The 72,089-nt window shown below is 40.7% G+C and overlaps 1 pseudogene; it reads right to left on the bottom strand.

The window, feature by feature from the left end:
• Window positions 1–29,440: 29,440 nt before the first annotated feature.
• LOC125918805 (farnesyl pyrophosphate synthase-like) lies at window positions 29,441–30,450 on the bottom strand (annotated as a pseudogene).
• Window positions 30,451–72,089: the final 41,639 nt, after the last annotated feature.

The following is a 72,089-nucleotide window of genomic DNA, read 5'->3' as shown; positions in this document are numbered from 1 at the left end:
TTGCAGCATAATTTTATTTAACCTTTGTTTTGTGATCTGCTAAGTATCTAGGTTGACTAGGAAGGGACAAGGAAGGACAAAGCTTTTGAATTTAATAATGAACATTTATAAGAGCTAAGGTACTTATCTGAAGTCTTTATTCTCTTATATCTCATTTTAATTTCTGTACGTTAGCTTCATTTTTATTAATCCGCCTCCTCCATATAGAAGTATGGTATGAAAAATCCTGACAAGTACCCTGATGGACTTGTTGACTTTTCCTTGGACCTATCACTATAATCAGGAAGATGTGGGTTTATCAGAAGATGTGAACAATAACTATTAACAGATAAAACATGAGGAAGAAAAGGACATTTTCCCAAAGAAGCAGAATAGGATGTATAAGCCCATTAAAATATACAACAATCAGGGGCGCCTGGGTGGCTCAGTTGGTTAAGCAGCCGACTTTGGCTCAGGTCATGATCTCGAGGTCCGTGAGTTCGAGCCCCGCGTCGGGCTCTGTGCTGACAGCTCAGAGCCTGGAGCCTGTTTCAGATTCTGTGTCTCCCTCTCTCTGACCCTCCCCTGTTCATGCTCTGTCTCTCTGTCTCAAAAATAAATAAACGTTAAAATAAATAAATAAATAAATAAATAAATAAAATAAAATATACAACAATCACTGTGAGCTAAGAAACTACTTCTACTGGTTTCCACCAACAGCATTGGTAACAAATATTGTCAGTTGTCTTCTTTGAAGTGGCAGGCCTATTTTGTTTACTTTTGAGAAAATTTTTGCCAAATACCCAGGTTTGAATAAACAAAGTTTGCCAGTTGTTCTTTCTAATAAAATCGTATTCCATGAAAATAGTTGCTGGTTCAGTTCACAATAATCACACAAGTGCATTTTGTCAAGACAACTGTCATTCATTAATTCAACTGTGATATATAGAATAATAAAAAGAAGTATACAAGCAGCAAAATTGAAAAAACAAATAAGTTGATGTTTTCCCAACTCATTGGGTGACTAAACTTTATTTTATTTCACATAACCATTAACATTAAAAATCTAATTTTCCAGGGTGCCTGAGTGGCTCAGTGAGTTTAGCCTCTGACTCTTGACTTCGGCTCAGGGCATGAGCTCATGGTTCACGAGTTCAAGCCCCGCATTGGGCTGCTACTTGGGATCCTCCCTCTTTCTCTGCCCCTCCCGCACTCGTACTGTCTCTGTCTCTCCCAAAATAAATAAATAAAAACTTTTAAAAAATATCTAATCTTCAAGGACTCAATTTTAAACATTCTCGCAGATTATAGAATATTTTCAAATGTGTTTATCCATGCTTATGTTGACATCAGCAAAAGTTTCATAGAAAATCCGACTGCGAGGGGCGCCTGGGAAGTTCGGTGGGTTAAGCGTTCCGACTAGGTCTCGGCTAGGTCATGACGTAGAGGTTCGTGAGTTCAAGCCCTGCATTGGGCTCTTCGGTGACAGTGTGGGGCCTGCTTCAGATTCTCTCTCCTCCCACCCCTCACGGTCCCTCCCCTGCCCGTGCTGTCTCCCTCTCTCAACATAAAATAAATAAACTTCTAAAAAGAAAGACAGAAAATCCAGCTGTGAGTTATGTCATTTCCATCTGAGTCCTTTAGCACACACAGTAATATGTGTGCCAAAGTAAACAAATCTGGCCACATGTTTTACCTTTTAAGTAAAAACCACATAAATCTTTTAGTGCAAAATATGGACCTTTTTGAAAGTTTAGGGTCGCAGTTTATAGTTCCCCTTACTCTGTGGGACCTACCAGGCAGATTTTTGCTGCCCCACATCCTGATGTGACAAGGAAGGAACAGGGGAAACATGACCTCAGCTTTTACAATGACTTCTTCTTTCAAGTACCAGTAACTTAATCTTAGGGTCTCCTTTCCAAACAGACCTGTTTTCACATCATTAGCCCACCTCCGAGGCATGTATGAGAGGATCCGGGAATTCTTTCTTAAGACTTGGAAAGAGATAGTCTCACAATGAGGCAAAACTCTTGACATGTTGATAAGGGTTTGCTTTTATTTTGCTCTGCCATTGGGAAGAGAGTGGGTATGGTAGGAGGATGTCTGTCAACAGATAGATATCAATATTATACAGTAAGGATGAAAATAGAGAGGAAATGAGAAACATAAAAAATCTTGGAATTTTGGTGGCACTTTGTGCATCAGCAATAATGGAGGCAGAATACGAATCCAAAAAAAAGGGAAAATCATGAACGAAGTCAACAAAAACAAACGATAAAAGCCATGGATTAGAAGTCAGACAAGAATATAGGGGTGCCTGGGTGGCTCAGTCAGTTAAGCATCTGACATCAGCTCAGGTCATCATCTCACGGTTCTTGAGTTCAAGCCCCACATAGGGCGCTGTGCTGACAGCTCAGAGCCTGGAGCCTGCTTTGGATTCTATGTCTCCTTCTCTCTCTCTACCCCTCCCTCACTCACACTTTCTCTCTCTCTCTCTCTGTCTCTCTCTCAAAAATGAATAACCATTAAAAAAATGTAGAAGTCAGACAAAGATATGAAGTTGTAAAAATGGCAATAAGGTGTACATGAGAAACACACATTTATTGTTACCAAATGCTAGGTACTGTAGTAAATGCTTTACGTCATTCAATCTAATTCTCACAAGCCACCTAAGAGGTAGGTATTATTGTCTCCATTGCTAAAGCGAAAATAAGCATTTAAAGGCTAATTGATTTATGTCAGTTCATATAGTAAATTCTAAAATGTAATTTAAACCCAGGGCCAGCTGTGTCCAAACTCTTGATCTTTCTGCTATAACTTTTAGTAAAGAAGAGAAATGAAAAGAAATTGCAACGAGGGAAACAAAGAACAAGACTTTAATGGACTCGAAAGAGCAAGAATGGACAAAGGAAAATACGGCTAGGAGATATTTCAGAGCACATATGAAATAGTGATAACCTTTAAACTTACACTTCATGGACATTTGGTGGAAATGAGGATGGCAAAGTGTCATGGGCTGGAAAAGGCTGTTTGCCCTGAGACAGGAGGCCTAGACAAGTGTTAGGACTTTTGAAGATGCCCTGATACTTCCTTGTGACTATTTTGCTTATGACTGAAGACCAGCAAATTTCTAGAAAATCAGCTGAATGTCTGACTTTAAAAAAAAAAAAAGACTCCTTTGGGGTGCCTGGATGGCTCAGTCGGTTAAGCGACCAACTCTTGATTTCGGCTCAGGTCATGATCTCGCTGTTCATGAGTTCCAGCCCTGCATCAGGCTCGCACACTGACAGTGCAGAGCCTGCTTGGGATTCTCTCTCTCTCCCTTTCTCTCTAATCTCCCCCACTTTGTTCTCTCTCTCTCTCTCTCTCTCTCTCAAAATAAATAAATAAACTTAAAAGAGAATACATAAACAATTTTAAAAAAGACTTTTTTTTTTTACTACGACTTGCTATAGTTCAAGAACCACAGCTAGCTCACATCTAGCAAAGTCAACTTAATGAATTACAGCTCTTCATTATTCGTGTGAGTTCCTTAAAGGATTACGGTTATTTAACCTTTAACCTGCCGCATGCCATGTACTTAATTAGAAAATGAACAAGAAAGTTGAAAATGTTGAATTTGGCAGGATGGCATTAGGTAGGTAGAGGGTCACAAGTTTTGGTAACAATACTTTAATAGTCGTCTCTCTTCTGTCGTGTTCATTACTGTTCTATTTGTTCAGCTTCTCGTCCGTTCTCGCGTGTGTTGGTGTCAACTTACTAAGTCTCCTTATCTAATGTTGTGTATTACCCTTATGAATCTACATCTATTTCCGTAAATCCCTATGATTAATTTTCTCATACTCTCTTAAAATAATCTTTCTAAAATGCTAATTTTATGTAGCATACCCTGATTAAATGTTACCAACAATAGCCGAATTATGGAAAGAGCCCAAAGGTCCATCAACTGACGAATGGATAAAGAAGATGTGGTTTATATGCAATAGAATACTACTTGGCGACCAAACGAATGAAATACTGCCATTTGCAGCAATGTGGATGGAACTAGAGGGTATTGTGCTAAGCAAAATAAATCAGTCAGAGAGAGACAGATAGTCATGTTTTCACTCATCTGTGGAATTTGAGAAAGGGAGGCAAACCATAAGAGACTCTTAAACACAGAGAACAAACTGAAGGCTACTGGAGGGCAGGTAGGTGGGGGGGGGGGGCTGGGCTAAATGAGCGATGGGCATTAAGGAGGGCACTTGTTGGGATGAGGACTGGGTGTCCTATATAAGAGATGAATCACTGGATTCTACTCCTAAAGCCAAGACTGCAATGTAGGTTAACTCAGTTGACTTTAAATTAAAAAATAAAATAAAATAATAAAATAAAATAAAATAAAATAAAATAAAATAAAATAAAATAAAATAAAATAAAATATTTGAAGTCTCCAAATGACTCTCGGAATAAGTTCTTGCTCTTCCCTATTTCAATTCATTCTTTTCCCACACATGGATGTAAACGTTACAAGTTGCAGAACTGAGAATAAGCTGCAAAGGGAGAGAGGAGTGAGGAAGGTGACAGAGTCTGTAGATGAAATAGTGAGATGCTTCTTTGAGATACAATTGACGTATCATGTAAGTTTAAGGTGTACAACGGCAGAGTTGATACAATTATTTATGGCTAAATTATTCACAGCTAAAGATCTACTCTCTTCCCAGCTTTCAAATACTTAGCACAGTATTAACTGTAATTACCATGCTGTAAGTTAGACCCCCTAAATTTATTCATCTGAAAAAAATCAGAAAGAAAGAGAAGAAAGAAGGACAGAAGGAGGGAAAGGAGGGAGGGAGGAAGGGAGAGAAAGAGAGAAAGAAAAAGAAAGAAAGGAGGGAGGGAAAAAAAGGGAAAATGGAAGAAAAAACAGCAGCTATTATGGGGCACCTGGGGGGTGCAGTAGTTTGAGTGTCAGACTCTTTTATCTTGTCTCAGGTCATGATCTCACGATCTGTGGGGTGGAAGCCTGCATCAGGCTCTGTGCTGACAGCTCTCTGTCTCCCTCGAAAATAAAAAAAAAAAAAAAAAAAAAGAGAGAGAGAGAGACAACAGTAATTAAATTAAAAATAAATAGTGAGATGATGGGTATTGAGGAGGGCACCTTTTGGGATGAGCACTGGGTGTTGTATGGAAACAAATTTGACAATAAATTTCATATATTGAAAAAATAAATAAAAAAAAATAAATAGTGAGATACTGGCAAAGTGGGTGGCTTTGGTAAATAATCATGACCTCAACCAGCAGTTATCAGTACAGTGGACCACAAAGGTCGGGTGGCTTGTACATTTCAGTCAGAAGCCACCCAGTACGATGCAGGGAAGAACCTTTTTTTCATCGCTCTTTTCCCATAACAAAGCACCAAATCTGGTGCATACCTCATTCTCAACAAATGAGCAATGAATTAACAAAGTGGGGTGATAAAATCAGATAGAAAAGCATGGTAAAAGAAAGAAAGAAAAAACCTGGGGAGCAGGTAGACCAAAGAGTCGAGAGGTAAAAATAAGTAGCCCTGAAATACTGATTAAAACACCTCCAGAAGCCTCAATATAGATTCGGACACATATGCAAACTTTTAATGTCACATGCTAAAATATCCTGATGCAAACCATGTGGTGGCTTTCCATCACAAACAAGATCTAAGCCTGTGACATTTTCGTAGGATAAAAGAAGTTTTGTGCCCTTTCCTTTGGAAGAATAGTTCTTTACTGTTTTGGGTTTAAATCACTGAAGTCATCTAACGTATACCAGAGAGGCATGGATTTCCATCTTGCTATATTTTGTTTCTTCAGATTTTGGCAGATGCTGCGCTCAACAGAATCTCTTGTCCGTGTGGTAATTTACATCCTGCTATTGAATTCCTGTTTTCGCTTCTGAGTTCTATGGGATAACTACTTCCTGGGCCTACACTTCCTCACCCCGCCTTCCCCCTAATCACCACCCAAAACAATTATTTTGAGGTCAATAGAACATGTGAAAATAATTTCGGAAGTCTCATTGAAAAAATATGCATATTTAAGCATAATGTATTTTTAAAATTAGAAAAAGTTAATAAAGCAAATATAGAAATCAAAGAGAATAAACATGGTAAAGAAAACATACCTAATTTTAACACCAAGAGAAAAACACACCTACAACTTTGAAAACCAATTTTTAATATATCTTTATATTAATATATAATATTATAAAGAAAATTAGTATTATACTATGCTACGGGTTATTACCTGTATATTTCTTTAACATATCTATTACAACATATATTCACTTATGATACAAAATTGTATTGGCTGTGTATGTTTCCATCACTTGGAAATAATTCAAATAGATTTAGATAAGACCCTATGAGTGATTATTGAAGTGGTGTAATTAAGTTTTATATTGTAATTACTTTAAGAATTTTGTAAGTTGTGTTTTATAAATCTGATATATTTCTTTTCTGTATTTTTCATATTTTTGATAATTTTAATTAATGCCAAAGTTGTAGACTGGTATTTTGTTTTATCTTTTTATTTTTTTAAGTTTATTTATTTATTGCGACAGAGAGAGCAGGGGAGTGGCAGAGAGAGAAGGAGAGAGAATCCCAAGCAGGCTCTGCCCTGACACGGGGCTCAAACCCATGAGCCGTGAGATCATGACCTGAGCCGAAATCAAGAGTTGGACACTTAACCGACTGAGCCACCCAGGCACCCCTGAGTGTTATTTTATCATTTTAAATTAACCTCTTAAATCTTATTGAAACTGAATTATAGTATTCAAATGCTTATTTATTTTTATTAATTGCTTAGTTTCTTCATGCATTTTTAATATTTAGGTCTTACATTAGAATAGTATGAGATCTTTATATTTATTTCAAAATAGTATTGCTTCTTGTCATATGTGTTGCAAGTGTTTTCACTAATTTATTTGCTTTTAAAAATGCTTTAAATTTCTTTCTGCTTAATATAAGATTTTATTAGACAAAAATGTTCATCACATATACACAATTTATTAATCCAAACGTACACAAACCCATCATTCAATCAGGAAACTGACTCTTTAGCAATCTCTTTTTTTCTGTTTTCTTCCTCTTTTCCATATATCTGCCACCACCTCCAAAGGTGACTTCTATTCTGAGTTGTGTGTTTCTTATTACCTTGCTTTTAATACAATATATATAGATACAGTGTAATATATATAACAAATTGTTTAGTTTTGCCTGTTTTTAAGCTTTATAAAATATCAAACTGCATTTAGTGTTCTGAGATTACTTTTCTTGTTCAGTGTTATGTTTTTAAACTCCATCTCTGCCAATGCAAAAGCTGTAGTTTAGCCTTCATTCATATAAAATATACATATTTTTAAGCAGTTTTTTTAAAGTTCATTTCTTTATTTTGGGGGGGGGCAGAGAGAAGGGGAGAATCTTAAGCAGTCTCTTTTTTTTTAATTTTTTAATGCTTATTCATTTTTGAGAGACAGACAGAGACAGAGTGTGAGTGGGGAAAGGGCAGAGGGAGACACAGCATCTGAAGCAGGCTCCAGGCTCTGAGCTGTCAGCACAGGGCCTAACGTGGGGCTCAAATTCACAAACTGTGAGCTCAAGACCCGAGCTGAAGTCCGACGCTTAGCTGACTGAGCCATCCAGGCACCCCTTAAGCAGTCTTTTAAGCAGAATCCACTCTGAGCACGGAGCCCATCGTGGGGCTGGATCCCACAACCCTGGAATCATGACCTGAGCCCAAATCAAGAGTCAGATGCTCAACCGAGTCACTCAGATGCCCCCCAAGTTAGATTTTTTAATGCGTGAAAAATGATACTGTTTTAATTTCATTTTTTTCAAGTAAGTATCAATTTTCTTCACCCAATTTATTGTACAGATTTCTTTTCATGTTTTTTTAATTTTCAAATATCCATTTTCTTTTTTTTTTTTAATTTATTGTCAAATTGGTTTCCATACAACACCCAGTGCTCATCCCAAAAGGTGCCCTCCTCAATACCCATCACCCACCCTACCCTACCTCCCACCCCCCATCAACCCCCAGTTTGTTCTCAGTTTTTAAGAGTCTCTTATGTTTTGGCTCTCTCCCACTCTAACCTCTTTTTTTTTTTTCCTTCCCCTCCCCCATGGGTTTCTGTTAAGTTTCTCAGGATCCACTTAAGAGTGAACACATATGGTATCTGTCTTTCTCTGTATGGCTTATTTCATTTAGCGCCACACTCTCCAGTTCCATCCACATTGCTACAAAAGGCCATATTTCATTTTTTCTCATTGCCACGTAGTACTCCATTGTGTATATAAACCACAATTTCTTTATCCATTCATCAGTTGATGGACATTTAGGCTTTTTCCACAATTTGGCTATTGTTGAGGGTGCTGCTATAAACATTGGGGTACAAGAGCCCCTATGCATCAGTACTCCTGTATCCCTTGGGTAAATTCCTAGCAGTGCTACTGCTGGGTCATAGGGTAGGTCTATTTTTAATTTTTTGAGGAACCTCCACACTGTTTTCCAGAGTGGCTACACCAGTTTGCATTCCCACCAACAGTGCAAGAGGGTTCCCGTTTCTCCACATCCTCTCCAGCGTCTATAATCTCCTGATTTGTTCATTTTGGCCACTCCGACTGGCGTGAGGTGATATCTGAGTGTGGTTTTGATTTGTATTTCCCTGATGAGGAGCAACGTTGAGCATCTTTTCATGTGCCTGTTGGCCATCCGGATGTCTTCTTTAGAGAAGTGTCTATTCATGTTTTCTGCCCATTTCTTCACTGGATTATTTGCTTTTCGGGCGTGGAGTTTGGTGAGCTCTTTATAGATTTTGGATACTAGCCCTTTGTCCGATATGTCATTTGAAAATATATTTTCCCATTCTGTTGGTTGCCTTTTAGTTTTGTTGGTTGTTTCCTTTGCTGTGCAGAAGCTTTTTATCTTCATGAGGTCCCAGTAGTTCATTTTTGCTTTTAATTCCCTTGCCTTTGGGGATGTGTCAAGTAAGAAATTGCTACAGCTGAGGTCAGAGAGGTCTTTTCCTGCTTTCTCCTCTAGGGTTTTGATGGTTTCCTGTCTCACATTCAGGTCCTTTATCCATTTTGAGTTTATTTCTGTGAATGGTGTGAGAAAGTGGTCTAGTTTCAACCTTCTGCATGTTGCTGTCCAGTTCTCCCAGCACCATTTGTTAAAGAGACTGTCTTTTTTCCATTGGATGTTCTTTCCTGCTTTGTCAAAGATGAGTTGGCCATACGTTTGTGGGTCTAGTTCTGGGGTTTCTATTCTATTCCATTGGTCTATGTGCCTGTTTTTGTGCCAATACCATGCTGTCTTGATGATTACAGCTTTGTAGTAGAGGCTAAAGTCTGGGATTGTGATGCCTCCTGCTTTGGTCTTCTTCTTCAAAATTACTTTGGCTATTCGGGGCCTTTTGTGGTTCCATATGAATTTTAGGATTGCTTGTTCTAGCTTTGAGAAGAATGCTGGTGCAATTTTGATTGGGATTGCATTGAATGTGTAGATAGCTTTGGGTAGTATTGACATTTTGACAATATTTATTCTTCCAATCCATGAGCATGGAATGTTTTTCCATTTCTTTATATCTTCTTCAATTTCCTTCATAAGCTTTCTATAGTTTTCAGCATACAGATCTTTTACATCTTTGGTTAGATTTATCCCTGGGTATTTTATGCTTCTTGGTGCAATTGTGAATGGGATCAGTTTCTTTATTTGTCTTTCTGTTGCTTCATTATTAGTGTATAAGAATGCAACTGATTTCTGTACATTGATTTTGTATCCTGCAACTTTGCTAAATTCATGTATCAGTTCTAGCAGACTTTTGGTGGAGTCTGTCGTATTTTCCATGTATAATATCATGTCATCTGCAAAAAGTGAAAGCTTAGCTTCATCTTTGCCAATTTTGATGCCTTTGATTTCCTTTTGTTGTCTGATTGCTGATGCTAGAACTTTCAACACTATGTTAAACAACAGCGGTGAGAGTGGACATCCCTGTCATGTTCCTGATCTCAGGGAGAAAGCTCTCAGTTTTTCCCCATTGAGGATGATATTAGCTGTGGGCTTTTCATAAATGGCTTTTATGATGTTTAAGTATGTTCCTTCTATCCCAACTTTCTGAAGGTTTTTATTAAGAAAGGATGCTGAATTTTATCAAATGCTTTTTATGTATCGATTGACAGGATCATATGGTTCTTATCTTTTCTTTTATTAATGTGATGTATCACGTTGATTGATTTGTGAATGTTGAACCAGCCCTGCATCCCAGGAATGAATCCCACTTGATCATGGTGAATAATTCTTTTTATAAGCTGTTAAATTCGATTTGCTAGTATCTTATTAAGAATTTTTGCATCCATATTCATCAGGGATATTGGCCTGTAGTTCTCTTTTTTTACTGGGTCTCTGTCTGGTTTAGGAATCAAAGTAATACAGGCTTCATAGAATGAGTCTGGAAGTTTTCCTTCCCTTTCTATTGTTTGGAATAGCTTGAGAAGGATAGGTATTATCTCTGCTTTAAACGTCTGGTAGAACTCTCCTGGGAAGCCATCTGGTCCTGGACTCTTATTTGTTTGGAGATTTTTGATAACTGATTCAATTTCTTCGCTGGTTATGGGTCTGTTCAAGCTTTCCATTTCCTCCTGATTGAGTTTTGGAAGAGTGTGGGTTTTTAGGAATTTGTCCATTTCTTCCAGGTTGTCCAGTTTGTTGGCATATAATTTTTCATAGTATTCCCTGTTAATTGCTTGTATTTCTGAGGGATTGGTTGTAATAATTCCATTTTCATTCATGATTTTATCTATTTGGGTCATCTCCCTTTTCTTTTTGAGAAGCCTGGCTAGAGGTTTGTCAATTTTGTTTATTTTTTCAAAAAACCAACTCTTGGTTTCGTTGATCTGCTCTACAGTTTTTTTAGATTCTATATTGTTTATTTCTGCTCTGATCTTTATTATTTCTCTTCTTCTGCTGGGTTTAGGCTGCCTTTGCTGTTCTGCTTCTATTTCCTTTAGGTGTGCTGTTAGATTTTGTATTTGGGATTTTTCTTGTTTCTTGAGATAGGCCTGCATTGTAATGTATTTTCCTCTCAGGACTGCCTTCACTGCATCCCAAAGGGTTTGGATTGTTGTATTTTCATTTTTGTTTGTTTCCGTATATTTTTTAATTTCTTCTCTAATTGCCTGGTTGACCCATTCATTCTTTAGTAGGCTGTTCTTTAACCTCCATGCTTTTGGAGGTTTTCCAGACTTTTTCCTGTGGTTGATTTCAAGCTTCATAGCATTGTGGTCCGAAAGTATGCATGGTATGATCTCAGTTCTTGTACACTTATGAAGGGCTGTTTTGTGACCCAGTATGTGATCTATCTTGGAGAATGTTCCATGTGCACTCGAGAAGAAAGTATATTCTGTTGCTTTGGGATGCAGAGTTCTAAATATATCTGTCAAGTCCATCTGATCCAATGTATCATTCAGAGGGCCCTTATTTCTTTATTGACCGTGTGTCTAGATGATCTATCCATTTCTGTAAGTGGAGTGTTAAAGTCCCCTGCAATTACCACGTTCTTATCAATAAGGTTGCTTATGTTTGTAATTGTTTTATATATTTGGGGGCTCCTGTATTCGGCGCATAGACATTTATAATTGTTAGTTCTTCTTGATGGATAGACTGTGTAATTATTATATAATGCCCTTCTTCATCTCTTGTTACAGCCTTTAAAGTCTAGTTTGTCTGATATAAGTATGGCTACTCCAGCTTTCTTTTGACTTCCAGTAGCATGATAGATAGTTCTCCATCCCCTCACTCTCAATCTAAAGGTGTCCTCAGATCTAAAATGAGTCTCTTGTAGACAGCAAATGGATGGGTCTTGTTTTTTTATCCATTCTGATACCCTATGCCTTTTGGTTGGAGCATTTAGTCCATTTACATTCAGTGTTATTATAGAAAGATATGGGTTTAGAGTCATTGTGATGTCTGTAGGTTTCATCCTTGTAGCAATGTCTCTGGTACTTTGTCTCACAGGATCCCCCTTAGGATCTCTTGTAGGGCTGGTTTAGTGGTGACAAATTCCTTCAGTTTTTGTTTGTTTGGGAAGACCTTTATCTCTCCTTCTATTCTAAATGACAGACTTGCTGGATAAAGGATTCTCGGCTGCATATTTTTTTCTGTTCATCACATTAAAGATCTCCTGCCATTCCTTTCTGGCCTGCCAAGTTTCAGTAGAGAGATCGGTCACGAGTCTTATAGGTCTCCATTTATATGTTAGAGCATGTTTATCCCTAGCTGCTTTCAGAATTTTCTCTTTATCCTTGTATTTTGCCAGTTTCACTATGATATGTTGTGCAGAAGATTGATTCAAGTTACATCTGAAGGGAGTTCTCTGTGCCTCTTGGATTTCAATGCCTTTTTCCTTCCCCAGATCAGGGAAGTTCTCAGCTATGATTTCTTCAAGTACACCTTCAGCACCTTTCCCTCTCTCTTCCTCCTTTGGAATATTAATTATGCGTAGATTATTTCTCTTTAGTGCATCACTTAGTTCTCTAATTTTCCCCTCATACTCCTGGATTTTTTTATCTCTCTTTTTCTCAGCTTCTTCTTTTTCCATAATTTTATCTTCTAGTTCACCTATTCTCTCCTCTGCCTCTTCATTCCAAGCCTTAGTCGTCTCCATTTTATTTTGCAGTTCATTTATAGCATTTTTTAGCTCCTCCTGACTGTTCCTTAGTCCCTTGATCTCTGTAGCAATAGATTCTCTGCTGTCCTCTATACTGTTTTCAAGCCCAGTGATTAATTTTATGACTATTATTCTAAATTCACTTTCTGTTATATTGTTTAAATCCTTTTTGATCAGTTCGTTAGCTGTTGTTATTTCCTGGATGTTTTTCTGAGGGGAATTCTTCCATTTGGTCATTTTGGATAGTCCCTGGAGTGGTGCAGGACTGCGGGGCACTTCCCCTGTGCTGTCTTGAATAACTCCTGTTGGTGGGCGGAGCCGCAGTCAGACCTGATGTCTGCCCCCAGCCCACCGCTGGGGCCACAGACTGGTGTGTGCCTTCTCTTCCCCTGTCCTAGGGGCAGGATTCACTGTGGGGTGGCATGGCCCGTCTGGGCTACTTGCACACTGTCAGGCTTGTGGTGCTGGGGATCTGGCGTATTAGCTGGGGTGGGTAGGCAAGGTGCACGGGGGTGGGAGGGGCAGGCTCAGCTCGCTTATCCTCCGGTGATCCGCTTCAGGAGGGGCCCTGCGGAGGGAGTCAGACCCGTCGCCAGAGGGATGGATCCGCAGAAGCACAAGGTCGGGTGTTTGTGAGGAGCAAGCAAGTTCCCTGGCAGGAACCGGTTCCCTTTGGGATTTTGGCTGGGGGATGGGCGAGGGCGAGGGAGATGGCGCTGGCGAGCACGTTTGTTCCCCGCCAAGCTGCGCTCTACTGTCAGGGGCTCAACAACTCTCCCTCCCATTGTCCTCCAGCCCTCCTGCTCTTGGGGCAGAGCTGTTAGCTTATAACCTTCCAGATGTCAAGTCCCGCTTGCTGTTGGAACACACTCCATCCGGCCCCTCCGCTTTTGCCAGCCAGACTCGGGGGCTCTGCTTGGCCGGCAGGCTGCCCCTCCACCCCTCCACCCCGGCTCCCTCCCGCCAGTCCGTGGAGCGCGCACCGCCTCGCCGCCCTTCCTACCCTCTTCCGTGGACCTCTTGTCTATGCTTGGCTCCAGAGAATCCGTTCTGCTAGTCTTCTGGCGGTTTTCTGGGTTATTTAGGCCAGTGTAGGTGGAATCTAAGTGATCGGCAGGACGAGGTGAGCCCAGCGTCCTCCTACGCCGCCATCTTCCCCTCCTCCTCTTTTCATGTTAATCTGAAATGCTATCTATATTATATAGTGTGAGACTCTTCGGAGGCAGTCTATTTTCTCCCAATTAGCCAATAGTCCATCCCTACACCAAAATCCTGCTGTCTTAATTACTCTAGCTTTCTAGTAAGTTTTCATATATACTAGTCTAGGTATATCAAATTAATTCTTTTCATTCAGAAATGTCTTGCCTATTCTTACTCTTTTACTTTTCCATATAAATGTTGGAATCTGCCTAACAAGCCCCTAAGATCACATGTTGGTATTTTCATTATTACTGAATTTATAGCCTATTTGGGGAAGAATTATGGTTTTTACAGTATGGATATTGTTTTGTTACTGAATATGCCACATATGACCCACTGAAATGTTTTTGTCTCTCAATAATGTTATGTAATTCTTCAGATACAGATCTTTCTTACTTTTGTTAGATTAATTCTTTGGTATCAAAATTTTTATTTGCTATTATAAATAGTATCTATTTTAAATTATATTCACTGACTGATACTAAAACAGAGAAATGTAATTGTTGTTGTTATTATTAATATTTTGGTATATTGATTCTAGCTAACCTCACCATAGTCTTTCTTATTTTATCTAAAAATGTGTTGGATATATATTTTTAATTAAAAAATTATATCCAAAATAAAGATAATTCAATTTCTTTCTCTACAATTCTTATGCCTTTACTTTATTTTTCTTGGTTTATTGCACTGGCCAGAATTTCTAGTATAATGTTAAATAGAAACAAAATGGACATTTTTTTCCTGTTTGTGACTTACAAGGAATGCATCCAATATTCCCTTTTTAGGGCTATTATTGTTGTATATTTTTGTCAGATATCACTTAGAAGGAGGTAGTTCATTTATATTCCTAGTTTATAAAAAGTTTTTATCAACTTATTTTACTCTGTCATTGAAACAATTATATGGATTTCTTTGCCCTGAATCTATTATGTCGTTCATGATAATTATAGATTTTTCTATATCAAACCAAACTTACCTGTGGTTAAACCTAAGGTTTATTGACTTTTTAAATATTTTTGCTAAATTTGGTATGCTAATTTTATTTAAAGTTTATTTATTTATTTTGAGCGAGAGAAAGAGAGAGAGCTGAGGAGGGGGAGTGGGAGAGGGAGGGAGAGATAGAATGCCAAGCAGGCTCCACACTGTCAGCTCTGAGCCTGATGCTCGGGGCTCAGTCTCACAAACTGTGAGACAGTGACTTGAGCCAAGATCAAGACTCAACCGACTGAGCCACCCAGGCACCCGTCCCAGAATGGTTTTGATGGCTGGTTGGAATACACACCATAGGAAAACTGATATAGAAATCTAACATAAATATAAGTACATAATATGTTTGGTCTAAGAGTAAGAGAAGCAAGGGAAGTAAGTTGTAATTAATGATTGACTATTATCACTGAATACAGACAATCTGAAACATCTATAACTTGGAAATATGCCTGCCTGGGAGGAATGGACTATCATGTTTGCTGAGCAAACTCACGCTTGCCAAGTCTGACACTGTCCAATTCTTCCTACCTGGGCTGCCTTTATCTTGACACCATATTGATAATATACTTTTTTTCTGTCATTTCCATATTTTTAGTAAAAAAAACAAACAAGCATTCTCTTTAAATTCTCCACATAATGTGCCATATTATTTTTACTTTACACCGTAATTTAGCCTTTCCTTTTTGAGATTACAACCATATCACTGTGATTAGGGTTTGTATACTTCTAAAATAATTTAACTATGCATATGTAAATGATCAATCTTTCCTTCCACACAAATTTTATTATTTTCCATTTCAAATGGCTCTTTATGGAAAGCTTACTTCAACCGTTGGCTGAGGATCATATCATGGAAGTTTTTTAAATTACTTATGTAATTTTGTTAGTTAGCAAAATATAGCGTATGAGAGCATCTTACAGATATGCCCTCAAATCCATTTTCCTCTTATATACAATAAACCTTGAAAGTTTCAACGAAAAGATTTATGTGGCCTTGAATGAATACTTATATCATTTCTGTGAATTCTCTTTGCCGTAGAGCTGAAAAAAAAAAAAATCCATTTCTAGCAAACTGAATTGAGAGGACATTTTAGCATTACAGCCATGAGTCGTTTGAGCCAAAAAGAAATATCCTATGCCAAAAAAAGAAAAGAAAAGAAAAGAAAAGAAAGAAAAGAAAAGAGAAAAGAAAAGAAAAGAAAAGAAAAGAAAAGAAAAAAGAAAAGAAAAGAAATACCCTATGGAAATAAACAAAACATGTTTTGAGACTCAGGAAGCCTGGTTCTTCTCAATATCACTTATGACCTAGACCTAGGTCTCTTTTACAGGTGAAAAGGATCTGTACTTAAAGATGATGAGTAGAAGTAATCGATGTAAAGGGGTGGCAAATGTCAAAACCCAGAAATGCTGTGTCAGCAGAGCTGGGCTGTTAAGAATGCTACTGTCATTGGGGCACCTGGGTGGCTTGGTAGGTTAAGAGTCCGATTTCAGCTCAGGTCATGATCTCAGGGTTCTTGAGTTCAAGCCCCATGTTGGGCTCTGTGCTGCAGCTAGCTCAGAGCCTGGAGCCTGCTTCAGATTCTGTGTCTCCCTCTCTCTCTGCCCCTCCCCCACTTACGCTCTGTCTCTCTAAAAAATAAATAAACATTAAAAATTAAAAAAAAAATGCAACTGTCATGGGGTGCCTGGGTGGCTCAGTCGGTTAAGCGTCCGACTTCAGCTCAGGTCATGATCTCCCAGCTTGTGGGTTTGAGCCCTGCGTCGGGCTCTGTGCTGACAGCTGAGTCTGGAGCCTGTTTCAGATTCTGTGCCTCCCTCTCTCTGACCCTCCCCTGCTTTCTCTCTGTCTCAAAAATAAATTAAAAAAAATTTTTTTAATAAAAACGAATGCTACTGTCCTGTGTCTCTATAATCAACACAAGTTTTCATTTTAGTATTAGTGTTTCACACAAGAAAAATCTGGATTTATCATATACTGTGCTTTGGAAATGAGTCCGCTCTCTGGGGAATGCAAAAAAAAAGCAGTATCTGCAGCGTTTTAAACGGTCTGGAGTCGGGTAGCAGGAGAGCATTGTGGTCCTAAATGACAACTTCCAAATGTGTTTCTTACGTGAGGGTATGTATGGATAGTCTTTTATTCAAATCTGATCGCTTAGCACCTGCCAAAGGAGGCTGATAGGTGACAAATAGTAGAATATATAAAGAACCACATTTTTGTAAATGAAATACACACATTTTTTACTATTATAAATTATAATTGACATCGTTGAGTATAAAATATATACAAATTTCAGAAACCAAAGAGTGAAGTTTGTTTTATCAATCTCAACCTATCTCTCTTTAATCTCTTATGAGAGATTAAACATCTCTCATAAGAGAGATGTTTAATATTATGTTTAATATTTAATAATATGTTTAATATTATGTTTAATATTATCAACTTGGTAGGCAAAGTTAACTGTCAGTCTTTTTGTACACAGTAATTTTATTTTATAGATTGATATAAAATAGTATAAAATGCCTTTTTTTCTTTTTCTAATTGAAATATAACTGACATATTACATCAGTTTTACAGTACAACATAATGATTTGATATTTGTATATATTGCAAAATGATCATCATAAGTCTGGTTAATGCCTATCACCACACATAGTAACAAGTTTTTTCTTGAGATTGGAATTTTTAAGATCTCCTCTCTTAGCACTTTCCTTTTTGTTTTTTGAAAACTATTTTTATCAAGTTATATACCCAGTAAAAGTCAAATGCAAAAAAAATTAAAAGATTCTTAAAATCCACTTATAATACTACCATTCATTCAAATTGTTCTTTTTCTTTTTTACAATTGTGTCTATGTTACAGAATCATGGACATATGATATGTGTGTGTGCCTGTATTCATGTGTGTGTGTGTGTGTGTGTGTGTGTGTGCCCCTTTTTTTGCTGAATAATATATCATAGACATATTCCTCATGGCCATTATTAACCATCCCATTACAGGCTACTTAGTATATTGCCTAAATGTACTATAATTTATTGACTCTCATAACTGTGAACTGTTAAAATCAGGTTTTCAAGTTTTCACTATTCAAAATAACTAAAAGTACATTTTTCACACTTTGATTATTTTCTTTGTTAAATACTTAAAAATTGAATTGTTGGGGCGCCTGGGTGGCTCAGTTGGCTAGGCAACCGACTTTGGCTCAGGTCATGATCTAGCAGTTTATGAGTTGGAGTCCCGCGTCGGGCTCTGTGCTGACAGCTCAGGGCCTGGAGCCTGCTTCGGATTCTGTGTCTCCCCCTCTCTCTACCCCTCCCCTGCTCACGCTCTGTGTCTCTCTGTCTCTCAATAATAAATAAACGTTAAAAAAAATTTTTTTAATGGAACTGTTATATAAAAGAACATGCATCTCGGGTCACCTGGGCGGCTCAGTTGGTTAACCGTCTAACTCTGGATTTCAGCTCAGGTCATGCTCCCCTGAGCTGAGTTTGTGGGATTGAGCCCGGCATCCAGCTCCATGCTGACAGCAGGTAGCCTGCTTGGGATTCTCTCTCTCCCTCTCTCTGTCGCTTCCCCGCGCCATCAAAAAGAACTAAATAAACTGTTTAAAAAATGTATTTAAAAACACATGCATCTTTTTAAACTGGAATATATATTGTCCAATTATCTTCCAAGAATTTTGTAGTCTTTTGTTCTTCTACTAAACCTTATTTTTCTACTACCCCCCTGCCTACCACTAACACCGAATATCTTAATATTTTTAAAAGCACTGTCAGTCTGGTAAAATAATAATAATAATACAAATCAACTAACACCCATTGGACATATACTGTGTGCCGGGCACTAGGTGTTTTACTTTATGTAGATGATTTCATGTTATCCTTGTGTAATCCCAGGAAGTAGACACTATTCTAACCTCTGTTTTACAGTGAAGAAATAGATATACTGGAGTAACTTACCGATGGTTACTTGGCTATGAGGGCAGTGGTGAAGCTGGTATTCAAATATAGGTTGCTTAGGGGTGCCTGGATGGCTCAGTCGGTTAAGCATCTGACTTTGGCTCTCCCTTTTATTGCTTATATCCCCCTTTATATTCTCAGTCTTGATTGTAAAACATCTGATATCTGCAGCCTTTGTTTTCTTTTTCAAGTTTTTATTAAATGCCAGTTAATACACAGTGTAATACCAGTTTGTGGTGTAGAATTCAGTGATTCAACACTTACATACAACACCCAGTGCTCATCACAAATGCCCTCTTTACTACCTATCTCTACTGGAAGAGTCTGTTTTATGCTTTGCCTCTCTCTTATCTTCCCCTATGTTCATCTGTTTTGTTCCTTAAATTACACATATGAGTGAAATCATACGGTAATTGTCTTTCTTTGACTGACATATTTTGCTTAACATAAAACTCTCTAGCTCCATCCATATCACTGCAAATGGCAAGATTTCATTCTTTTTCATGGCTGAATAATATCCCGTTGTATATATAAACCACATCTTCTTTATCCATTCATCAGCTGATGGACACTTGGGTTCTTTCTATAATTTGGCTATTGTTGATAATGCTGCTATAAACATCAGAGTACATGTGTCTTTTCGATTCAGTATACTTTTGTATCCTTTGGATAAATACCTAGTACTGCGATTTCTGGATTGTAGGGTAGTTCTATGTTTAACTTTGTGAGGAACTTCCATACTGTTTTCCAGAGTGGCCGCATCAGTTTGCATTCCCACCAACAGTGTAAGAGCGTTCCCCTTTCTCTGCATCCTTGCCAACACCTATTGTTCCCCATGTTGTTCATTTTAGCCATTCTGACAAGTGTAAGGTGATATCTCATTGTAGTTTTGATTTGTATTTCCCTGACGATGAGTGATGTTGAGCATTTTCTCATGTGTCTGTTAGCCACTTGGATGTCTTCTTTGGAAGATGTCTATCCATGTCTTCTGCCCATTTTTGTGTGTTCAGTTTTATAAGTTCTTTATATATTTTTCAGCCTTGTAGTTTTTGAAGATTATCTAACTAGAAATTTCCCAGTTTCACTAAAAAAAAAAAAAAAAGAAAGAGAAATTTAAAGTACATTTGAATCAAAAAGTGCATAACTTTTATAGTGATCATACAGGACTAAGAGAGATTACTTGGTGATCGAGGCACCTAAATGAGTTCCAAGAATTCTCTTCTCACTGTCCAGTAAGTGCAGGGAGTTGTCCATTCTGTTCAAAGGCCCTGGCTAAGTCTGAGAGGAATATGGCAACCAGTGTTTACAAAGGTTGAAAGAAAATCACTACATGTTTGATACTATTGAAAGTGTACATAAATGTGTTTCTATGAAAATACCTTAATTATTTAATCATTTATCCACTTAGAAAACAATTTTCTTATTTGATTAAGCCTCTTAATTTATATATCTGTCACTAACATAAGCAGTAACTCATAAATACTCATGGTTTGATAACATTTTCTAAAACAAAATCTAAATATTTACCTTTTTAAACACTGTATTTACTTTCGTGGGGATATTTCCTTATACAAGTTAAATCAGACTCGTTACTTAAGCACTATTACCGACTCAAAGATGCTTTTTTAAATACTGAATTTTTGTAAGACTAAAACATTTTAAATGATACATTTAATATGAATTAACAAAACAGAACTTTTTTTCTTATTAGGTAACATTTTTAGCGATTGCATATAATTTATAAATCAGACCTACTCTCTAGATTCTCTTGCAAGTGTGTGAAAAATCAGATTTGAAAACTGTCATGCCTCACCCTTATGTTCTGGTGAAATTGCTCAAGAAAGGAATACACACCAGACTAGCACATTTCTAGCCATCTGTTAGTTTCAACATGATGGTTCTAAATTCAGCATCGATTCAGAAACGTCAGACACTGCTCATGTTTAAATTGTAAATACAAGAAATTTCAGATTGTAGTCTAGTGCTTCTCTGCTGGCATTAGAACTCTGGAAATTTCTGGATATTTTAGCAGTCTAAATAACTCACGCCCACTAATTACTCCCTTACAGTCCCACATGCCATAGGATGGCTGATACTGTACTCTGTTCCTCATGTTATGAATGGAAGTAACATTCAGGTGAATCATGATAGCAATGAAAAGAGAATTTTATGATTTTTTTCTATAATTTTCCTTTACAACATCATTATTATTAAAGAAGATACATTTTTCTGATAAACACTTAATTCTCTTAGCTCACAGAAAAATTGCCATGGGTTTATAGACTAATCAAGATGATTATTCATCCAAAAACGTGTAGTGAGGACCTATTATATTCCAGAATTTAATAACCAGGGCCAGGTTAAAAGCAAGATGGTTAACATTTATGGGTAACATCCTTTTGGAGTTTAGAGTCTATTAGGAGAAGAAGATACACACACATGCAAGCAGTTTGATATGAAACACAATAGGAGAAAATAAAGGAATCTAATATAATATTTGGAAAATATTATATGGTTAGAGACATAGATTGGGAATTTAAAGATGCTACCATTGCATGGGGAAATGCCAGGGAATGAGGAGTTGGGGCACTGGGCAAGTCTTCCTAAGAAAAGTCACATCTAGAATGACATTTGAAGAAAAGCAGAGGTTGTCCAGGCAAAGTGTAAAGTGTGTGTGTGTGTTTCTGGGGCAGGGGAGTGTTTCAAGCATTAAAAAGATAACGTGTGATAGCATGGAGGTGCTCAAATACTGGAAGAAGGTTAGTATAGGCGTTGATGAGTTTTATGTGTCAATTTGACTCAGCTAGGTGATGTAATCAAATCTAATCCAGGCGGTTCTATGAAGGTATTTTGTAGATGTAGCTAATATCTACAATCAGTTCGCTTTAATAAAGGAGACTGCTCTTGGTAATGTGAGTAGACCTCATCCAATCAGTTGGAAGACCTTAAGGACAAAACTAGGGTTTCCCAGAGAAGAAATTCTTATTTAAGACTGCAAAGTCAAAATCAACTTCTGCTGACTTTCCAGTCTGCCAGCCTGTCTGCCCTACTGATTTTGGACTTGTCAGCCTCCATAATTGCATAAGCCAATTCCTTAAAATAGTCCTATGTATATAAAAATATAATACACATATATACATATATGTCAAATATCATATATATATATATTTTTTTTCTATTGGCTCTGTTTCTCTGGAAAACACTGGTACAGATTGGATACCAGGAAGTGAAATTTTGCTATCATAAATACTTAAAACTGTGAAAGTGGCTTTGGGATTGAGTAAGGGCTAGAAGCTGGAAGAATTTTGAGAAGCATGATCAAAAAAGATCTAGACTGTCTTGAAGAGGTTTTGCTAGAAATGTGAACATTGATGGTGCTTCTGGTGAAGGAAGGCCTAAAAGGAAATGATGAGCTTTTTATTGGCCACTGGAGAAAAAGCCATCCTTGTTATAAAGTGGCAGAAACTATGCTGAACTCTATTCTATCACTGGTGGAAAGTAGGGCGTAAAAACGATGAACAGAGACTCCCGAAGCAAAATATGGAAGGTGCTGTCTGCTTTCTCCTTGCTGTTTTTAATAAAATGTGAAAAGAAGAGATCAATTGAGGAAAAAAATTGTTAAGCAAATTGATAATTTGGAAATTTGGAAATTTTCCGGCCTATTCAAAGAGCATAAGATGGAAACCTTGCCAAAGGTGTGGCTGGAGAAACTTTCCACTGAAGACACTAGGTGTATGATTCGTGGATCCAATCAACCATCTCAGCAGAAAGAAATACTGCCAGCTTGGACCGAAGGGGACAGAGACAGAAATAATTGAAGGAAGGCTGTCACATTTCTGAGATTCTACAAGCAGGAAGCAAGCTGCCCAGAAGGTGGCTCTGTTGAGGGATTAGGGTAGCAAACAAAGCCCAGGGGGTTTGGGCCACTTGGGCTGAGGCTGCCTTAGAGGCCAATGGGCCTCCATGGACCCAGAGGCTGAACTGGCCCATGGAGAATTATTTGTAGGCTTTGGAGCCTAATGGTATTTGCCCTTCTGTGTTTCATTCTTGCTGGGGACCTGTGACCCCTTTTCCCTTCCATTTTCTTCCTCTTGTAATGGGAATATCTAGTCTATGCCTGTTTCCACTATTGTATTTTGAAAGCAGATAACTTGCTTTCCAGTTTTACATCTCCACAGATAGTAAAGAATTTTGGCCCTGGATGGATCATATCCAGCGTCTCATCCATACCTGATTTAGATTATTCAGAAGATGAGATTTTGGATTTAGGATGATGTTGCAATGGAACTAGACTTTCAGGGGGATGTTGGGACAAGGGATATATACTTTGCAGGTGAGAAATATATGAATTTGGGGGGACCGGAGGACAAACTGTTGTTTCAATTGTGTCCCCCTCAAAATATTTTGAAGTCTTATCCCCCAGTACCTCGTAATATAAACATATTTGGGAATATGGTTGTTGCAGACATAATTAGTTAAGGTTATACAGGAGTAGAGTGGGTCCTTAAGCCAGTATGACCAGTGTTCTTATAAGAACAGGAGAAGAGACACAGAGACATAGACACAGGGGGAGACGATAGCCACGTGCCAACAAGTCAGAGAGATTGGATATGGTGCTGCATCTATAAACCAAGGAACGCCAAGGATGGCCGGCAAGCACCAGAAGCTAAGAAGAGGCTAAGGAGGATTCTACACGACAGGTTTCCAAGAGAGTATGGTCCTGCTGACAATTTGATTTTGAACTTCTAGCCTTCAGAGCTGTGAGACAATAAGCCTCTGTCGTAGTAAGCCACATAGGTTTTGGTACTTGCTTATGGCAGGCTTAGGAAACTAATACCTACTAGATTAGGGTAGGTTCTAATCCAAAATAATTGTCTTTTAACAAGAGAAGACACCACAGAGACAGGGACCCAGTGAAAATACCATGTGATGACAGAGGCAGAAGTTGAAATGATGTGTCTACAAGCCAAGGAATGCCAGGATTGCCAGAAATGACAGGAAGCAACGAGAAAGCAATGCGGCAGATTCTCTGCCAGAACCTTCAGGAAGAGCATGGCTGGCAAGTTTCTTTCAGACTTCCAGGCTCTAGAACCGCAACAGTAAATTTCTGTTGTCTTAGGACACCCAGTTTGTAGTAATTTGTTATGGCAATCCTAGGAAACTGATAAAATGTTGATAGTAAGAGTGGCTCGAAAGGAACAGATTCTTGGGGCACCTGGGTGGCTCAGTCAGTTAAGCGTTCAACTTCGGCTCAGGTCATGATCTCACAGCTCGTGAGCCCGAGCCCCACATCGGGCTCTGTGTTGACAGCTCGGAGCCTGGAGCCTGCTTCGGATTCTGTGTCTCCCTTTTTCTCTCTGCCCCCCCAACTCGCTCTGTCTCTCTCTCTCTCTCTCTCTCAAAAATAAATAAAAACATTTAACAAGAAAATAAACATTTAATAAATAAACATTTAAAAAGAAAAACAGAATCTTAAGGATGAGTTTTCTGAATTCAGGCTCAGAGTTCTGGAGTTGGTTCCCTAATCTCTCTAGATTCAAAGACACTAATGATTCTATTTACAGTGGTAAAGGGGGAACTGAAAGTCCTCAGTGTAATGTGACAATAGAGATATACAAAGTATACACAAAGAGTAACCCCTGGATACTCTTTTGAATACTTATAAACGACAAGATTCTGGGTGACCGTGTATTTGATACATTGGCACATTTTTGTCAAACTAAAGAGCACAATGAAATTGGCTGGTTGCTCCTGATGATGCTGAACAATGAGGACAGAAAAAAGATGAACTCAGGGTTCAAATTCTCAGGTCAAGCTCTATGTAAATAACCTGAGAGTTTCTAGGTCTTCCCTGAAAGAAACTCCCATATACTGTAACTACAAAGCTGAGATTTCTGAAAAATCAAACCCGGAGTCTCCTCCCGTGAGTGGTACCCACAAGTAATACCCACAATAAATTGAATTACTTGCATCGATCTTCCAATCATGTTCCTTCCCAGTCCCTGACCATTCAGCCAAAAGTTGGCCACAGCCCATGAGTTGTATATAATCCCGCCTCTGGTCATTTCTCTTTCCAAGTAAAATGAACAACGAAATACACTGCTCAGAAGTCTGCCCCTGGGGACGATCTTCCTTCACCATTGTCCAGGGATGTCCCAACGAGAGGCTGCGGGACAGTGACTGTTTGCTTTCAGATGCTGTGCGCATATCACACAGAACCATCTGTAGGTCAGACTCAGTTCTCTCCTCCTCCGTCGGTTAATCATAAGTAATGGCCTTGAGGTCATAGGTGCAGGCTGAAAGAGAGAAAGTAACATAGAAGAAATGAAACCGGGAAGGTGGGCCATTTGCTCATGTAACTGACTTGTGCCTTCAGGGCCTGCTCAAGCCTGATCTCCTGCATATCACTTCTGTTTGATGATGGAATGCTGCTGGGTGCATTCAGCTTCCTGGCCCCATGAGTCAGACGACATCCAATTCGTGATAAGAAGCGCAGGTCACATGGTCACCTGATAATTTGGTGGCCCATGGTTAAGTGTTCAGTCTCTACTAAAGCCCAGCAGCAAGTCAAAAGCTGTTTTTCAAAAGGAGAGTAGTTCTCTGCAAAGGACAGCAGACCTTTGCTCCAAAGTCCTGAGTCTACACTGCGATTCACCACTAGAAGCCTACCAAAAGCTCTGAGCAGCTTGCCTACTGAACTTTGCACACCAATGGGTCTTTGGATCATATGGCTCAAGTGGAAGAGGAGCAGCCTAGACCTATTGCAAAGGTTTCTCTCATTCTAGGCCCTACTTAACACTAGCGGCTTTTCCATCCATTTGGGGGATGGGCCAAAGTAGTACATCCAAATGAGAAATGCATTGCCTTCAAAATCCAAAGAGAACCACTAGGTATTGTCGTTCTTTTTTGTTGTAGGAAGGGCGAGATACATGAATTTATCCTTCAGCTTCAAAGGGATATCTTAACAGGGCACCTGGATGGCTCAGTCGGTTGAGCGTTCCACTTGGGCTCAGGTCATGATCTCGTGGTTCATGAGTTCGAGCCCCGCATCGGGCTCGCTGCTGTCAGTGCTGAGCGCACTTCAGATCCTCTGTCTCCGCCCCACCCTCAAAAATAAAAAAAAATAATAATAATAAATACATTTTAAAAGTAGGGCTATCTTGACATGACCCACACCACTTGACTCCTAAAGTTTTCACTGAGGTAGAAGGATCCTAAATGCACTTCTCCTTCTCTGTCACACAAATGTCTTGCCAATAAGTATATCACAGTTGCTGCTTCTTGCTACCTAGGTCCGATGGGCATCAATATAATGGGTTGGTGTGAATTCTTGTTGGAAAGAAAGATGATCAAGGTCCTTGTGAACTAAATTATGACTAAGGCAGGAGACTTCATATTCCTGATGTGAGACAGTAGAGGTGTATTTTTTGCCTAGCCAGCTGAAAGCAAACTGCTTCTGGTGGTTTTCATTAAAAGCGTGAAGGAAACGTATTTGCCAGATCTCTAGCTGTACCCTAGTTACCGGGAGCTATATTAAGTTGTTGGAATAGAAGCTACAACGGGAGCCACCATCTGGCTAAGCTTCTGAAATCCGCTGTCTTTCTCCAAGATCCACCTGTTGGCTGCACAGACCAAATGGGCAAGTCGAAGGGGGATATGTTAGGAATCACCCTTCAAGTCCTTGATGGTGGCACTAAACTCTGCCGTCATTACCAGAAAGTGCGATTGGTTTTGGTTCTCTAATTTTCTAGCTATAAGCAATTCTGGTAGCTTCCAGTTGGCCTTTCCCACCATAATTATCTTCATTGCACAGATCAGGGAACTGATGTGGGGTTTCTGCCAGTTACCGAGTACGTATAGTCCAAAGCTGGGAGTCAGTTGTGGCACCATGACCCTCCACTTTTATGACTCAAGTTTACTTATGCTCATTTGACTTAGAATTCTTTGCATTCATACAGATCAAGTAAAAATTCAGTTGATTGCTTTCCTGTTTCACCTCTAGGAACATCACGATCAACTAGGCGATGTCATAAATCTCTCCAAGTCAGGCTATTCTAACTACTGCTTTGGATGTGCAGTCCATTATGGTAATCACACCCACCTTGCCTTTGACAATTAAGTGTCCATCACTGTCCTTACCACCCGGTGGCCCAGTTACCCCCATTGTACTTAAGAATCCTAACCGAATGGCAAAAGTTACCCTTGTAGTTTCTTTTTTTTTCTTTTTAATGTTTATTTATTTTTGAGAGAGAAACAGAGACAGAGAATGGGCAGGAAAGGGTCAGAGAGAGAGAGAGAGACCCAGAATCGGAAGCAGGCTCCAGGCTCTGAGCTGTCAGCACAGACTCCGATGCGGGGGTCAAACTCATGAACCACGAGATCATGTCCTGAGCCAAAGTCAGACACTTAACTGACTGAGCCACCCAGGTGCCCCCACCTTGTAGCTTCTGACTATATGAAGAGCGGCCACAGAGTTCTTCAAGAGTGGTGGGGCTCCCCTCACAGATTTATTTCTCACAACCGTGGTGAAGGGTGTGCTCTCCGAATGCTCCTGGGGTGGGTGAGCAGACATTACGTGACACATTCACTCTAACGCTCCAACTTCCTTCCCTAAGCCTCTGGGTCCTTCCTCTACCACATACGGAGGCAGTTCTGGCATTTCAGCTGTATTTAATGAAGGCCATCTTTCCCTCGGTGGAACCTGGGGCTGCTCAGGAAGAGGAGATACATTTCCAAGGGCAGTGGGACACATGTGATGTGGGTGATGACACATGGAACAGTGATGCTGCTGCTGTAGTGTGTGGCCAGCTGGGTTGTCCACCTTGTATCACTGACATGGGTCTTGGAAATGATTCTGCGGGATCTGGAAAAATTTGCCTGGATGATGTTTCCTGTGGTGGGGATGAGTCATCTCTGGGAACGCAGGCACAAAGAGTGGGGAGATCATGACTGCAGACACAGTGAAGATGTTGGAGCAACCTGTTCGGATAAGACATCCAAACCAGGATTTTCAATAAAAGCACATGGACTCTCCAATGTACTTTTTTCCCCTAATGGGTACCTATATGACAGAATACTCACTTCTCACTTTTTGAAATGAATCATACCTCATATCTTCATTCTGATTTTTTTAACGTCTATTTATTTTTGAGAGAAAGAGAGCATGACGGGGAAAGGGACAGAGAGAAAGGGAGACACAGAATTGGAAGCAGGCTCCAGGCTCTGGGCTGTCAGCACAGAGCCCGATGCAGGGCTCGAACTCATGAACCATGAGATCATGACCTGAGCTGAAGTCGGACGCTCAACTGACTGAGCCACCCAGGCGCCCCACCTCATTCTGATTTTTAAGGCCTCTTTCTATCGTACCAAACTTCTTTTCTCTCGGGAAGTCAAATCTCATTTTCTAATATCTACCCATATTTTCCCAAAGTTAAGTTCACCGGACCCTAGTGGTAACAAAGTATTCCACAAAAAGAAGTTATCCATAGTCAAATTAATTTAGGAAAAATTAATAAGGGTTTAGTCATTGAAACACTCAAACACTTGCCTTGAAATATCCACATACTTAGGGCACCTGGGTGGCTCAGTTGGTTAAGCAACTGACTCTTGATTTCAGCTCAAGTCATGATCTCACTGCTCATGGCATCAAGCCTTGCACTGACAGCATGGAGCCTGCTCAAGATTCTCTCTCTCCCTCTCTCTGCCCTTCCCCCACTCACTCGTGTGAGTGTGTGTGTATGTGTGTGTGTGTGTGTATCTCTCTCTCAAATCAGTAAACATTTAAAAAAAAAAAAAAAAAAAAGAAAAGACGGGCGCCTGGGTGGCTCAGTCGGTTAAGCGGCCGACTTTGGCTCAGGTCATGATCTCATGGTCCGTGAGTTCGAGCACCGCGTCGGGCTCTGTGCTGACTGCTCAGAGCCTGGAGCCTGTTTCAGATTCTGTGTCTCCCTCTCTCTGACCCTCCCCCGTTCATGCTCTGTCTCTCTCTGTCTCAAAAATAAATAAACGTTAAAAAAAATTTTTTTTAAAAAGGAAAAGAAATATCTGCATATTTAAAAATTCTTTTTTCAGAGTTACCCAAATACTCATTCTTACTTGAAGGACTTACTTGTGTATGATTCATACCAACAGCACTGGAATAAATGTTCTTCAGCTAAAGTCTGGGCTTATGGTTTATATAATTTCAAAAATGTTAAGAATTGTTTTGCGGATTCTTCCTCTGAGCCAAAGTTTTTATTACGCAACTTTCAGGTCGTACAAAGAAAATTCTCATGTACACCTGCCCAGGTATAATTGTGGGAGAGTTGAATTCCCTGATTCTGATATACTCTTTTATTAGTCTTGGAGTTTCCTTATTTTCAATCAGTCCCAACACCTTTATCTCTTACTTTAGACATTCCTTTCTGAGATGAGCAGGTAAGACATTGAATTCGGTCTTAAGGAATTTATTTAAACTCCAATATAAATCTGAAACCTGTCTCTTAAACCTTGACTATCCTATCCAGCTTTTCAATTTAGATAGATTTACAGTTATGATTTACAAACAATCACAATCCTTCAGTGACGATTTTCTATCAAATTGAATTTTCCCCAAGTCTTCTGGATGCTCGTTCTGCACTGAACTATTCTCTTTCAAGGAGAACTTTTCCTCCTCATGGTCATGAATATCCACATGTTTTTTTTAATGTTTATTTATTTTTGAGAGAGAAAGACAGATCATAAGCAGGGGAGGGGCAGAGAGAGAGGGAGACACAGAATCCGAAGCAGCTGACACATGTGTAGCACGTCCACCTGGGCCACCTTCTTGGCCTCCTTTTGCCCATAATTCTCCTGAAGGATCTGGTGCTGTTCTGGAGAGGCCCTCTGCAGATACTGAACCACCAGTCAGCTGCATTTGTTGTCCTGGATATCAGTGCCAATCTGGCCTGTCACCTTGGGGTCTCCAAAGAGACAAGATAATCATCCTGAATCTGAGAGAACTCCCCCTTCTCCAGTAGCATCTCCCCATCAATGCCCACCATATACACGGCAGCAGCTACAGGAAGATAGAAGGAGTAGAAAGCTATCTTGCACCTGACAATAGATTTGTACTTCTTTCCGGTGAATCTGCCAAGACCCACATTCCCCAGGGGCTGGGGCGGGGGGGGGGGGGGGGGGGGGGGGGGTGTTGCTGTGATGAGGTCCAGGATCTGTCCGATATCAGTCTGATAGGAACTCTGCAGGAAAAGCTCAATTAAGTTCGGGTAATAGGGCTGCTCCCGGCAGTACAGCTTCAGCAGGCAGTAGATACATGCTTCCGGAAGCAAAGCATCGTTGACGGCATCCAAACCTATGCCTGGCTTCTGTTAGCAGCCGATCTGCCCCTGTTCGGTGAGGGATGAATCCATGATATCATTTGACACCAGGAAGAAAGCTTGGAGCAGTTCTGCCCAGCAGCTCATAGTCAGGGCCAGCAGAGACTATCAGCATCTTAATTAAATATATTCATTCTCACATCAGTAGGCAATAGGACTTAAATATCTCACTGACTATGCTACAGCATGCCAAAAACTACCCAAGTGCCCTAACATAGATAAATTAGCCTTGATAGAACTGTAACTCATTCCCTTTCATACGAACACTTGCAAGAATTCTGCAAAACAAACAAACAAATACTTGCAAGAATTGCCTTCAAAAGCTGACTGTGTCAATTTGGCTCAGAATCAACTTCCAATTTCTTAATTCTCCAAAAAAATCACGTACTCTTTACATATAGTGAATTTCATATTCCTCCCACCCCAGGGTCCAAACTCTTGTTAGAATTATTTTCATCTAGCAACTCTAAGATGTAAGTTTATTCTAACTTCCTGGACATTGTCATATTACAGATATGTGCCTTTCTTTCCTGACCCCACATACATGATATCACCTCTCCCTAATATCCTTCACAATATCTAGTAAGTAGTATGTAATTATTTGAAATGCAGACAAGAATCAGGACCATTAAAGTAATATTATTTTTAGCTGGAGTCTCTGATCAGATTTTGAGGCAAAATGATACCTCGAAAATCATTCTGGTGTTCTGGTTACAGAATGAAACAAAAAAAGAACTGAGGCTCATGGGCAGAGGCAGCAGATGCGCGGGGAGGGTCAAGCAGGAAATCTACATCATTGCCACCCTTCTGCTAACTGCTGAAAAACGAACATTGGTGCAGTTATTTGCAGGCAACTTGGATGTGCCTAACTCAGCATCTGCAAAAGGCCTCATTTCACGGGAAAAACATCACACGTCTTACTCTCTAGATCTGGCTGCACTGTAAATGAAGCTTCTCCCTGGGATTGTGTCCAAGGGACACAAACTCATGTCACTTTAATAAGGAAGCTAGTTTGATCTGCTCAGGTAATTTCTGGACAAAGATAAATATACTTACTAAATTATTGACAATTTCATGTATTTAATACGTATTTATGGAGTAGCTCCTTGACAATGCTAGGCCAAAGGCAGATGAGCTAAATAAAAGTAGCTCTAGTCCCTTATCCAGAAAAGAATCCAAGTGTGTAATGAATGTGCACAATGAAATAATTATTTATTTAAAGTTATGAAGTAGAAGTACAAGATGAAATGAAAAGGTGTAAGCAGAAGGCCTTACCTGTTTGCAGCGTCAGAGAATATTTCTGTGAAGGGTATGGGTGTGACTTAATCATATATAGAGGTGTTAGAGAGACCGTTAAAAATACATAGGTAGTATTTTATTAAAGTAACAAAGGTGAGAATGAGCTTGTCTGATTCCAGGAACTGAGAGACGGTCGAGGGGAATAATATTAGACCTAAGTGAATCAGGCGGAAATCTTCCCGTAAAGCCTTGACATGTAGCCAAGGGTGAGATTATTCCTGGGATAGAGATTTTTGTACTTTATTCTAAAGTGAAAGGGAAACCATGGAGGAGTGTAAGCATGGTAAGACTTGAATTTTAAAGAGAAAACTCTGGCTGGAGAGAGAGAGAGAGAGAGAGAGAGAGGTGGCTGGGGGGGCTATTGGACACAGGGAGTCAAGTTACTAGATGATTCTAGTGAAGGTATGAGGTTATGAGTAGAACATTCATTGTGGAGCTAGTGCAAAGTTGACATATTCAGGAAATATTTAGTTGGTAGAACCAACAGAACTCGATAATTCATCAAATGTAGGAGTTTGAATGAAGGAGACTCAAAGATCGCTCCACCAGTTCTGGACTAAGCGAACAGGTATACTGCGGTTCTGTCATCGGAAAAGAGAATCCTGGCAGGTTGGAGGACGTAGCCTGGTGAATTTCATTTTGTATATGTTGAGTCTGAGGTGTTGTTTTTTTTTTTTTTTAATTTTTTTTTTAACGTTTATTTATTTTTGAGACAGAGAGAGACAGAGCATAAATGGGGGAGGGTCAGAGAGAGAGGGAGACACAGAATCTGAAACAGGCTCCAGGCTCTGAGCTGTCAGCACAGAGCCCGACGCGGGGCTTGAACTCACGGACCGCGAGATCATGACCTGAGCCGAAGTCAGACGCTTAACCAACTGAGCCACCCAGGCGCCCCGAGTCTGAGGTGTTTTTAAAGCAGCCAAGTAGAGAGGGTGGTAAGGAACTCGATGCAAGTGTTGGGTGATCAGAAAACTGATCTTGGATGGAGGTACAAACAGAGGATCTTAGATTTGTAGATGGCAACTAAAACCCAAGGGTAAACTGTAAATTAAGAATAAAAATTGCTGACCCGAGAAAAGACAGCTATTAGCCCTGAGGAATAACAATATTGAATGGCTCATTGACTTAAAAGTAACTGCAAGAGGGGACTGAAGACTAGTAGTTAGAGGATGGCAGGTCACCGAAGCCGAGGGAAAAGGACGTTTCCAAAAAGGAGGGCATTAGCAACCTTGTCAACAAGTTGTGGAGACGCCGTTACACGTGAACCGGAGCATTTTTCATGAAGTTTAGCAACATGTGAGTCATTAGTAAACTTAATGAAAGCAGTCTTGTTGCTTAAAAAAAGAAGATAGTTTCGGGGCGCCTGGGTGGCTCAGTTGGTTAAGCGTCTGACTTCAGCTCAGGTCATGATCTCATGGTTCATGAGTTCAAGACCCACATCGGGCTCTGTGCTGACGGCTCAGAGACTGGAGCCTGTTTTGGATGCTGTGTCTCCCTCTGTCTCTGCCCCTCCCCTGCTCCTGCTCTTTCTCTGTCTCTCAAAAAGTAAATAAATGTTAAAAAAATTAAAGAAATAAAGAAGAAGATAGTTTCAAGTTCAGGAGTTAATGGGAGTTAGAACGTTGGGAAAGTAGGTATAGATTATTTTCCAAAAAAGCTGAATTTTAAGGGGAAGAGATTGGTAAGGCAGTGACAAAAAAAAAAAAGGAATATAGGTCCAGCAAAATTACTTATTTTCTTTGACAGAAGACTCTAGAGTAGTGTTGTGCAATAGAACTTTCTGTGATGGAATAAGGTATATATACAGGTAGCAGATGTTGAGGGTTATCGAAAAAAAAAAAAAAAAGACAAGGAAAATGGGATCCAGAGTGTATACGGGACAGAATACAATCCCAAATAGGATGTTTGGGGTAGGCCTTCTAGAAAAAGTGAAACTTGAGCAAAGTTGAAGGAGGTGAGAGAGTTGATTAGGTGCATGTACAGGGAAGAAAAACACAGGTAGGGGCACCTGGGTGGCTCAGTCAGTTAAGGGCCCGACTTCGGCTCAGGTCATGATCTCACCATTCCTGGTTTCGAGCCCCACATTGGGCTCTGTGCTGACAGCTCAGATCCTGGAACCTGCTTCGGATTCTTTGTCTCCTTCTCTCTGCCCCTCCCCTGCTCACACTCTGTCTCTCTCTGTCCCTCTATCTCCAAAATAAATAAACATTAAAGAAAATTAGAAAAATACAGATAAATAGCCAGTTCAAAAGCCTTAGGGCAAGATTATGCCTGATATGTTTGAGGAATAGTAAGGAAAGGAACCCAGTGTAACTAAAGAGTAAGAATTAGAACAGTCAGACATGGGTCAAAGGAGGTAAGGGGTAGGGCAGATAATTCAGGGATAAGTAGGTCTTCGTAAGAATTTAGGTTTTTACTCCAGTGAAACATGGAGCCATTGGATGATCTTGAGCAAAAAACTGCTGTCTGATTTCTAATTTTAGCTTGTGAATAAAGAATAAACTGTAGAGGATCAATGATGGAAATAGAGAATTTAGACTCATGGGAGGTCATTGCAGTAATTCAGGCAAGAAATGTTGGTGGCTCAGTGTAGTTGTTAACAATGAGAGGGGTGACAAGTGTTGGGATTTTTTAACATCTTTTGAAGATGCAGAAAACAAGATTTCCTGAAAGGTAGGATATATGGTATTACAGGAGCCAATAATTGTGCCAATATATTTCCATATATAAAATAATGGATTTCCATCAACCAAAACACGGCAGATTACAGTCTTAGAGGATATTTGGAAGAACTGAAAAGAATTCCGTTTCAGACGTCTATGAGAAATTCAAGTGGAAATGTTACATGGCGTTTGGATAAATGAGTCAGGAGTTGGAATAGTCAGGAATAGATATTAACGGCATAGATTATTAACACAGGTGTGCTGCAAAGGATGGGATCAGTGGGAAAAAGCAATTGTTTTTTGTTTGTTTATTTTTAGATTGCTTAGCTGTATTGCTTGGAATTAACCTGTAGATAAAAATAACCTTCTACGGGGGCACCTGGGTGGCTCGGTGGTTAAGCGTCCGACTCAGTTTCGGTTCAGCTCACGATCTCATGGTTTCATGAGTTCGAGTCTCACATCGGGCTCTGTGCTGACAGCCCGGAGCCAGCTTGGAATTCTCTCTGCCCCTCTCTCTCTGCCCCTCCTCTGCTCATGCTGTCTCTGTCTCTCTTAAAAACAAATAAGCTTTAAAAAAAACAAAAAAAAAAAAACCTTCTATCTTTAAATTACATCCATCACCTCAAAACGATTACAAATTTTCATATCTGTTATTTAATGCTGAGGTTACCCAATCATTATTTATTTTCATGGAATTGATTTGCACCGTTCATTTCCTTCAGAGTTCCAAATCTGGGATTGGCATGTTACCCAGATCCAGTAAGTAAACATGTAATCTAGGTCTTAGGAACCAAGTCTGTACTACAAAGATATTGTTCTTGGATCCCTGCAAATGGAGTGTTCTAATGCTGAATGGAGAAAAAGTACCCTGGAATTAGATAGGGAGATTGGAGGATGGGGCTAGATATTGGAGGCTCTGAAATATGATTTGTAGCCCACAGGCAGCCCCGGCTGGTTGGAACGACTGTCTCCTATTCTGGACGTGTTGAAGTGAGACGTGGAGACAGGTGGGGTTCTTTGTGTGATTCTGACTTCTCTCTCCGTGCTGCCAGCATGCTGTGCAGAGAATTAAGTTGTGGAGAGGCTGGATCTCTTTTTGTGGGTCCTCACTTTGAGAAAGGGAATGATCCAATTGGGGCTGAAAAGCTTGAATGTGAAGGGAGTGAAAATCATCTTGCCTCGTGCCCCACGGCACCCCATCCCGACGGGACTTGTAACCATAGCAAGAGAGGCTGGAGTCTGTTCTTGTGAGAGAGTGAATGATCTTAATGTGCTGGGGCTGGAGAGGGAGAAGGTTGGGCAGGAGTTGAAAAGTCTCTTTTCTAAGGCTTTATCTCCTCTTAGGATATACAGATGCCTGACTTGTGAATGGCAAACCCCAATGGGAGGGGTAAGTGGAGATCAAGGTGCTTGGAACCTGGGGTTCCCCCTGTGACAACCACTGGGACCTGGAAGATGCCAGTGTCCTACACAATCAGTGCAGCTGTGGGATTGCTTGCTCAACCACAAGAAAAAAATATATATATTGGAGGAGGAAGTGTTTGTGTTTAGGGACATAGGTTCTGTTGCTTAGGGAATGAGTCCCTTCTGGATAACTGTCAAATGACAGTCTTTGGAGCTCCTCTCTGTGCCCATGAAAAACCATCATTGTGACCTGCACGGTGAGGGAACAGTGCTTATGGGCATCTACTGGCAATAGAGCTCACACATGGCAGATAAGATGAGGGATTGAAGGAAAGACAGGTAAGAAAACAAGGGGTGTAGGTGGGATAGGCATGACAGTCAAAGAGTAACATGTAATAAATAGTGATAACTGGGCACACTGGTAAGGTGAAGGTAAGCACTCACCTCTCCTTTGGGGATTTGCAACTAGACATTAATAAAGACAATTTTAGGGGCGCCTGGGTGGCTCAGTCGGTTGAGCGTCCAACTTCAGCTCAGGTCTTGATCTCACGGTTCATGGGTTCGAGCCCGCATTGGGCTCCGTGCTGACAGCTCGGAGCTTGGAGCCTGCTTCCGATTTTGCGTCTCCCTCTCTCTCTTCTCTCCTCTTTGCACTCTGTCTCTCTCTCTCTCAAAAATAAAAATAAACATTAAAAAATAAAAAATAAAATCAATAAAGACCATTTTAATTGGTCACGAGTTTGAGAGTCCTTACCATGATTGCTCATTCAACTTTGTCATAGAACTCTTCGATCCTTTCCATGCTTATTTTCGCCCCATTTCCTACCCCCCTACCAGGAAACCAGACCCAGCCATTGTTTCCATGCTCCTCAGGTTTATCTGACTCATCTCTGTCTGCAGTCCCAGACAGTGGTGATTTCATCTGCTCAGCTAAGTAAAGCACAGTACCAGGAAATGCTTTGCAACACTAAAAATTGTGACCTATTGGCTAGACTTTCTCCTCTTTGCAGACAAACAGCTCTGCCTCGTGGGTGGGGGCCATCCTGTGCTGGCAGAGTGGAGATCCTTCACCAGGGCTCCTGGAGCGTGTCTGTGATGACAGCTGGGACCTAAGTGATGCACACGTGGTATGCAGACAACTGGGATATAGAGTGGCCATTAATGCCACCAACTCTGCTCACATGGGAGGGGGAGGGGTGGGGTCAGACCCCATCTGGCTGAATGACCTGAACTACACAGGAAAGGAACCCCACATTGGAAGCGCCCTTCCCGGGGCTGGGGACAGCACGACTGCAGGCACAAGGAAGACACGGGGGTCATCTACTCAGGTCTGCCCACAAGCCTTGCATCCTGCTGCAAACACACACACACACACACACACACACACACACACAGGGCACAGTGGCAAAGTGGAGTGAAAAATTTACTGATCTGAGAGTATAGAGAACTTGATTTTAACCCTGTTCTTAAACTTTCCTAATACCCTTGGCTATTTCCTTCCTCCCTTCCTTCCTTCCTTTCTCTCCCTCCCTCTCCCTTCCTCCCTTCTTTCCTCCCTTCTTCCCTCCCTCCCTTCTTCCTTCCTTCCTTCCTTCCTTCCTTCCTTCCTTCCCTTTTTTGGTGTCATTTAGGAGAGGAGTGTTGGTCTTAGAATAAGAGAAGGTTAGATCCAAAGAAAGGGACCTTTCATTCCATCTACTCTGGTGTTAGGAGGTCAAAAGACATTGAGTAACTTGCCAAATAACACAATCTAATAAGTAGTAGAAATGGGATTAACCCCATTTCCTGAATCTGATTTATGTTAGAGAGTAAAACTAAGAAAGTTACATTTTAACTTAATTTTAAGCATAAATATCGTTGGGGAACCCATATGAACCCTGAAATCACACAAGAGCCTTAGTTTCCATCAGATACATTGTGTTAATAATATGTTAAAGTGGTTTATGAAATTTTTTTTTTGAGCCCTAATATACTATCTTCAGGGAGGAATTTTTCTAACACTCCAAAAGGAAATATTTAACAGTAGATTCACAGCTTTGAGGCTCTACAACGAAACCGAAAGGGACACTGGTGCTGGGAGACTGGAGGTATTCCATGCCGGGACCTGGGGCAGTGTGGGCCGGAGGAATGTGTCCACGGTCACCATGGGGATCGTGTGCGAAGGACGCAGTTATCAGCCACACCCCTTCGTATAAAATGGGCTCTGCTTTCACATGGGAAGATGGTGTTAGGGGCCCTACAATGCTTATCTTCATATGGCAGTGTCCATCTGCCCGGTGGCTCAGTTGGTTGACCAGCTGACTCTTGACTTAGGCTCAGGTGATGATCCCAGGGTTATGGGATCAAGCCCCACATCCAGATCAGCAGTGAGCGTGGACCCTGCTTAGGATTCTCTCTCTCTCTGTCTCTCTCTCTCTCCTTCTGCCCCTTTCCCCTCCTCACATGTTCTCTCGCTCTAAAAAAATAAATAAATAGAAATAAAAATAAAAGCTTCAAAAATAAATAACTATTGCTAGTGTTCAGGAGCATTAACTAGTGGTCTTTTTGTACAAAAATATAATTGTAATTATGATTGTGTTTATGAAACGTGGATGATACTATACGTACTTATATATACATATAGAGAATATGGCATCTATGCGTATAATGTGTCGTATCACTATATCTCATATATATAACATATATGTTTTGACTGGGGGTTCCTTTTTATATGAAACTATGTTGTGAATATATTCTAATTTCACTAAATAGTCTTTGAACAGCACACAATATTTCATCCTGTGGATGTATCTTAACTTAAATAACCATGTGTTTATTGATACTAAGACTATCTCCCTATGTCAAACTAGTATAAATAATGCCATTATAAACATTCCTACCCATTGTGGTGAATCTCTGGTTATATCCAAAAATTATATGTCTAATCCTGTAATGAAGGGGGAAAGTGAATGCACGCTTTCAAGATTCCTTACATATACTACTTAATTGCCCTCACAGAAAACCTGCGTATTAATTTTCATTCTTATGATCAGCGTATAAGGAACCAATTTCATCTCACCCTGCCTACCAACGCCACACACAGAAAAACACACACATGCATATACACACTTTGCCAAATTAAAATTTCACCTCTCTCCACGAAGTTTGAATGGGCTTGATGAGGAGTGAGTGTGAACATTTCTCATGAATATTTTCCAATTGTGGTTCGTATTTTTACGTTCCTTGCTTCTTTCAACTATTTGACGTTTATCATAATAGAAAATGTTTTTCAAAACAACAAGAATATACAGAAAGCAGGAAAAATACAAATATCAGCTATAAGCTCATTATTAGTTGATATTTTTGATGATGTATTACCTAATTGTACGTTCTTTTTTAGTTCTAGTGTAGTTCACGTGCAGCGTTGTGTTAGTTTCTGGTGTCCAATATAGTGATTCAACAATTCTATGCTCACTCAGTACTCATCCACATGAGTGTACTCTTTAATCCCCTTCACCTATTTCACCCATAGCCCACGCACCTCCCCGCTGGTAACCATTAATTTGTTCTCTATAGTTAAGAGTCTGTGCCCTGGTTTGTCTCTTTTTTTTCTTTGTTCCTTTGTTTTGCTTCTCAAATTCCACATATGAGTGAAATCAAATGGTCTGTCTTTGAAATCAAATGTCTTTCTCTGACTGACTTATTTCACTTAGTATTATACCCACTAGATCCATCCATGTTGTTGCAAATGGCAAAATTTCATTCTTTTTTATGGCTGAGTAATATTCCATTCTATTATCTATCTATCTATCATCTATCTATCTATCATCTATCTATCTATCTATCTATCTATCATCTATCTATCATCTATCTACTACATCTTCTTTATTCACCTATCAGTGGACACTTCGGATGCTTCCAGAATTTGGCTATTGTAAATAACCCTGCAGTAAACTAGGGTGCCCATATCTTTTTGAATTTGTGTTTCCCTATTCTTTGGGTAAATACCCAGTAGTGGAATTACTGAATCATATGGTAATTCTATTTTTAATTTTTTTTTAAGTTTATCTATTTATTTTGAGAGAGACAGAGAGAGTGCCAGTGGGGGAGAGGCAGAGAGAGAGGGAGACATTTTTTGGTAGGCTCTGAACTGTCAGCACAGAGCCCGATGGGGGGGTTCGAACTGATGAAACTATGAGATCACCCTGGCTTCCTACTTTCTTTACTCCTACTATGGTCTCCCCTTTCCATTCAAAGAGTTCCACTCAAAGAGTCCCCTTTAACATTTCTTATTCATTTTAACCCTTTAACATTTCTTATAGGGCGGGTTTAGTGGTGATAAATTCCTTTAACTTTTGTTTGAAGTGGAAAAAATAACATTGCTACCCCATTAGGTTATGAGAGGTAACTAACCATCTATAGGAAGGGTGGCCAGCACGTAGTAAATGCTAAATAAAGGACTTAATAAAAGTGGAGGAATTGCAAGGGCTCAGCAGAGAGAAAATGAATCTTAGGAACCTGAAGAATTCACTAGCAGAGACAGTAGGGGCCGGGCCGTTTGAATTTGAATTCCTCCCACTGTGCATCCTTCTCAGTTTCATCCAGAAGAAGGGATTCTCTAGAGGAGGACCTATTCCATGAGATGGAAACCTGCCTCTCCAGAGAGGACCCCAACGGGTGGGCACCTCAAGTCTGTGACTCCGGGGCCCTCACTCCATGGGGAGGGTGGGAGGATGAAGAAACAGGACGGATGGCTGCAAATTCCCGCCTGACAGAGACGTTCCTCTGCCTCCTATACAAACGACTGCGTGTGAAAGGGAAGCAAAAGCAGCAGCGGTTGAAATAAAAGGTGATTCAAAATTAAGAGAATTAGGAAAATCGACTTAAGACAATTACCTCTTCACCCGCTTCATCCTCAGGATCACGTGTAGTCCATGGCAGAGGCACCAAACGGGTTTAAAATGAAAGTCATGCAGTCTCTTCAGATGTAATTCAATCTCTCCAGCCTGTCTTCAGTTTCATTAGCAAGCTGATCAACAACGAACGGTTGTTTTCCAATTTTGCTACGTTTTTACTTTTTAAAACGTGATAACTGGGGCACCTGGGTGGCCCAGTTGGTTGAGCCTCCGACTCTTGATTTTGGCTTGGGTCATGATTTCAAGGTTGTGGAATCAAGCCCCACATCAGGCCCCAGGCTGAGCATGGAGCCTGCTTAGGGTTCTCTCCCTCTCTCTATGCCCCTCCCTGGCTCACACTCTCTCTGTCTCTCTCAAAACAAATAAATAGGTATTTTTAAAAATTTTGATCACTAACTTCTTTGGATATTGCCTTTATTTGCACATTTATGATTATTTTAAAATGTTTAAAATGACGTATAATATGCATACAAATGTATACGTAACATGCAAAAAACTATTCATTGTTTCATTGGAGAAAACGCTATAGTGGAATTGCTGTACCAACACAATAGACATAGTCGGGCAAGTGATTTTCCAGTAGTTGTAACAAATTTCACTCCTAGAAGTTATGAATGAGAATGTATTTTACTGCCTCTTCTCTGGCACTGAATATTTTCATCCCTTTTATAATTTTGCTAATTCAGTTTTGATAAATAGTATCTCACTGTTATTTTAATTAACAATGTTTTCATTATTAAGGAAATATATTATTTTTTTGCATCTTTACATATTAGCCAAGTTAAGTCTTAAAAGTCTTAAGAATTGCCAGTTTTTCCTTTGACATTGATAGTTTAATTTGCAACTGCTATTTTTTTAATATTTTTATTTATTTTTGAAAGAGAGAGAGAGAGAGAGAGCATGAGCAGGCGAGGGGCAAAGAGAGAGGGAGACACGGAATCTGAAGCAGGCTCCAGGCTCTGAGCTGTCAGCACAGAGCCTGACACAGGGTTCGAACTAGTGAACCATGAGATCATGACCTGAGCTGAAGTCAGATGCTTAACCAACTGAGCCACCCAGGTGTCTCTGCAACTGCTTTTTTTTTTTTTTTAATGTTTTATTTATTTTTGACAGAGAGAGAGAGAGAGAGAGAGAGACAGAGCATGAGTGGGGGAGGGGCAGAGAGAGAGGGAGACACAGAATCTGAAGCAGGCTCCAGGCTCTGAGCTGTCAGCCCAGAGCCTGACGCAGGGCTCGAACTTGTGAACCACGAGATTGTGACCCGAGCTGAAGTCGGACGCTCAACCGACTGAGCCACCCAGGCGCCCCTGCAACTGCTATTTTTAATATCAGGACTACTGATCTTTCCTCTATGTTATTTGTTGCATTCAATCTCCCAGTTTGTCATTTGACCTTAAATACTTTAGACAGATTTGTATTGCACTGAAGAAATTTAAGGCTTGGGTACAAAAAATAAAACAGACAGTGATCTTAATCTTTCAATAGCACTCTATATTTTATCTGATTGAAAATGTGGACCCCACTTATCTCTCTAATGGTGGTGGGGTTATTATACTGTGTTAGTTCGCTACAGCTGCCATTAGAAAGCCACTCTGGATTACTTAAACAGCAAATATTTGTTTCCTCACAGTTGCAGAGTTTGGAGGTCTAAGATCAAAGTGTCAGCAGAGGTGATTTCTTCTGAGGTCTCTTCCCTTGGCTTTTCTCTGTCTCTTCACATCTTCCTTCTGAACCTTTCTCTGCTCTGGTTTCTTCTTCTTGTAAGGACACCAGTCATATTGGATTAGGGCCCACCTTAATGATCTCATCTTAACTTAATTGTCTTTTGTAGACCATATCTCCAAATATACTCCCATTCTGAGGTACGAGGCATTAGGAGGATTGCAACATGTGAATTTTGTAGGGACATGACTCAGTCCATCACATGCACCTAGTAAAGGAATTGCACCAATGTAGAATATGCTACCTTGAAGCTTCCCAGATCTATCCAGTTGTTTTTTGAAGTGATTGTTTTCATTTCCACTTTCGACAGTACAGGAATGCTCCCACCTATTACTCCAGGGTTTTATTAATTAGTATCTGATTAGACTGACCTGATCTGCATCTCTGCAGTCTGCCAGAGGGCAAACTGAATCTTCTTTTGAGAGAAATAATATCATCCAGAGCATCCAAAAATTTTAAAAACGGGGCTCCTGGGTGGCTCAGTTGGTTGAGCATCCGACTTCGGCTGGGGTCATGATCTCACAGTTTGTGGGTTCGAGCCCCACATCGGGCTCTGTGCTAACAGCTCAGAGCCTGGAGCCTGCTTCAGATTCTGTCTCCCTCTCTCTGCCCTTCCCCCGCTCATGCTCTGTCTCTCTCTCTCTGTCAAAAATAAACATTAAAAAAATTTTTTAAACACAATATTCGGTATTTAAAAACAAACAAACAAACAAACAAAAAAAAACACCACCAGGCATACCAAGGGATAAGACCATACGTAAAAAAATGCCAAAGAATGAAAACCAAAGTGGACCCAGATACTGGGGTTATCAGTTAGGTATTTTAAAGTAATTATGATTAATGAATTCAAGAAAAAAGCTGTCCAGGTAGAGAATTTCACCACAAAATGGGAAGCTATGAATAAAAATGAAATAGAAATTCTATGATAAATACAAAACTGAAATTAAGAATGCAATAGGTGGGGCGCCTGGGTGGCTCAGTCGGTTAAGCATCCTACCCTTGATCTCGGGTCGGGTCATAATCTCACAGTTCATGAGTTCAAGGCCGGCCTCAGCTGTTGCTGCAGAACCTGCTTGGGATTCTGTCTCTCCTTCTCTCTGCCCCTCCCCTACTGGTGCGCTCTCTCTCTCTCTCAAAATAAATAAATAAACTTAAAAAAAATAAGAAAGGGGGCACCTAGGTGGCTCAGTCGGTTAAGCATCTGACTACAGCTCAGGTCATGATCTCACAGTTCGTGGGTTCGAGCCCTGTGTCAGGCACTGTGCTGACAGCTAGGAGCCTGGAGCCTGCTTCTGATTCTGTATCTCCCTCTCTCTCTGCCCTTCCCCTGCTCACACTCTGTCTCTCTCTGTCTCTCAAAACTAAATAAATGTAAAAAAAAAAATTGACAAAAAATAAGAAAGAATTCAATAGGTAAGTTTAAGAGCAAACTGAATAGAGCTCAAAAGAGAAAGAATGAGCTGTATGATAAACCAATAGATAATAATTAGACTTACGGAAAGCAAAAAAAAAAAAAAAAAGATGACAATACAGCAAAACACAAGAGAAAAATAAAGTATGATAAAAAGTCTCTAATTAATGTAATCGGTGACAGCAGTTTCAAGCGAGATACAGCCTGTGTCTCCTGCTGATGACAACTAATACCTCTGAGCAAACATAAAAAACCAACCACTCACCTCAGACCCATCGGAATGGCTACTACTAAATAAATAAACAAGCAAATAGATAGAAAATAACAAGTGTTGGCAGACATGGAGAAAATGGAAACCAATGCATTGCTTATGGGAATGTAACATGACAGAGCCACTGTGGAATATACTATGCTAGCTCCTCAAAAAATTTGAAACAGACCTACCGGATGCTCCAGCAATCCCCCTGCTGGGGATACGCCCAAAAGAACCAAAAGCAGGTCTCCGAGGGGTACTTGTACTCTCATGTTCATAGCAGCATTTTTCACAGCAACGAAAACATGGAAGTCACCCACGCTTTCATCAGCGGATGAATGGACCAGCAAACCGCGGTACGTAAATACAACAGAATGTAGTTCAGCCCTAAAAAGGAAGTAAACTCTGACGAGCTACAACATGGGTGACACTTGAGGACCCTGTGCTAAGTGAAGTCAACCATGAAAAGACATCCTATTTGATTCTGTTTCCATGAGGTACCTAGAGGAGTCCAAATCATGGCAACAGAAGACAGAATGGCGGTTACCAGGGGTGTGGGAGACCAGGAACGGGAAGTAATTGTTTAGTGGCTACAGAGTTTCAGTTTCCCAAGATGAAAAGACTTCTGGAGATAGATGGTGGTAATAGTTGCACAACTGTCTGGATGCACTTAATACCATTGAACTGTACATTCAAAAATGGCAAAGATGTCAAAAAGAAAAATTAAAAAAAAAAAAAACCACAAACAAACCTTAGGACTCTATGACTCCATAAAGTAAATAATAGATTGAGGAGGATTTTCTTTATTAAGTTTTTATTTACTCATTTTGAGAGAGGGGGAGAGAAAGAGAGAGAGAGAACATATGTAAGTGAGGGAAGGGCAGAGAGAGAGGGGGTCGGGGAGAGGGACAATCCCAAGCAGGTGCCCCTAACTTCTAGCCCACCTTTCTGGCCGGAGGACCAAGGAAGGGAGAGAACCAGGGAGCATGGAGGAATCCTTTGGGGTTTTTCTTTTTTGCTCTCCTGCCCCTGCCCTTAAGGCAGTTTTAGGGCATATCTATGACAGTGTTATTGATTTCTAGTATTTCTTTTTTAGTTTTTCTTGTCATTCCCTCTCTGCTTACATTATCCATACGCTCTTACAGGTTGTCCATGTTCCTCACTTGAGTCATTAGCATGTTAATCATAGTTTTGTTTTTTTTTTAATTTTTTTTAATATTTATTTATTGTTTTGAGAGACCGAGCATGGGGGCGGGCGGGGCAGAGAGAGAGGGAGACACAGAATCTGAAGCAGCCTCCATCTGAGCTGTCAGCACAGAGCCCGACCCGGGGCTCAAACCCAAGAACCCTGAGCCAAAGTCAGATGCTCAACCAACTGAGCCACCCAGACGCCCCATAGTTATTTTAAATTCCTGGCCTAATCATTCTAATCTCTCTGCCACAATTTGAGTCTCATTCTGATGCTGGCTCTGTCTCTTCTTTTTTTTTTAAGATTTGTGTTTTTTTATTTTGAGAGAGGGAGAGAACATGAGCAGGGGAGAGGGGAAGAGAGAGAAGGAGAGAGTGAGAGGGGAGAGAGAGAGAGAGAGAGAGAGAGAGAGAGAGAGACTCAAGCGGGTTCCATGCTCGGCAAGGAGCCCGAAACAGGGCTCAATCCCATAGCCCTTTGCGATCATGACCTGAGCCAAAATCAAGAATCTGATGCATAACCAACTGAGCCACCCAGGCGCCCCTTGCTCAGTCTCTTCAAACAGTAGTTTTATTTTTCAGTGTACCTTGTAATCTTTTCTTGAGAGCCAGACGCGATGCGCTGGGTAAAAGGAATTGAGGTAAATAAGCCTTTAGGGTAAGGTTTGATGTTTATCTGGCTGGGAGTTACACTGTTTGCTATAAGCAATAGGTGCCAGAGGCTAAAATTTCCAGTGGTGTTTTTGTCTCCCATGTTGTCTTTGGGGTTCCCTAGTGACTTCTTCATTAATAATGTCTCAGATGTGCCGTTCTTTCTGTGGTAATCCCGTTAGTATATAGCAGCCCATTGATGTGGTGGTGAGGTGTTGGGGGAGGCGAAGCATTCTGCAGGCGTGTCGTTTGATCTCAATGTTTTAGTAAGCCCATGCTCCCTGGCTGTGACCTTCACCTCTGTCTTCCCTTCTTAGGGGAAGGAGACAGGAAGGCCAGAAGGGGCTGAGGTTGAATATTCCCCTTCCCTCAGGTCTTTTAGGCTGTGGTAAAATCCCAGCCCTTCAGGCTCGGATTAAATAGTTTCCCTCGAGGGCAGACCTTGTGTAAGTAAGTGAGTAAATCAATCAAACATTCAGTCAGCCAAGCAACCAACCAGAATGCTCTGGGTGTCTTTCCAAATGGCCGCTTTTCTCTTTTTTTCCTGCTGGAATCGCAAGGGGATTTTTCTCCAGTCTTCACTGTGAAAACCTGGCACAGGTCCCAACGGTAAAACTCACAAAAGTGTGGGACCCCTGAGGTTTTTACATTCCAGTTGGTCCACACTGAGCCTCCAGCAATTTGCCCGTAGCGGCTGAGGCTGAGACGTTTCTTAACCATTACTGGTCCCACAGAGCTTTCTGCTCTTGGGCTTCCGTTCCAGTAAGTTGTGCTCTGTCTCTGCCTGCCGCTCTCTAATTTGGGGAGCAGCAGTTTGCCCGGTGACCTCAATTCTCCAGCAAATCTAAGAAAAGTTGCTGGTTTTCAGTTTGTTCAGCTTTTGTTCTTGCTGTGTGGCTAGGAATGATGGTTTCCAGGCTTCTTACACGCAAGATGGGAAACCGAAGTTCAGACGGTCACTCCTAATAGATCCAGTCACAGGCAGCCTTATTGAGTCACCAGATTTCTCCATCCGTGGACAATGTTCCATTGCTCTCAATTCTGCTATGAATGGGGTTGTGGTGTGTGTGTGTGTGTTACAGTTCTAGGCCTTTAAGATATTGGGAGCAAATCTGATCATCTAATTATAAATGCATTTTTAGTGATGATACCTCAATGGCTTACCCGTCTAAATTTCATAATTAAATGTTTTCACTCAAAACAGTAACTGAGCTTGCTTTTCAAGGAATGTGATAACATTCCTTGCTCTATTGTATTTTCCCAGCTGCTCAAAGACTCCACCTGACAGCTCTTCCCTCCGCAGGGAGGTGGTCTCCTACTGGATAATACAGAGGAGCTGGACTTCTGTTAGCGGCACCCGCACCCATGATCGTGAAGGTGCTGGCCACATCACACTGCTGGATGTTCCTTCTGCCTTGGAAACCACGAAACGACTGTGGGCTTCCAAAGCCCGCGCGGCAAGTTGAGAAGCATTACTCAGCCACTGAAACGCAACACACACAGATCTACCCTCACAGAATTCAGCGTACCTCTTTTCTATCTTTATGGCTCACATCCTCAGTCTGTTCAGCACTCCAAGTTTCCTCCTGGAAAAGGTTACGGGTGATGAGACAGTTGTTCTAACAGAAAGAAAGCTTACAGAATGTATCAGGATTCTTTCTGAGCATTGGCTGAAGCTGTGGATAGTCTATCATTGAGGAGAAGGGTAATTAGATCTCAGCTTCCGATACGGCTCATTAATATCTTCTGTTCCTAGGATTTCCGCTTATTTTTATTACACAGAGTAGGATATTCACATTTTGTTCTCTTAAGTGCAACCCAGATTCGGTGCATTAATATTGCCTTTTGTTGTTTTAATCTCCAGGGCCTAGCACATGATACACACTCAATATTTGTTAAGTGTAGGTGGCTTTGCCTGATGAGAAAACATCAGCGTAATAAACAAGCTCCGGAGATTTAGAGAAACATGCACTCATTACATGAAGATGTCATATATATGTGCACGTGTGTATATATATATATATATGTGTGTGTGTGTGTGTGTGTGTGTATATACGTGTATATATATACATATATACACATATATACGTATATATACACACATATATACACGTATATATACTTATATATACACATATATACACGTATATATACGTATATATATACATATATATGTATATATATATACACGTGCACATATATATACACATAAATATAAATATAAATAATATAAATATATACACATATACATTTAAAAGTCAATTCTAAGACACCTACCAGTGCCAGAACAAGGAGAAAAAAAAGCCAACTGGGAGTTCTGTCATGAAAAGAGCAATGTTTTCTAAGTCCTAAGATCCTCGCTTATTAGAAATAGAACTCACTGACAATTTTTGCTAAAATGTCAAGGAATCGGAAGGTTTCATGAGATCTGATCACTCACTGACTGCACCCAGAGAGTAGAGTGAATGGGCCAGGCACAATGGAGAAGGGAATTGAACTTGTAGAAGTCACAGCACTAGAAAGCACAATGCTTTACAAATAGCATTGAGAAAACATTCTAATTCCCAGCATGGGTAAACTAGCAATTCTGAAAAGATTGTTCCTGTGTAATCCAGAGTCAATTCTGAATGCTTTTTTTAAAGTTTATTTTACTTATTTTGAGAGGGGTGGGGTAGGGGTGGAGAGAATCCCAAGTAGGCTCCGTGCTACCTGCACAGAGCCCTATGTGAGGCTCAATCTCAAGAACCACAAGATCATGACCTGAGCTGAAATCAAGAGTCAGGCACTCAACTGACTGGGCCACCCAGGCACCCCTGCATGTTTTTATGGAAATAAATACTAGGATGTGGATATAGGTCATCTCTCTTGATTTTTATTATAGAATATTCAGGTATCACTGGCACAAAACTATTCCAAATTTGACCCAAGCATCCAAGTGAATGAGCTTGCATTTCTTTTTTTTCCTCTCAAAAATATATTTAATTACCAAAATAAGAGGAAAATGTTAGAAAAGTCAGAGGCAAAGTACATGAAAACCATTTCAGTGGTAACTAGCCCAAATATAACACAGTAGTTACTCTTGTGAGTAATACTGGAACTTATTTGTATTTATGGTTGCAACCCCCTTCCTACTCATATGTCATTCCTTAGTTATTGATGATGATATTAATTTCTCTATCTGGAAAAGTTCAGTGAAAAGCTTAAACTAAAATATTCTTTAAACACAGGAGTGCTGGGGAAACTCACTCACTTAAGCATCTGACTCTTGATTTCAGTTCAGATCATGGTCTCATGGTTCGTGAGTTCAAGCCCCACATCAGGCTCCATGTTGACAGTGCAGAGCCTGCTTCGGATCCTCTGTCTCCCTCTCTCTCAGCCCCTCTCCTGTTCTCTCTCTCTCTCTCTCTCTCTTTGAAAGTAAATAAATAAACTTAAAAAATAAAATAAAATAAACATGTACCTTATAATATTTCCATCTATATGATGTAAAGAACAAAAGATTGTCTAGATTATTCTAAACAATTTTTTATAATTAGCAATTTGTATTAGCACAAATTATTCTTTGCAAAAAAATAAATGTTATTTTTAACACACTTAAAATTACGTTTCTATGTTAGAAAACATTTCCCTCAGCAATTCTGTTTATTTTTTTAAGTTTATTTATTTTGAGAGAGAGAGAGAGAGAAAGAGAGAGAGAGAACAGCTGGGGGAAGGGCAGAGAGGAAGGGGGACAGAGGATCCAAAGTGGGTTCTGTGCTGATAGCAGAGAGCCCAATGAGGGACTCGAACTCACAAACTATAAGATCATGACCTGAGCTGAAGTAGGACGCTTAACCAATTGAGTAATCCAGGCGTCCCTTTGTTTAGTTTATTATTGTGCCTAATCTATCAGTGTGCTAGGGCCACCATAACAAAATACCACGGACCAACGGGTTTAGACAACAGAAATGTATTTTCACACAGTTTTGTAGGCTAGAAGTCTGAGATAAAGGTGTCAGCGTGTTAACTTCTTCTAAAGCCTCTCCTTGGCCCATAGATGCCATCATCTCTCTGTGTCCTCACATGTTCACCTCTTGGTCTGTGGGCGTCTGTACCCTAATCTTCCTACTTTATAAGGATATCAGTCATATTGGATTAGGGGCCACTAAATGACCTAATTTTACCTAAGTACCTCTTTAAATCCCTATCTCCAAATATAGGCACATTCTGAGGTACTGGGGGTTAGGACTTTGATATATGAATTTGCAGGGACATGATTCAGCCCATAACCCTTAGCACATCAGTTATCATATGAAACAAAGGGCCACCTTTGCCCTGTCTAAACCTTATTAATCATAAACTTAGCGTTATTAGAGTCCAAACTAAAGACTTTTTAAAGATTAATTTCCAGAAGCATGTCAAAAGCAAAACCACATACAGTTTTACCTTCCTCTTTCACTCTGAGGTTATTTAACTGTTTCTTGTCAAATAAGTTGTTTTTACGTTCTGGGACTCACTAAGGAGACAAGAAGAAAACGCTTAAGATCTGGGCATAGAACGTAATATTAGGATATAACATCAGAGAAATCTGTCCTAAGAATTTAGGAAATCTGATCAATTCTGTGTGTGTATGTTCATGTGTGTGTGCGTGTGTGTGTGTGTGTATCCATATATTCAAGCAGCTTTATTTCGAATAGGAACTTATTGCCTCTTTTATAATTTCAGATCAGCTTCCAAATGTCTCGGAAAGAGACAGTAAGTGTTGAGTGAAGAGGAAATCAACTTACCCTATGAAAAGCTGGTCCAAACAATAGTTACTGAGCAATAAAAGAACAGCTAAATTGATAAAGACTGGTGATAATAAAAGTTAATTTTCATGTATCGCTGTTACGGACTTAATGTTTCTCACCCTCTCTTCCCACCCCACCATATTCATATATTGAAATCTTAACACCCAACATGGTGGCATTAGGGCCTTTGGGAAGGAATCACTGCCCTTATAAATGGGATCGCAGAGAGCTCTCTCACTCTCTTTTCACCGTGTGAGCCTACAGTGAGAAGTTGGCCATCCACACCCTGAAAGAAGGCCTTCACCAGAACCCCATCATATTCTGGCACTCTGATCTCAGACTTCCAGCCTCCAGGACTTGAAAAGTAAATTTCTCTCTTTACAAGCCACCCAGTCTATGGTATTCTGATATAGGAGTCTGAACTAAGACACCACTAAGACTTCTGTAATAAACTAAACAATTAGAAACATTATCTGAGAATGTGGAAAACACCATTTTCTTTTTTCTTTTTAAATGTTTATTTTTGAGAGAGAGAGAGAGTGTGTGTGTGTGTGTGTGTGTGAGCAGGGGAGGGACAGAGAAGGAGACACAGAATCTGAAACAAGTTCCAGGCTTTTGAGCTGTCAACACAGGGCCCTATGTGGGGCTTGAACTCACAAACACGAGATCATGACCTGAGCCAAAGTCGGATGCCCAACCGACTGAGCCATCCAGGTGCCCCATGAAAACACCATTTTTAAAACTGAATATCAGAATTGTCATCTTTATTTTTATCCCTGTTTGATTTATTCATGATGCCTTTGGTCAATTGGCTTGCTTCTAGTTTAGCTTCCTTGGATATTGAACGTATCTGCCTTTCCATAGGAATTGTAACAAATTATAGCAATAAATACCTGTCTCAAAAGAAAAAGAATTTTGGAAAAATCAATAGGCTTCATGGAGCTCTTATAAGAGATGTAATAGAGAGAAAAGGAAGACCAGGTTATGATACAGGAAATTTTTATTTATTTATTTTTTAAATATAATTTATTGCCAAGTTGGCTAACATACATTGTATAGTGTGCTCTTGGCTTCGGGGTAGAATCCTGTGATTCATCACTTACATACAACACCCAGTGCTCATCCCAACAAGGGCCCTCCTCAATGCCCATCACCCATTTTCCCTTTTCCCTCCCCTTCCCATCAACCCTAAGTTTGTTCTCGCTATTTAAGAGTCTCTTATGGTTTGCCTCCCTCCCTCTCTGTTTGATCTATTTTTTTCCCTTCCCTTCCCCCATGGTCTTCTGTTAACTTTCTCAAGTTCCACATATGAGTGAGGACATATGATATTTGTCTTTCTCTAACTTATTTCACTTAATAATACCCTCCAGTTCCACCCACATTGCTGTAAATGGCTGGATTTCATTCTTTCTCATTGCCAAGTAATATTCCATTGTATATATAAACCACATCTTCTTTATCCATTCATTAGTTGATGGACACTTGGGCTCTTTACATAATTTGGCTATTGTTGAAAGCGCTACTATAAACATTGGGGTACATGTGCCCCTATGCATCAGCACTCCTGTATCTTTTGGGTAAATTCCTAGTAGCGCTGAGTCATAGGGTAATGTTTAATTTTTTGAGGAAACTCCACACTGTTTTCCAGAGTGACTGCACTAGTTTGCATTCCCATCAGCAGTGCAAAAGAGATTCTCTTTCTCTGTATCCTCACCAACATCTGCTATTGCCTGAGTTATTAATTATAGCCATTCTGACAGGTGTGAGGTGGTATCTCAGTGTGGTTTTGATTTGTATTTCCCTGATGATGAGCGATATTGAGCATCTTTTCATGTGTCGGTTGGCCATCTGGATATCTTCTTTGGAGAAGTGTCTATTCATGTCTTCTGCCCATTTCTTCACTGGATGATTTGTGTTTTGGGTGTTGAGTTTGGTAAGTTCTTTGTAGATTTTGGATACTCATGCTTTATCTGATATGTCGTTTGCAAATATCTTTTCCCATTCTGCCGGTTGCCTTGATAAGGGAAATTTTTAAACCTTTAAGCTCCCAAGAAACTTTTGTTCATTTAGGGTCTCTGCTCTCAAGGAGTCGGGGATTTTGTAAATCAGAACATTTGGTCCATGAATGCAATCAGAAAGAATAATTAGCCCAAGAGAAACTTGTTTTGTGAGCTTCTTTTCAAAAGAGAACAAGGCTTTGGTCCCTTAGATTTGATATAAATCCCAGGACCTATCCATGCATTATGTTTGCAGTAAATATTATGAGGAAATGTAGTAGAGTGTTTAAATATTAAAATTTAACCTTGACCTATTAAGATATGTTTAATTAATATTTTGTCCTTCACTAAAAAGTTTCCTGTATAAAAGCGCAGAGATATTCCTTTCTCTATTTATGGAAACTTCAGTTCTTTTATTAGAAAATGAATGCATGTTTCATAAAAATATGGAAAATATTAAAAAGACAATAATAAACACTAATAATTCTACCATTCTGAGATAATTACTGTTGATGTTTTAGAATGTTTCTGTCAGTCTTTTATTTATCTTTGTATGGAATATAAGTGAATGTATATTGTTCATCTGTGTAAAATAAAGATGCTTTGTTCTTATTACATTAGTTTTTTTTGAACTTCCATTAAGTCTAGCTTAAATCATGTTGTACAGAAGTCATTTTTCCCTTGCTGTTTTTGATTTTCTCATTGTTTTTCAATAGTTTGGCTTTGATAGGTCAAAGTGAGGATTTCTTCATACATTCCTCTTAATCTTGTCTCTTAATAGGATCAGATCATTAGTGGTCCACCATATTCCATACCTTCTTATAAATAATATGATTTTTAGTAGATGTGTCAGCTATAATTCTCAGCCTTTTTTATGTGATGATGTGACTGGGGCTCAACCAAGGAATGTGGGCCACCTCTGTGCATCGTACCCGCTCTTTCCCCTTCCATGAGTGAATACAGATGACTGACCACCAAACGGGTGGAGGAGTCACAAGATGGGATGAAGTCCCATTAACCAGCAGAATCAAATAAATCTGTTATGCAAGTGCAAAACAAATCAATTTTGTTTTTAAGCATTATACATTTTTTGGCTCTCTATGATCCAATAGTTTTCAGGTAAACTAACCAGTGAGTGAAAAAGGAGTGTCTGAGAAAGAGGAAGGATACAAGTCATTTATAGGGAAAGACCAAACAGGAAAAGGAATAGTGAACACGTGGCATGAAATTGAGTAAAGGACTACAGTGCTTTAATAGTAAAAACTATAGGGGCACCTGAGTGGCTCAGTTGGTTAAGCATCTGACTCAGTTTCAGCTCAGGTCATGATCTTGTAGTTCATGAGATCAAGCCCCGCATCGGGCTCTGTGTTGATGGTGCAGAGCCTGCTTGGGATTTTCTCTCTCTCTCTCTCTTTCTCTCTCTCTCTCTGTCCCTCCCCTACTCATGCTACACACTCTCTCTCTCAAAATAAATAAAGAAACTTAATATCTATCTATCATCTATCTATCTATTGGCACTGCTGGTGCCTAAGCCACATGTGAGGTAAAATGAGTCAGATTGTGGTGATATTTGTCTATTGTGTTAAGAATATTTTAAACTCTGGGCCAGCTGTTGTTGTGATATACTAAACAACATGAGCAGAAGAATATAAAGTTACAGTAAAGGCCGGGAAACTCTAACAAAGAAGCCAAAAAATATGGTGACTAGTGAACAAAGAAGTTTATTCTGTCTAAGGGAAATGTGCAGGGGCAAGAGGCGGCCTCTGCTGTATCTAGAATCATGGCTGGAAAAGCTGTTCTCTTTGCTCTAAACAGGGCTTCGGATTGAAGAAGATACCTAAAAAAATGGAAAAATATTCCATGCTCACGGATTGGAATAACAAATATTGTTAAAATGTCCTTACTACCCAAAGCAATCTATATATTCAATGCAATCCCTAACAAAATAACACCAGCATTCTTCACAGAGCCAGAACAAACAATCCTAAAATTTGTATGGAACCAAAAAAATACCCTGAATAGCCAAAGCAATCTTGAAAATGAAAACCAAAGCTGGGGGCATCACAGTCTCAGACTTAAAGATGTATAACAAAGCTCTAATCATCAAGACAGTATGGTGCTGGCACAAGAACAGACACTCAGATCAATGGAACAGAATACAGAACCCAGAAATTAACCCACAAAAGGTATGGCCAATTAATCTTTGACAAAGCAGGAAAGAATATCCAATGGAATAAAGACAAATTTGTCTCTTCAGCAAATGGTGCTGGGAAAACTGGACAGCGACATGCAGAAGAATGAACCAGGACCACTTTCTTACACCACACACAAAAATAAACTCAAAATGGATGAAAGACCTAAACCTAAGACAGGAAGCCATCAAAATCCTCGAGGAGAAAGCAGGCAAAAACCTCTTTGACCTCAGCTGCAGCAACTTCTTACTCAACACATCTCCAGAGGCAAGGGAAACAAAAGCAAAAATGAACTATTGGGACCTCATCAAGATAAAAAGCTTTTGCACAGTGAAGGAAACAATCAGCAAAATTTAAAGGCAACTGACAGAATGGGAAAAGATATTTACAAATGACATATTGGATAAAGGGTTAGTATCCAAAATCTATAAATAACTTATCAAAGTCAATACCCAAATAAACAAATAATCCAGTGAAGAAATGGGCAAAAGACATGAATAGACACTTCTCCAAATAAAACATCCAGATGTTTTTCACGTGCCAACCGACACGTGAAAAAATTCTCAACATCACTCATCATCAGGGAAATAGAAATCAAAACCACAATGAGATGCCACCTCACCCCTGTCAGAATGGCTAACATTAACAACTTGGGCAACAAAAGATGCTGGCAAGGGTGCGGAGAAAGAGGGTCTCTTTTGCACTGCTGGTGAGAATGCAAACTGGTGCAGCCACTCTGGAAAACAGTATGGAGGTTCCTCAAAAGATTAAAAATAGAACTACCCTATGACCCAGCAATTGCACTATTAGGTATTTATCCAGGGATAAATAAGGTACAGGTGTGCTGTTTCAAAGGGCCACATGCACCCCAATGTTTATTGCAGCGCTATCGACAATAGCCAAAGTATGGAAAGAGCCCAAGTGTGCATCGATGGATGAATGGATAAGGAAGATGTAATATATATATATATATATATACACATATATATGTGTGTGTGTGTGTGTGTAGTATATTATATATGTATAGTATATGTATGTAGTATATATATATGTATATACAATATAGTTACATATATATACACAATGCAGTATTGCTCGGCAATCAAAATGATAGAATCTTGCCATTTGCAACTACATGGATGGAACTAGAAAGTATCATGCTAAGCAACATTAGTCAGAGAAAGACAAAGATCATATGACTTCACTCATATGAGAATTTAAGATACAAAACAGACGAACATAAGGGAAGGGAAGCAAAAGTAATATAAAAACAAGGAGGGGGACAAACCATAAGAGACTCTTAAATACAGAGAACAAGCTGAGGATTGCTGGAGGGGTTTTAGGAGGGGGGTTGAGCTAAATGGGCAAGGGACATTAAGGAAGACACTTGTTGGGATGAGCACTGGGTGTTATACACAGGGGATGAATCCCTGAAATCTACTCCTGAAATCGTTATTGCACTATATGCTAAGTAACTTGGATATTAATTAATTAATTAATTAAACAGGGCTTCTAAGGTGACCTCAGTTGGTTCCATTTCCAAGTCAAGGACAGAGAAAACATTTCCCATTTAGCTAATGACATGGATTCAGCATGGATCATTTGTTAGCATTCTACTGGTTCAGTCACTACAGCAACAGCTACTACCACCTGCTATAGCTACTACTTGCTTCCAGGGAAGTTAAGAGACATAGCCTCTTGCTGAAAAGCCATGTGCCCAGGAAGAAGAAAAACACAGATTCGGGGAGCGAGCAAAGAACCTTTGTTCCATGTGCTTCTTAACATGCGCCTCTTCAAAATGAGAGAGATTACACCAGGGAATCTTCATTCTTTTTTAGTATGGAAGTTGATCCAATGAATGCCACAATAAAGAGCACTAAGATAGTTGAGGAAGAGCCAACAGAGACCTTTATGCAGAGAAAGAAAATGTTAAAACATGATTTTTAGGCTAAATGGGATGAAATGTGGAACATAGCATGAAAAGGGGACGGATTAGCTCCATAGTCTGAATTGTGACGCAGTTATAATTGCACAGAAGAAAAATATGATGCTCTGGGGGGGGCCATAAAGCTTAAGGAAGAATAAGAAAAGCCACAGAAGTTCCTCCCACACACATCTGTGAAACAATATTCCATTGTAGGATGGGGGAGGAGCATGGCACTTGTGCAAGAAAATGTTGTAATCTGGACAAAACACTTCAGAATATTTACATGATTTGTGAAATCATTTTGGGTGGAGGGAGGAAAGGCTCAGCTCTGGTCCTGGAATCAGTGTCTGCTTATTCTGGTAAGAATCATGAGCATCTCTTTACCTACGACAGTGAAACCACATGTTGCACTGAGAAAGGAAATAGCACAGGTCACTCACATAGGACAACAGAAGTGTGCTTGGGATTTTGATGTATTAAAAGAAATGGGGGGGGGGTGCCTGGGTGGCTCAGTTGAGCATCTGACTCGTGATTTTGGCTCAGGTCACTGGATCGAGCCCCACATTGGGCTCTTCAATGAAAGTGGAGCCTGCTTGGGATGCTCTCAATCCCTCTGCCCCTCTCCCCAACTCACATGCTCTCTCTCTCTCTCTAAAAAAAGTTTTTTTAATTAAAAAAAAAAAGAAACGAAATGAAAGAGGATAGATGTTCAGTAAAGAATTCCTTAAAGCATAGCGCTTTTCTGAGAATATCAAAATGTTTATTATCAATTTTCATTTCCGCACACACAGATAATGAGGGTCTCAGAAGCCGTTTCCTGTTGGAGACAGCACATCACAGAGGATCCCTTACAGGTAAAGCCACTCTCAAACTGATGTTAGGAGGCCGACTTCCTGGGTTCTGTCTCCTACCACCTTCACAATGAGTGAGTGATCTTGTCTCATCCTGGCTTCCGCCCCTCTCAGAGCTTCTCTCCCAGGTAGCTGAAGAGGATGGCCTGAAACAGAAAGAATGCTCTTTGGCTAAAGCTTAATGCAGCAAAATGACAGAACCCTCTTTAAGCAGATCCAATTTCAAGAGACGCAGACTGCAAATATTTCAGAACATCAATAAATATCTCTCAGCCTTTATATCAGGGTAGAGTTATGTGGCTCACGGGCCATAGTCTGGTAAATACTTACAAGAGATTATAGCCAGACAACCACTGTGTGCAGAACTGTCTCCCTGTCTACATAATCAGTAAGGACATGAGGGCAAAGAGGCAAACATTTCATTTTGCAAAATATGAATAAATTCACAAGGAATGGAAGGTAGGAAAATGCAGCTCCAACCATCATGCCTGTCCTAATTTTCCAAAATCTCCATGTGGATAACCCCAGCCTTGTTTATCCCCAAATAAATAGGAGTGATTACTTGAGCTTCATGAATAAGTTTACCAAGAACCATGCAACTCTCATCTTACCCATTCTGTAATTGGAAAGATTAGAGCTTATATTTTCTGTGGTTCCTTCTAGATCTAACTGCCTATGTGTATGTCTACTGTTCTCCTAAAATCTGATATCTAACTCATTGAAACTCCATATCTATCAGGAAAGTCTTAATCGGAATTACTAGGGTCAACAATCACCAAAAGTCAAACATGTCACAAATGTGCCAATATTTTAAAATTTGAACAGATTACCCACAATTCATCACACCTGGAGTTAGTGCAAATGAATCATGACATTCTGAGGAACTAACATTTGAATTTAGGGATGTGTGCATCAATGACTGAGAATGTAGGCGAGAGAGACTCAGCCTCTGTGAGGATAAAGGGGAATGACAGAAATGCCTTGCAAAGGACACAGCTGATGTGTAGGAGAGAGAGGAACCCACTTGGCTTCTGAACTCTCAGAAAGGATAGTTATTCTAACTTCAACTTTCCTTGGCCACTCACAAGAGGCCCCGGATGATCAAGCTGTGTCTCTTCACCCCTCCATGAAGGCGATACCCCTCTCACCCATGGCTGCAATAGGAAAAGTTCTAGACAGAGGCACCCATTTGACTCTTTTGAAATTATCACTTGAGATATTGTTGTTCTCACTTTGGGCTCTTATGGGCAAATGGGTCTCAAGAACAGTAGCAGAGTGGTAGAGTGGAGCATGAATTGGGGAAGTGGAGACATTTATACAAATGACTAAGAACTACAGTGACTTATTGTGAAATTTGGGGCAACTCAACTTCTTCAACTACCATACTACATTATATAGTCTCATGTATATAAAGGCAATGTTGTGATAGATGGCAATGTTGTGTGGTTGCTTACAATTAAAATTACCATATAATTTGGTTCTGTTGGGGGTGTGGCAGATACAAATACATGGTCTCCCACTCTTCCCTTGAGTTAACAAAAACATTCTCAAATCCAAATACTTCCTTCAGCCCAAAATGTATTTCCCACCTGTTTTACTTACCTCACAGCAACACAATAACCTTTTATATACCAGACATTTCAATTTTATGAGAGGAAACCTTGGTCAAGGTATTGGTAGGACATGTAATATTCATATTGAGGGTGGGAGATGGTGGGCACAGAGAACCCAAGAATCTGGTGTTTTCTCTCCCCGTGATGCCATGAAGGGCCATAGAACAGCACAAAGGAGGGAAGAACTGACCCTACGTCAAGAGGCAAGTCACCTCATATACACAGTCTATGGAAGTTACTAGTTAACAGATGATGAGAATGATTTTCAATCTTTCTCTGAAAGTCTCGTCTCTATAGATGAGAGGATCCTGGGATCCTTCTATCTTTATTCTTATTTCAAAACCAAATTTATAACCACTGCCTGGTTACAAATCGTCCCTTTCCTTTCACCCTCTAGCATGTTAATATGGAAATTTCATCACTGAGTCAGTTGAAAGGGACCTTTAACAATAGAAAGAGAAACATCACAGAAATAGACAAAAAGGAGAAATGTTTCCACTCACAGGAATTAATGAGAGCTCAGAAGAAAAAGTCGGTTTAATACATTTTCTCCCCAGAAAGAAGGCTCAGAGGACTTAGGTTTACCTGAGACAAAGGGGAGGTCATTTACAGAGCCTATGGGGACTGTCTCACTAAGACCAGATTTCTGCACATCTAAACTGCCTAGCATATGGGCTTTGGAACTCACCAGAGCTGCCAGGTTTTTGTACAGAAGAACCTAGAGGTGAGGGCAAAGAATACTCACCTGGCCTTTCCAGATGGTCCATCTTTAAAATTTCGTCATCTTTATCATTACGCACAGCATTACACAGGGACCATCTGTACCTGAGCAGGACTAAGACAAAGTTCCCTGGATCAGAGACAAATACTTGGAAACTCCCTCATGGGTCCCCAGATTCTATAGGGTTTTTCATATTCTTATACCTGGTCATTAACCTCAGCTCAGTCAGGGCCCCAAATACTTCCTCAGACTCCACAGGCATACCGAGAACAGACTTCCTAGCCTGATCCTGACCTCTGTCCCTAGGTATTTCTATCATACAAGAAAGTATGATTTTTTAAGAACTCTTAGCCCAGGGACATTGAAGGATTTAAGGCACAAGGATGAGGAACTGTTTTCCCAGATCATGTGTTAAGGGACATATTTTCAAATACCTCATATTTTAATGGATCCCTCCCCTCCTCTTCCAGGCCCCACATTAAGACTCACATTTCCTTATGTGTTCATCAACCTCACCGAAGAAGGGAAAAAAATGAGAAAAAGACAATAAAAAGAATGGTGATGGTAAATAGGATGTATAACCAAAAGGCCACATTTAGGGGTAAGCAGAGAGAGAGGGAGACACAGAATCAGAAGCAGGCTCCAGGCTCTGAGCTGTCAGCACAAAGCCCGACGTGGGGTTCAAACCCACGAACCATGAGATCATAATCAGAGCCGAAGTCGGACGCTTAACCGACTGAGCCACTCAGGGGCCCCAGGAAGAAAACTATCTTAAGTCTCAGTTTAAGTCCCAGAGGTTGGGTTACAAGGTATATTTGTTAATAAATACATCAGGCTTCTCACCCCTCAGGGAACGTTTTGGAAGAGCAACAGTTTTCTGGGAAGGACATTAGGACCAGAACCTTCATGTCACACATGAAATATATAGGTTTAAGGAACCAATATTTGGGGAAAATAAATGGAAAGCTATTGGGATTGTAGTGTGCTTTTAGAAAGGTAAGGAAGAAGATGGTTTCCAACTTGGCACTGATTTCAAAAGGGTGGGATCTCAGCTTGAGCCAGGTTAAGCCCTCCTGACCCAGCACCCTGAAGAATCCCTGTGAAGAACAGGAAATGAAGTAATGAGAGAAGTATTGCCACGTACATTACAGTGTACTAGAATCACTAGGATTCTCCGGAAGATAAGCAGAGAGCTCCCCTGTGCACTGACTGGGCAACTGAGCTGTATTACCTCTTACAAATTCCTCACTATCCCCGCTGTCTTGTATGCTCTCCCTCAACAGCAGGGGCTGGAAGACTGAGAACTACATTTCCCGCAAACCTGTACGGGTGGAATCTGGGCCAGGTTGCACTGTGCTGGGTTCTCCTGTCTGTGGGAGATTTTGTTTTGTAGGGTCCTTTGCACTTGCCCTGAAATTTGCTAGACTTGGTTTTGCAACACGGTGCAGTGGTTTCCTGAGGTTTTTGAAACTTCATGATGAGGAATTTGTAAGCATATAATTTCCCATAGTAAACCACTTCCTGCTTTAAATACCTAGAGGGCTGTTTGATGTCTAATTTTAGAGCCCTGGGTCTCCTTAAATTCATTCAACCTGGAGAAGGATTATGTTTGGGGGAGCAGGGCAATAGGGCCTCAGAGTTGTATTCTCTCATTCCAAAGTAGTGAAACATGAAGAATGAAACATTTGCAAGAAATTTGTTGGGTTGGTAGACAGAAAAAAAGAGAAAGTAAAAGAAATTACACTGAGTAGGAAATAATCAGAAATTTAGAAAACCGAGGGGGGTGGGGAAGATGGCAGCATAGGAGGGCGCTGGGCTCACCTCGTCCTGCTGATCACTTAGATTCCACCCACACCTGCCTAAATAACCCAGAAAACTGCCAGAAGACTAGCAGAATGGACTCTCCAGAGCCAAGCATAGACAAGAGGCCCACAGAAGAGGACCCACCTCAGCTAATATGCCAGATCCCATCAAGACAGCACCACAAGCCTGGCAGTGTGCAAGTAGCCTGGACAGGGGCCACACCACTCAACAGTGAGTCCTGCCCCTGGGAGAGGGGAAGATAAGGTACACACCAGTCTGACTGTGGCCCCAGCAGTGGGCTGGGGACAGACATCGCATGACTGCAGCCCCTACACACCAGTCTGACTGTGGCCCCAGCAGTGGGCTGGGGACAGACATTGCATGACTGCAGCCCCACCCACCAACACAACTTACTCCAGACAGCACAGGGGAAGTGCCCTGCAGTTCCACGCCACCCCAGGGACTCCCCAAAATGATGAAACAGAAGAACTCTCCTCAAAAAAACTCCAGGAAGTAGCGACAGCTAACTAATTGATCAAAAACGATTTAAGCAATATAATGGAACAAGAATTTAGAATAATAGTCATAAAATTAATCGCTGGGCTTGAAAAAAGTATAGAGGACAGCAGAGAATCTATTGCTACAGAGATCAAGGGACTAAGAAATAGTCACGAGGAGCTAAGAAATGCTATACATGAGGTGCAAAATAAAATGGAGACAACCACGGCTTGGATTGAAGAGGCAGAGGAGAGAATAGGTGAATTAGAAGATAAAATTATGGAAAAAGAGGAAGCTGAGAAAAAGAAAGATAAAAAAAATCCAGGAGTATGAGGGGAGAATTAGAGAACTAAGTGATGCAATCAAACAGAACAATATCTGTATAATAGGAATTCAAGAAGAGGAGGAGAGAGAGAAAGGGGCTGAAGGTGTACTTGAACAAATCGTAATTGAGAACTTCCCTGCTCTGGGGAGGGAAAAAGGCATTGAAATCCAAGAGGCACAGAGAACTCCCTTCAGATGTAACTTGAATCGATCTTCTGCACGACATATCATAGTGAAACTGCACGACATACAAGGATAAAGAGAAAATTCTGAAAGCAGCTAGGGATAAACATGCTCTAACTTATAACGGGAGACCCATAAGACTAGTGGCAGACCTATTTACTGAAACTTGGCAGGCCAGAAAGGAATGGCAGGAAATCTTCAATGTGATGAACAGAAAAAATATGCAGCTGAGAATCCTCTACACAGCAAATCTGTCATTTAGAATAGAAGGAGAGATAAACGTTTTCCCAAACAAACAAAAACTGAAGGAATTCGTCACCACTAAACCAGCCCTACAAGAGATCCTAAGGGGGATCCTGTGAGACAAAGTATCAGAGACACCGCTACAAGCATGAAACCTACAGACATCCCAATGACTCTAAACCCATAACTTTCTATAATAACACTGAATGTAAATGGACTAAATGCTCCAACCAAAAGGCATAGGGTATCAGAATGGATAAAAAAAACAAGACCCATCTGTTTTCTGTCTACAAGAGACTCATTTTAGACCTGAGGACACCTTCAGATTGAAAGTGAGGGGATGGAGAACTATTTATCATGCTACTGGAAGTCAAAAGAAAGCTGGAGTAGCCATACTTATAACAGACAAACTAGACTTTAAATTAAAGGCTGTAACAAGAGATGAAGAAGGGCATTATATAATAATTACAGGGTCTATCCATCAGGAAGAGCTAACAATTATAAATGTCTATGCGCCGAATACGGGAGCCCCCAAATATATAAAACAATTACTCACAAACATAAGCAACCTTATTGATAAGAATGTGGTAATTGCAGGGTACTTTAATAATCCACTTACAACAACGGATAGATCATCTACACACAGGATCAATAAAGAAACAAGGTCCCTGAGTGATACATTGGATCAGATGGACTTGACAGATATACTTAGAACTCTGCATCCCAAAGCAACAGAATATACTTTCTTCTCAAGTGCACATGGAACATTCTCTAAGATAGATCACATACTGGGTCACAAAACAGCCCTTCATAAGTATAAAAGAATTGAGATCATACCATGCACACTTTCAGACCACAATGCTATGAAACTTGAGATCAACCACAGGAAAAAGTCTGGAAAACCTCCAAAAGCATGGAGGTTAAAGAACACCCTACTAAAGAATGAATGGGTCAACCAGGCAATTAGAGAAGAAATTAAAAAATATATGGAAACAAATGAAGATGAAAATACAACAATCCAAATGCTTGGGGATGCAGCGAAGGCAGTCCTGAGAGGAAAATACATTGCAATCCAAGCCCATCTCAAGAGACAAGAAAAATCCCAAATACAAAATCTAACAGCACACCTAAAGGAACTAGAAGAAGAACAGCAAAGACACCCCAAACCCAGAAGAAGAAGAGAAATAATAAAGATCAGAGCAGAAATAGACAATATAGAATGTAAAAAAACTGTAGAGCAGATCAATGAAACCAAGAGTTGGTTTTTTGAAGAAATTTAGAAAACCGAAATAGGAAAGACATGCACAAACCCAGAGATGAAGATGAGAAAAATTATTTAAAACTTTCTAGGGGCACCTGGGGGGCTCAGTTGGTTAACCATCCGACTTCAGCTCAGGTCATGATCTCACCGTTTGTGAGTTCGAGCCCCGTGTCGGGCTCTCTGCTGTTAGCACAGAGCCTGCTTTGGTTCCTCTGTCTCTCTCTCTCTCTCTGCCCCTCCCCTGCTCTCACTCTCTCTCTCTCAAAAATAAAATTAACATTAAAAAAAACTTTTTAAAATAATCAATATTAAAAAAAGAATCAATAAAAAGAGAACAAGAAAATGGAAAATGGAAAAAGAGAAATGTGCCCCCAGAAACTGCAGGAGCACTTTTGAAGAAAAAAAGATACACAGACATACCAAGAGACAACGCTCCATGCAAAGAAACAGATGCAGACACACACACACAAAAACAATATCCCATGGCCATTTTGAATAGCATCTTAATAGGCAGCCATACAGTTTTGTGAGCATCAAAGTGAATTGAAATTTAACAGTTCTTTCTCAAAAGTTATTTTAGGGGCGCCTGGGTGGCCCGATTGGTTGAGCGTCTGACTTCGGATCCAGTCATGATCTCACAGCTCGTGAGTTCGAACCCCGCGTCGGGCTCTGTGCTGACAGTTCAGAGCCTGGAGCCTGCTTTGGATTCTGGGTCTCCCTCTCTCTCTACCCCTCCTCTGCTCATGCTCTGTCTCTCTCTGTCTCAAAAATAAATAAACATTAAAACAAATGTTTTTAACTTATTGTAATTATTATACAATGAAGGGACTTTTCCAGACAATTTTAACATTGAATGCAATGCGGAAATCTGTCACATAACTGTTCTGACAGGTAGTGCCAGACTTTTCTTTAGAATTTCTTTTTTTTTTTTAAGTATGAAATTTATTGTCAAGTTGGTTTCCATACAACACCCAGTGCTCCTCCCAACAGGTGCCCTCCTCAATGCCCCTCACCCACCCTCCCCTCCCTCACAGCCGCCATCAACCCTCAGTTTGTTCTCAGTTTTTAAGAGTCTCTTATGGTAGTCTCTTTCATCTCAACAACTTATTCCGAATCTCCAAGCTAGATATCACTGCCCTCTTTTTCCCTCCCTCCCCTTTTCCTTTCCTTCTCTCCCCCTTCCTCCTTCTCTCTCTCCACAATCGCTTATATACCTCTCCAACTAGAGGTTTCCACACAGATGCTTTAATGACCCATCATGACAAAAATATTGCACTTGGTTAAAAGAGGCGAACAGAGAGGAAGAGCTGGTAAGTAGACATATGTGGTAGGTAAGAATGAGTGAGAATCATGTGGAGGAACTTCCGTGAAAACGGTTCCATTGGTAATGAAGCAGCAGGATTTGGGGGGCCATGACGCTTTGGGTAGAAAGAGGAAATCTATACCAATCTATACCAATCCCTTCCCTATGCGTCTGACTTCATGAAACTATATTCTACGCTAAGATGTGAAAGGAGCCTGGCACTTATATAAGACAACAATCTAGACAGAACATTTTAGAACGTTCCGATGAATTAGCTGTGTGATCATCTTGGGTGGGGAGGAGGAGGACTCAGCTGTGGTCCTGGATTAAGTGTTTGCTTTTCTTCCCCTGAAAGAATGACTCTACATGTTGTTTAGGAGAATAAGAGAATGTAAGTCATTCACCTAGGATTTTGCCTGAAAATGGGAAATGTGAGATTTGGATTGACTATAAGCAACGGAGGGTAAGTTCGACAAAAAAATTCCTGGCAACATAGAACTTTTCTGAGAGTCTCAAAATATTTATTATCTCTCTCTCTCTCTCTCTTTTTTTTTTCCAGTATAAACATACATAATGAGGGACTCAGAAGCCCTCTCATGTCTGGAATACGATGTCACAGGTGATTCCTTACAGGCTCAGCCACTCTCAAACTGATGGCCCAGGGGTGCAGATGTCAGCCTCAGAATCCCTTGCTACCCTCACAAGTAGAGAGGGATCTTTTCTCATCCTGTCTTCCTTCCTTCCCAGAACGTCTCTCCTTGGAGACTCCAGAGGACAGCCTGAAACAGGAAGAAAATTGTTTGATTGTAACTGTGACCCAGCAGAATGGTGGTACCCATTTGGGACAGCAGACACAATGAAACAGAGGCAGATCATAAAATTTTCTGTACATCATTAAACACTCAGCAAAATCCTGTCGGGACAGGATTATATGACTCTCGACCTATAGTCTGGGAAATAGTTGTCACAAGAGACTATTGTTTCTCAAGATGAATGTATAAGAAATGTTTTAATCTCTAAAGCATTTGTTCCTCAATGGCCAACCCTTTCTTGTGACTTTGTCCTGATTCTACCTATGAAGATAACCCCACCCTTTATAATAATAAAGCTATATAATGTTACTGTTATAGAATCGTTATATTGTTATAATAATTATATAATGGGAGTTGTCGAATGAGCCGTAAAAGTCAATCCTCACCAAATAGCCCACAACTTTCACCTTCCATAGCAGAGAGAAGACAGAAGTTTAACATGTAACATTCCTATTGAGGGGGTGATATGAGGGACACAAAGAACTCAGGGATGTCTAAGTTCAAGGACCAAAAACGCAAGAATCTGGTGTGTTATCTCCCTGTGATGTCACAAGGGAGTCACAGAAAAGCATAAAGAAAGCTAGAGCTGACCTTACCTAGAGAGGCACGCACACAATTTTCAGGAATTATGGTCACCTGGTGGTCAGAATGTCCCCCTGGACAGTGGACTTTCAGTCTCCTCGGGCTATTTGTACGATGATCTATCCCTACAAGGTCCTTCTGCACTTATCCCTATCACAAAGGCAACTTTATAACAGGTGCCTGGACAAGAGTCACCTAATTTTTTTTTAATGTTTATTTATTTTTGAGACACAGAGAGACAGAGCATGAATGAGGGAGGGTCAGAGAGAAAGGGAGACACAGAATCGGAAGCAGACTCCAGGCTCCAAGCTCTCAGCACAGAGTCTGACGTGGGGCTTGAACTCACTGACCGTGAGATCATGACCTGAGCCGAAGGCAGACGCTCAACCGACTGAGCCACCCAGGCGCCCCGCCTAATTTTTTTTTTTTTTTTTTTTTTAATGGTAGCTTCGTCAATGAAACTATCAGGAGAAACATCACAAGTATAGATGAGTAAAGAGAAACTTTTCCACCTACAGGAGACCCTAGATTCTGAAGTCAGTGAGGGCTCAGAACCAAACTTCTGCTTGAAAAGTGTTCTCCCTAGAGAGAAGACTCAGAATTCCTAGGCTAAACAGAGTGTGAGGGGGCTGTCTCGCAAAGACTAGATTTGGATGTGGAGTTCTGGGCCATCTAGCACATTGACCATGAAAGTTACTAGAGCTGACAGCTTACGGGCACAATGAGCCCATAGAGAATTGAAGGGCAAAGAATACTCACCTGGCCTTCTCAGATGGTCCATCTTTATCTCATTTCCTTTATCCTTACGCACAGCATTATGCAGAGAACACCTGCATCTAAGCAAGACTAACACGAAGCATGGTGGGTCAGAGACCATCATCTGAAAATTCCTTCATCTGTCGCCAGATTACACAGAGTTTCCTGTGAACTTATACCTGGGCCTTACATCAACTCAGGCAGGGCCCTAGATACCTCCTCATGCTTTATACGTGTACCACAGATGGGCTTCCTAGTCCAGTCCTGGCCTGTGTCCCCCAGATACTTCTAGCACCTGTAAGATTAGGATTTCTAAGACGTTTAGCCCTGCGTCATTAAGACCTTGAAGTTCAGAGAACAGCAAACATTGTTTCCATGTCCCCCACCTTACAGTGTGTACCTTCTCACTCCACACACACATTCTCTCATTCAGCTCCCCTGTGTCCTAAGGCCGAGGGGAAATATACTCACATTTGTTTATATATTGGTCAATCTCAAGTAAAAAGGGAGAGAACATGACAAAGAGAAAAAATACAAAAAGCATAGCAAACAGGGCGTAGAGCCAAGGAACACCATTTGGGAGTAAATTGGCCCCGGGTTCAACTCCCGCCATTGAGATCTGAGAGAAGACATGGAGTTCTCTGCCCCAGGCTGTCTCACCTCCTAGGTGATCCAGGTGATGAAGTCACAGCCTCAGGCACAATGGGAGGGGTGAAGATCTGGATGGGGATTGGCCAAGCCTCATTCTATACATGCTGTATAGAAACAAGGAATCTCAGGGAGCTTAGAAGCCACAGCTCTATTGAACCAAAAATACTAGACTATCAGGCCAAAGCGGCAAGAAGGTAGATTGTTCCAGAGATATTCAGAGTGTTCAGTTCACTGCACCGGAACCGGATCCATTCACGAAATGAAGGAACTGTTTTCCTAGACTTCACAGTCCCAGAGCTAGTCTTTGTCAGCAGAATGATGTCTAAGTTGAAAGACCAAATTTTCCTGAGGAGAGAGTTCAGATCCTTCCCTAGAAGCTCGGAAATAGCTTGTCTTTGTGTGCTCGTCATGTCAGGACTGTGTGTCACATGGATCATGGGAACTTCTCCCCAGTCATGTCAATGGGGAGGGAAGAGTTTATTTTCTTCTTTTTTTTTTTACTGTTTATTTTTTAAGAGAGAGCATGAGCAGGGGAGGGACAGAGAGAGCGGGGGAGGAACAGTGGATCCAAAACAGGATCTGTGCTAACAGCACAGAGCCGGATGCAGGGCTCGAACTCTCTCCAACCGTGAGATCATGACCTCAGCCAAAGTCGGGAGCACAACCGACTAAGCCACCCAGGTGCCCCAGGAAGAGTTTATTTTCTTTTTTTATTAATGTTTTTTCTTTATTTATTTTTGAGACAGAGAGAGACAGAGCGTGAACGGGGGAGGGTCAGAGAGAGAGGGAGACACAGAATCTGAAATGGGCTCCAGGCTCTGAGCTGTCAGCACAGAGTCCGACGCGGGACTCGAACTCACGAATTGGACGCTTAACCAACTGAGCCACCCAGGCGCCCCAGAAGAATTTATTTTCTAAGATGGGGGTTATGTTCTTTTAAATGAAACAGAACATTAGGCAGGAGTGTTGCTCCGAATATCGCCGTTCTTTTCCTATCTTTTAATTCCTAACCTACTACACAAACCCATCTAACACGTTTCGAAGAAGAACTTCGATCAATGGATTCTCCCTGGTTCAAAAGAGCACTTGACACTTGTCTTATGCTTCAAGCTACTTTCCCCAGAGATTCCCCGCCCACCGCCACAGGCAGCACCCTGTCCCGGCACCACTCCCACTGCCCACAGGCATCCCAGTCCCCGGTCTGAACTCGACCTTCTCTAACGTCACCTGGCCACAACCGCTGACCAAGTGCCAATGTGCCTCCACGGTCTTTGCCAGCTGCCAACACTTGTTATGGACCGTCTCCGGGAGCCTTCGTGCCTAATCTCTCTCTGCCACGAATACGGGCTTCCTCCCAAAGTCCACAAACGCCCTCTTGCTCACCCAGAACATCAAGGAGAAGTCGCTGACACCATCCCACTGCCTAAGAACAAAAACAGTGCCCAGTGCTGTCTTATGACAGGAACCCCCAGGCCTAAATCCTTCCCTCTAGGGGCTTCTCCTCCAGCTGAGGAAAGAACACCCCAGGTGGAAAGGGGGGGGGGGTCATTGTGGGAAAACTGGGGAGTTCTTTATGGAACATGAGAGGAGAAAAATCTAGTAAATAAATGGAACTAAAAGGAAATGATCTCCTGAGAGTCAAAAGGACTTCCTGGTTTCAAGGAATGTAAATAGGGAACCACGACACCTGCCTGCCTTTATTGGCTTTGTTTCTAGTTGAGTCTCAGAAACGAAAGTTCTTCGACCCCAGCCTTTTAAAAACTTATCAGGATAAGAATTAATGTCTAGAAGCTGAAACAAAACAAACAAACAAAAAGTTGGTCATTACTGTTATCGTTACTAACAACCGCACTAGAATAAAATCTACATGATTCTGTTATTTTGTGTTGATATCCTAGACAGAAAGCCTCATGTTTTAGGCCAAACCAGTATTCCTTGACCCCAGCACATCTTTCTTCTCCCAAAAAGCTCTTTCCTCCTTATGGAGGACTCTGTTAAAATTCTTTTCTCCTTTTCATATAATCTGTTTGAATCTCCATGTATATAGGGGGAAAAAATCAAGGAGGATACAATTTTTTTAAGTTTTTTAATTTAAAAAAATAAATTAAAGAAATACAAATAAAATAAATTTAATTAATGTGTTAATTAATTCCAGTTAGTTAACATACAGCATAATGTTAGTTTCAGGTGTACAATTTCATGATTCAGCACTTACATAAACACAGGGTGGAAAGATACAATTTAAATAATCACAAGCGAGGAGGCTTTTTAAACCAATAGCACTTGCCTCATCCTTTTAACAAGGAAGGCATTTTAAATCCCAAGGCTCGGGGCCCCTGCGTGGCTCAGTCAGTTAAGCGTCCGACTTTGGCTCAGGTCATGATCTTGCGGTCTGTGAGTGGAGCCCCGCGTCCAGCTCTGTGTTGACAGCTCCAGCCTGGATCCTGCTTTGGATTCTGTGTCTCCCTCTCTCGCTGCCCCTCCCCCTCTCAAAAATAAATAAACATTAAAAAAAAAATTTTTAACAGCCCTCAGACCCTCAAAATTCCTACAAGGGCTTGCACTGTATTAATCACAGCTTTTACCCAACCAGACAACACCCAAAACCTTACAGCAGCGTCTGGATCTTGAACTTTCTGAGGGTTCCCTGCCCATCCTCTCCCTTGCAGATGCTCTAGTAAGGCTTTGTCCTGCAGCAGAGACAAGTCTTCCTATGTTACCATTGTATCATCAATGTAATTGGCCCATGGTACTGATGTGGGGAAGGAGAACAGGGACAGGTCCCAGCAACCATTCCGGGACATATGGTGGGGCTGTGCAGGCAGCCCCGGGGGAGCACTTGAAAGGTTCATCATTGTCCCTCCCATGTGAAGGCAAATTGATCTTAGGAGAAACATATTTGTCAGTCTTTTCCATGAATCTCTTGAAAATGAAGCATTTTTGCAGGAACACTTTTTGCCAAAGGGTCAGAGAAAAACCAGTGCTGTCTGCAAGAAACACAAGACTTAAAAGTGGCCAGGGTTAAAATCTGATGAGAGGTCATTATAATGCGGTGAACAAAGTAACTTCTACAGATGTATATTACAAATGTGTGTTACAGATATATGTTACAAATTATGCCCCCTTTCTTTCCTTCAGTCTCTGTGGGCCAGGTTTTGATTACCTCCTAGGGAGTTTACATTTCAAAGACATGATAACATTTACAACTTGAAGGGACAGAGAAAGAATGCAAGTTTTCTAGAAGTTTTTGAGTAACTGCTATTTAAAACATTTTTTTTTTTTTTTTTGGTAAGGGTCAGAAAGCATGGGGTGTTTTGTCTGTGTTTTCATCAGTTACCATAACATTCTCCTCTTTTCCTTCATTTCATCACTTTCTCAGAGATTTCACCTCTTTGTGCACTAAGCAGGCTTTGCCACAAATGCCCGGATCTTAATCAGTGGCAGCTTGCACCCTCCTGGCTTTGCAAAACAGCACCCTAAGGTCTCCAACTGACTATCCTGCTCTCCCACCCCTGTCTGCCAGCCCTGAAAGTAACAGACTAGTGGACACCCCCGCATCCTTCTCTAACCTCAGCGCTTCTAACTTTCTAACCCGAGCTTCACCCTCTAGTCGGGCCTGGTGGCCAGCGAGCTGCCCACAGTAGAGGCCAGCCCACCACGGCAACGACATGCTTCCCTCCTCCCTCACAGTGTCCCGTGAGCAGCTTCACCAAATGCATTATATCAGCCTGTGCTTTTGGGGTGTCCCTGTAGTCATGCAGTGGTCCATCTGACATACAAGTCATACACACCCCCTCCCCCGCACAAACACAGAAGTCGATGGCCAACTTAGGAGTCCCCCTGCAGATGTCTCTTGACCAAGGCCCATTTCTTCAATCTGCTGACTGGCTCACCAATTGTTGGTTCATAATCCTCTCGGGAGATTCCCAGGTGAAATCTGAAACCAGCCCCATATGAAG

The sequence above is a fragment of the Panthera uncia genome, chromosome B4 (assembly GCF_023721935.1).
Source record: "Panthera uncia isolate 11264 chromosome B4, Puncia_PCG_1.0, whole genome shotgun sequence".
NCBI lineage: Eukaryota > Metazoa > Chordata > Mammalia > Carnivora > Felidae > Panthera > Panthera uncia.
Note: the sequence above shows the minus strand (reverse complement) of the source record. Positions and strands in the feature narration are given on the sequence as shown.